The sequence below is a fragment of the Heloderma suspectum genome, chromosome 14, assembly GCF_057233095.1.
Source record: "Heloderma suspectum isolate Gila_16-S chromosome 14, 16-S_ref, whole genome shotgun sequence".
NCBI classification, from domain to species: Eukaryota; Metazoa; Chordata; class Lepidosauria; order Squamata; family Helodermatidae; genus Heloderma; species Heloderma suspectum.
This window is the reverse complement of record NC_139471.1, coordinates 17740427-17812515: the sequence shown is the minus strand read 5'-3', so window position 1 is coordinate 17812515 and position 72089 is coordinate 17740427. Positions and strand designations below refer to the sequence as shown.

Below are 72089 nucleotides of genomic sequence, written 5' to 3'. Positions count from 1 at the left end.
TCTTGATTTGTAACAAGGGGAAGAAAGAGGAAATCCAAGTCTGAGAGATGCAGTCTGTCTCTGGCTTATGTTAGAAATGTCTGGAACTCTAGCACAGACAGCTCCCTTACTTTGATACCCTAGCCACACTCACTCCCACCTGAGCCATGGCTTCACTTCAGCGCCCAGACGATACCAGCCAGGCCTCCCGAAGACTGCATTTGCATTCGCCATCATTCGCTGTCAGTGAAAGCCACCAACCCAGCCATCAGAATAGCCAACACTCATGGCTCATTTCAAACAGTGGGGAGGGATGAAATCCAGAAGCATGAAGGATGCTCAGCCAAGTTTATTTTTGAGCTGTACCACCTGCCAGGTTGGTGTGTTTAAGGTTCAGTGAGGTGAGCTGGCTCATTTAACTGATTCTCTCTATTTTGGTAGGGATGTACGAAACACCTACCTGGCTCTGCGCTGGGCAATCCACAGTGGGGGGGAGGTGCTCCGTCCCTCCCCCCGGAATCCTCGACAGGGGGGGAGGCGCTCCATCCCTCCCCCCGGAATCCTGCCCGGCCTCCCGCAGCTGGACATCCGGCCGCTGGGCAGCCCTGCAGGGACGCAAATGGTGGTTGTCTTAGCCATCACCATTTGTGTCCCTGTATTGAGCTGTGATAGGCTATGTAAATATGTACGTAGCCTATCACGGCAGGGGGAAAAACCCCAGTGTATGCAAATGGTGGTAGCCGCCGCCATTTGCGTATGCTGGGTTTTTTTTCCCCCTGCCATGATAGGCTACATAAATACTTATGTAGCCTATCATGGCAGGGGGGGAAAAAAACCCAGTGTACGCAAATGGCGGTAGCCACCGCCATTTGCATACGCTGGGTTTCCCCCCCCCCCGCCGTCATAGGCTATGTAAATACTTATGTAGCCTATCACGGCCTCCGCAGTGACGCAAATGGCATCCCTGCATTAGCTGTGATAGGCTACATAAGTATTTACGTATCCTATCACGGCTATGAAGAGGAGGAAGCGAATGGCAGCCACAGGACGGCCGCCATTTGCAAAGCAGCGCAGACTGGAGCAGATAAGTGCTCTGTTTCACACACCTTTCATGGGGCGGGGGCGGCGGGGACTTTGTCCCACATGCCTTTCGTGGGTTGGGGGGCAGGGGCTTTGTTCCGCGATGGATTTCGGGGGCCCGAATGCACTGGCATTCGGCCTCACCGAGATCCATCACAGAATTCTCTGACATCCCTATATTTTGGATGTGTTTACACAGACTTGGAAAGGGCAAAAGGAAAACAGTTCTTTGGAATACTAATGCTTAACACAAAAAACACTTTTTGAGTTTTCATGATGACACTCCCGGGTACATTAGCTTGACAAGCAGACAACCACCCTGTAAGGTAGGGGAATTTTTATTATCCCATTATCCCAAGACTAGGGACTAGGGATGCTGGAGAAATTTGAGATGGTACAAAAATGAGCTTCGATTTCTCAGTATCCAGCCTGCAAAATCCTCTGTGGACTGACCTCCTCAGGCCACGTGGAGCTTGTGGACCTTCAGATCTTTTTTTCCCCACTTTCCTGAAATTTACGCATATTTATTCATAGGAAAGTACATGAGTTTCTGCTGAGACTGATAAATTTACGCAGGGGAAATGGAACACATACACCAGCATCGTGCAAGGAGAGCAGTGATCACAAATGCTAATGGGAAAAGTATAATAATACTTCTAACGTTTTGATATTTGATACAATTTTACTATTATTGATTATTTAATTATATTTTTTTAACTTTTGTATACTTCTATTTATACTTCTATTTATAGGTTTTAATTGTACAACTTTTAATGTTGTAAAGCCACCTTGAGTCCCAGTATTGGGGGAAAGGTGGTTAATAATAATAATAATAATAATAATAATAATATAGTAATCAGTCAGAAGATGAGTGGTGGGATGATGTTTGAGAATCCTAGCAACCTTGAATATAATTCATTCAACCATCCCTAAATGAGGCTCCCTCTCTTCTCTGCTCTATTTCACAACTCTCAACCCTACTTTGGAGCAGAGAAATTGGAAGGGGACCATTCCACCACATTTCCCCTGCGGGAGGGTAACGTATTGGGAAATTGTGAGTGCCTGAAATGGGGGTGGTGTCCAACAGACTCCCCGCCCCCCTTTCTTGGCCCCCTGAACTCCCATTTGTGGAACACACAGCACTCACCGGACCTGTTCACTGAATGCCATGCAATCCGTGAACCGGGGGTGGGCTGCCCGCTCCTTCCCCAAGCCATCATTGTTACACAAAACAAAATGCCATCTCAGGTCTTTACAGAAAACTAATGTTGTATAGACTGCAGCTGCAAAGGGGCCATCTAAACAACATTACAGGTGTAAATGGCCCATTTATCCTATGCTGCAGTCCTATACCCGCTTACCTCAAATTAAGGGAGCAACCCTATGCCCGCTAGACAGTGTCTAGACGGCCATAGGATTTTTAGGTTTCTGGGGACTGAGCTCAAAGCCAGGGCTCCAAGCTCAGTTCCCAGAAACCTCACTCCCCACCCCATTCCCACCCCCTCATAGCCAGCACTGTTCCCCTTCTCCACATTCACAAGTGCTGTGTGGAGCGGGTGAAAATAGGGTGTTCCTGGGGGTGTGGAGGGGAGGAGACCACAGAAGCATCATCATGACTCTTCCTATGCACTACTGTCTGGCCTCCCCCACTTCTTCTCCAATGTCCCAAGCTAGACAGCCAAAATCAGCTGTCTAACTGCAAATGCAGGAACCCCTCTCCGCTCCACCCACCCTGCACTGGATATCGGCAGCCTCTGAGTGCAGAGGCGGCCGATTATCCCCATAGGATTGCACCCTAAGTCTCATTGAAATCAAGGGGGCTTACTCTGAGTAGACAGGCATAGGATAGCACTGTAGTTGTGGGTCTTTTAAAATTATTTTGATGCTCCTGATTTGATATATTTGTAGACATTTTGTAAGCCGGTTGAATACACAATGGATTCGAAATTCTTCAAGCAAGCAAACAAACAGAAAATCAACCCATTGTTCTTCCTATTTTTGGATAGCCTCTTGGAGTTCTTTGCCCAGGATCATGTTGGCAGGGACAAGGTAACCCCTGCCCCTGATCCATTCAGTCATGGATGCATAGCTCAGAAGCTCCCAGGAAATAATGAAGCATCTCCCAAGTAATTGAATCATGCAAGAGCATCACACTTCCTGCCTTTCCTCCTCGATTCATTTTCAGAGCAAGGTTCAATCTGCCTTCATTAGTTGCACTGCCCTTGAAACAAGGTGGCAGTGGAAACCGGGTGCCGAACGAGGGCTCTTAGCAATCTGATTAAATCTCCCCAGTGCAAATAGCCTTACTGTGCTGTAATTTCTGTGTCCAGGAACGTGATATTTTAAAAATTCTCTCCCTGATGCTGGTGTATGTGTTAAACACGTGCTCTTCGCCTTAAGCGCTTTCAAAGAAGAGTTCTGGGGATGGAAGGAGCGGGGAGTGAAGTCATCACATTGCAAGCAGCATCGATGAGATGGCATAGAGCCCCTTGAAATTCTCCACCCCCTTTGGGGGCAGAGAAATTGTGGGGAAGGTTTCAACTAATTTCCCCAAGGGGAAGAGGAATTCTCCACTCATTTCTCAGGAAGGAGGGCTCACCATTGGCATGCGTGCTAATGGTGAGCACAAATTTCCCCTAAGTTGTGTTTGATTGATTGATTGTTTGATAGTTTTGTTGTCCTTGTAAGTGGCAGCAACAGAAACTACGTTGGGAGGCTGGCCACCATTTTGCATTCTCAGCAACACCCTGGATGTACCTAGGGATGACAGAGTTTGTGAAATCTCTTCTGTCTGTGATTCGCAGATTGTCAGATGCCATTCTTTCCATCATCTGTTCATTGGTGGAATTTGATTTTTCCCCCCAAGTTCCCCAATCTGCACTTGCAGAAATGCACACGCACCCCAAATGCCTGACCCCCGGTGTATTTTCATGCTTTAGCCTGTCTGGGAAATGTGCATTTTTGGCCGATGTTTCTTTTTAATATGTTATGTATTTTTCTATGAATAAATTTGCATACAAATCTGGAAAGTTTTTGTTTGTTTTTTTAGTCCGCAAGTCACAGAATCTGTGTGACCTGGGAAAAGCTAGCCTGCTGTGGAATCTGAGGGTCAGATTAATAGAAATCCTAATTGATTTGATGTTATTGAGGATTGATCTGACATTCCAAGACATAATAGCTTTGTGGGGAGGGATATTCTGCTGCAGGGAGCCACCCCCCTAAAATGGTGGAGAATATTCAGAGAGAACTCTTGAAAGTGGACCTTTGGTAGTGGCGTGGGGAGAGAGAGAAAGAAGCATAACAGAAATGTTCTCAGAAAAGTATCTTCTGGGACATTTTGGCTCAGCTCTAACCAGTGTCATGGAGCAAAGAGCTGGATGCGCCATGACCTTGTCTGATCTCAGAGGCTAAGTAGGGTCAACCCTGGTTAGTACTTGGATGGGAGACTGGCTGCCTGGGAATCAGGCTTCCTTCAATGAGCAGGGAGTTGGACTTGATGGTCTTGTAGCCCCCTTCCAACCCTATGATTCTATGTCTATGTCTTTGTCATCTTGATGGGGTTGTATGAAGAATTGCATCAAGATAATTTTCATGTTGTGTTCAACCAATGCGTGTGAGGCTTCACATTTATTAATAATTTAAAAAAGACATTGGGAAAGAGCCATTTTGCTGGTCATATCAAGATTGTTGTGGATGTGAGTGTTTGTGTGATTTTTATCAGCACAGAGAAGCATGTGTCTATCACTAAAACACTGCACAAAAAGAATCTTAGTGGAAGCTGAGGTGATCTGTGCGTGCTTTAGTACTGGAATTAATTTTAAACTACCTGAATTAAATTGAAATTGAGGAAGAGCAGAGTACAAGATTGGGTCGATGAGGAACAAAGGGCAAGAGGCAAGTTCGTGGCAGGGAGGAAGTCGAGTTCCTTCCAAAGAAGCATTCCATGGGTTCAGAGAGCCAGAAGCAGATGCAGGATCAAAGACAGGCAGAAGTCATGATCCAGTGCAGCAGCCAGATGCAAGGCAGTAGGTAGGATCCTCACACTCGAGGCAGAGCTGTGAGGGCTTTATTGGTCCCAGTGTGTCCTGACTGGCCTGGAGAGTAAGCAGACAATATTCAAGCTGAAAGGTCAGCTGACTTTCTTCAGGCTGGAACTGCGGAGGCCACCCATTTTCCTAAGGCCTGGTCTGCTTGGCTTCCTGAGGACTCAAGAGTGCCAATGGAGGAATGCCGGTAGCAGCACAAGAGGTAAGGTGCGAGACAGGAGATAAGGTGTGAGACAGGAGACAAGGTGTGAGACAGTGGAGGCTGGCGGCTCCGATTTTAGTGGGGCTTTGGTTCCATTCTGGGTTTCAGTCAGAACAAGCCGGAACTCTAAAGGGGCCATCTGAGGCGCTGAACCCTATCCCTAAAATAGGTTCAGAACATCGGACAGCTCCCTGAGAGTTCTGGCTGGTTCTGACTGAAACCCGGACTGGAATCACAGCCCCAACAACAGCAGAGGCACCAGCCTCCACTGGTGCTTGAAACTGGCTGCTGGAGGTCTTGATTCAACACACCCACACACACACACGCACACACACAGCACCTTGTAAGCTGGTCAGCTGTGAGATGCCATGGTAAAGCTGCTTTGTGCAGCTCGCCAGCCTACTGTTACCTCTGCTTCATTCCTTTTTTACCCACACTGAACCTGCTGTTAGTTACTGAATGTCTGTGCCAAATCAGCCAAATTCTACCATACCTCTGACTAGGGATGCACGGACTGTATAAAAATCTGCTCCGTCTGTGTTTTGCGGATTGCCAAGTGCCTTTTGTTCCGTCGTCTGCCCACAGACGGATTTGGAAGATTTTTTTTCCCCCATCATGCCGAAAAATCCTCCAATAATTACGTATTTACTTAAGCATGGACATAATTTACCTCAGTACGTAACATTTAGCATATTGCCCCCCATTCCATTCAACGTTTCCTCAGCAGAAACTTACGTATTTTCCTACGAATGTATATGCGTAAATTCAGTGTGGTGTAGTGGCGAGAGTGTTGGACTGGGAGCTGGGAGATCCGGGTTCTAGTCCCCGCTTGGCCATGGAAGCTCACTGGGTGACTTTAGGCCAGTCACAGACGCTCAGCCCAACCTACCTCACAGGGTTGTTGTCGTGAGGATCAAATCGAGTGGAGGAGGATTATGTACGCCACCTTGGGTTCCTTGCAAGAGGAAAAAAGATGGGATATAAATGCAATAAATAAAAATAAATAAAATAAATTTCAGGAAAGTACAAAAAAAAATCTGAAAGTCTCCATGCGGCCTGAGGGGGTCACTGTGCAGTGGATTCCACAGGTTGGATTCTTAGAAATCTGAGATCATTTTAGTCCATCTCAAATTTCTCCAGCATCCCTACCCTTGACCCTCCCCACTATGTATGTATGTATGTATGTGTGTGTACTGTGTGTGTGTGTGTGTATCTATATCTATCTATCTATCTATCTATCTATCTATCTATCTATATCTGAGGAGAAGGAGAGAAAAACAGCACACTCATTCACATTGCAACAAAAATGTAAGCTCAGAAACACTGCCAGAACAAATTCTAAGTGACCTGAAGATGAGGCAGAAAACTAGAATGTAAGGATGGGGGCAGAGTCTGGCTGGAGGCTTGGTGGATTACTTCCACCAACCCCCCAGACTGGCGTCTGTGTATGGACTGCTGCGCTTGGCCAACTCAGTGCCGAGTCCGGCAAGTGCGGCAGGACCCGCTGCTCCGCTGAGGCCCCGTTCTGCCCAAAATGGCGGCTTGGCCTTTTCCGTGAAGGCCGATTTTACATAAATGGCAGATATAAAGTGGCCCATTTACGCAACATTACAGGTGTAAAGGGTGTGTTTATGTAAAATTTTTACACCATTTATGTAAAATCGGCCTTTACGGAAAAGGCCAAGCCGCCATTTTGGGCAGAATGGTGGCTCAGCAGAGAGGTGGGACACCGCAAGCCACTTGCTGGGCATCCACGGACCGCCCGGGGGCTTGCTGCATGTGGTGGACAGGGTCAAGCAGCCAGTGGGGTCTGTCCGGCACGCAGCATGTACTGCAGACAGGAGTGAGTTTGCCGATCCATAAATAGAAACTCCTTTTCCAGGGTAAGAAAACTTTTGGAAACTGGAGAACAGATCTCAGCAAAACACTATGGGGGAAAAAGGAATTCCCAATGGCTAGAATTACACCCACAGTCCTACTTAGCCCCAAGAGATGACTGTCTAATTCTAGGCTGCAAATTATGCTTATGGGGTGGGGGAGTAATTCTATATTTCAATACTTATGGGGTGGGGGGAGTAATTCTATGTTGCAATACTTGTGGGGTGGGGGGAGTAATTCTATGTTGCAATACTTATGGGGTGGGGGAGTAATCCTATGTTGCAATACTTATGGGGTGGGGGAGTAATTCTATGTTGCAATACTTATGGGGTGGGGGAGTAATTCTATGTTGCAATACTTATGGGGTGGGGGAGTAATTCTATGTTGCAATACTTATGGGGTGGGGGAGTAATCCTATGTTGCAATACTTATGGGATGGGGGAGTAATTCTATGTTGCCATACTTATGGGGTGGGGGGAGTAATTCTTTCTGTAATGCTTACGGGTTGGGGGGGAGTAATGCTACGCTGTAATGCCTAAGTAGTGGGGCGAGTAATCCCATGCTGTAATGCTTATCGGGGGTGAGTAATTCTATGCTGTGATACTTATGGGATGGGGGAGTAATTCTATGTTGCCATACTTATGGGGTGGGGGGAGTAATTCTTTCTGTAATGCTTACAGGTTGGGGGGGAGTAATGCTACGCTGTAATGCCTAAGTAGTGGGGCGAGTAATCCCATGCTGTAATGCTTATGGGCGGTGAGTAATTCTATGCTGTAATAGTTATGGGGTGGGGGAAGTAATTCCATGCTGTAATGCCTATGGGGTGGGGGGAGTAATGCTATGCTGTAATGCCTAAGTAGTGGGGCGAGTAATCCCATGCTGTAATGCTTATGGGCGGTGAGTAATTCTATGCTGTAATAGTTATGGGGTGGGGGAGTAATTCTATGCTGTGATACTTATGGGGTGGGGGGAGTAATTCTATGTTACCATACTTATGGGATGGGGGAGTAATTCTATGTTGCAATTCTTATGGAGTGGGGGGAGTAATTCCATTCTGTAATGCTTATGGGTTGGGGGGAGTAATGCTATGCTGTAATGTCTATATGGTGGGGGGAGTAATCCCATGCTGTAATGCTTATGGGGGTGAGTAATTCTACGCTGTGGTAGTTATGGGGTGGGGGAGTAATTCTATGCTGTAATACTTATGGGGTGGGGGAGTAATCCTATGCTGTAATGCTTATGGGTTGGGGGGAGTAATCCCAAATCCCATGCTGTAACGCTTAGGGGGGATGAGTAATTCTATGCTGTAATAGTTATGGGGTGGGGGAAGTAATTCCATGCTGTAATGCTTATGGGTTGGGGGGAGTAATGCTATGCTGTGATACTTATGGGGTGGGGGAGTAATTCTACGCTGTGATACATATGGGGTGGGGGAGTAATCCCATGCTGTAATACTTATGGGGAGGAGTAATTCTATTCTGTAATACTTATGGGCTGGGGGGAGTAATGCTACGCTGTAATGCCTATGTGGTGGTGGGAGTAATCCCATGCTGTAATGCTTATGGAGGGTGAGTAATTCTATGCTGTGATAGTTATGGGGTGGGGGGAGTAATTCTATGTTGCCATACTTATGGGGTGGGGGGAGTAATTCCATTCTGTAAGGCTTACGGGTTGGGGGGAGTAATGCTACGCTGTAATGCCTATGTGGTGGTGGGAGTAATCCCATGCTGTAATGCTTATGGAGGGTGAGTAATTCTATGCTGTGATAGTTATGGGGTGGGGGGAGTAATTCTATGTTGCCATACTAATGGGGTGGGGGGAGTAATCCCATGCTGTAATGCTTATGGGTTGGGGGGAGTAATGCTACACTGTAATGCCTATGTGGTGGTGGGAGTAATCCCATGCTGTAATGCTTATGGAGGGTGAGTAATTCTATGCTGTGATAGTTATGGGGTGGGGGGAGTAATTCTATGTTGCCATACTAATGGGGTGGGGGGAGTAATCCCATGCTGTAATGCTTATGGGTTGGGGGGAGTAATGCTACACTGTAATGCCTATGTGGTGGGGGGAGTAATCCCATGCTGTAATGCTTATGCAGTGGGGGGGGGGAGTGCTGCAGCTGTGGAGGAAACACCAAGATGTGAAACAGGTTCTGCCTTTTGGGACAGGCTGTGGTCTCCTCTTTGATGGCCCCACTGACTTGGCTGTGTGCTTTGGCACTGTGCATTTTGTGCACACTTCCCCTGAATATGCACATTTTGTGTGTGCATTTTAAAAATGGACAAATTTGCTTGCAACACTTAGACAACTGCAGATCTTCCAGTGCAACCATATTTGGGTTAATGTAGAAGTCTGGGAGTCTGAATCTGGCAAGTTCACATCAAAGTGAGAACCAAATGGAACCAATCTACTTCTTGGCTACGTCTTGCCCTATCGGCCTGGTTTCCCTCAAGCCTGATACCTACTAGGGATCCAACGTCCACCAGATCCTGACCCTTAGCATGTTATTTAGGGGTATATATCTAGTTATGATACCAGGAAACCCTTCTGTGAACTCCTACTCCTTCTGGGAAATGGGGTGGGGTGGGAAAAAGTTGCACCCCGAACCAGAAGGTACAGGCTAGATGAGCTGTTAATATCTTGGTTCCACAGCAAACATGAGAGCAGGTACAGCTCCAAAACCATTGGCAAATATGAACCAATAGTATGAGAACCCCCCCCCCCTCCGGCTGCCCTCTCGGGACACTGCAGGGCTCAAAAAGTAATGAGAGATCACATTGCATAAGACTAACTCTTTCTCCTTGTGGCTGGGAAAACCACATCTGAACCCAATGAGCTGAGCTCTTTTCCCAGCACCAACAGAGAGCTCTGAGCTGCTCATGGTCATTTTTGCCACATTTGCGAAAGCACGAAGAAGCTGCTCTCTCTTAACTCTCAAGGAACTGAAACGACCCTGTCTCTTGAAAACAACCTGTAGCATTTGGGCAAATGCTGAGATTTCAATGAATAGCTCATTTGCTCACATCTCTTGATCCCTCTCTTTCATGTTTGCTTGAGGAGTGGTCTCTTTTGCAGGAGAGTGTGGGGAAATACCAAGCATCCTTCTCTGTACCCTGCTAGGCTTGCGTATTGACTGAACCGATTAGATTTACGAACTCTGCAACTGCTTGATACTAGAAGCATTAAGTGGGAAGGATTCTCAGCTGGTGTAAATTGGTGATGCTTGGTTAATTCTGCAGGACCTTCACTCACTGGAGTCACGCTGAGTAGAGATCTCACTGAGACTTTTCAAAGGGCCAAGGAATATCACCAAACTGAATACTAAGAACCCCGCCCCCACCACCACCACCAGAACACAGAGAAGCGAGGAAAAAAGTCAACTCACAAACTACTTAGTGCTATGGAGGACAGTAGATTACTGAAATTGTGCTTGCCGGCAGAGTCGGTTAAAAGATATGGCTCATTTAAAGGCTCCTGTTTGTAATGAACTGTGTTCTTCATTATGGGTTTGCAGGGTTAAGCAAACTAAGAGACCTTGTTGAGATTCTGTGCATTTTATTTTTATCACGCGTTTTAATACTGTGATGTGGCCTCCACCACCCTCCACCGAAAACGAAAAGTGATATGCGTGATCAAATAAATAAGCTGTTATGTCCATCAGAACTCAATTGTGGCCTGGAAGTCATTTGGAACTGTGTTCTTTTATCCTTATGAGATGATATATTCAGTCAGTCATGCTGCTTTGCTCAAAACCATAGGTCCTCTCTGTCTGTCTGTCTCTCTCTCACATACACACACATACACACACACACACACAGAGAGAGAGAGAGAGAGAGAGAGAGAGAGAGAGAGTTTTTTACTAAGACAGCCACTGAACTCCAAAACAAAAAGTTGAAATCAAAATGTTCCTGCTGTGTGAGCTAGCTTCAACATTCTCGGTTCATTTAAAAATTGTTCTGATCCTCTCCTGTCATTCTGTCATCCATAGCTTCATAGCCTTGAGACTTGACTATTCTAATGCTCTCCAAGTAGAGTCCCCTTTGGAAATTGTTCAGAGACCAAATCTAGTGCGGAATGTATGGGCAGCCTCCTACTGGGCTAAATGTCTGGGAGAACGGCGAATCACCACTGCAGGGTTCTAGATGGCCCTCTGTAGCTTCTGGCAGGGCGTGATCCAGAGTTCTGGTATGTGTGCATATGATATGAGTGCGTGTTTGTTAAGGGTGTGCACCAGTCCCTACTTTGACTCAGCCCCTGATTTTGTGCTTCTGAAAATGGCTCATTTCTTCTCAGAACCATTCAGACTCAGTCCACTTCAACTCAGTACCGAAACAGAGTTGAGGTTCAGAAACCTGAATCTTTGCAGTTCCTATTGAATGTCATGCATTTTTTTTAAAGGTCATATATTTTTCTCTTGGTCAGAACTGAATTATATAATCACAGGGTTTGTAGCTGTTTCGGAGGAGATTACACCTGCCCAATGTTAGTAAAATAGGTTCAGTGTTGTTGTTGTTTGTTGTTGTTGTGCTATCCATCTTAATATTTTGACCCCCCATCAAGGAACTGTCATATTATTATTATTATTATTATTATCATCATCATCATCATCATCATCATCATCATCATCATCATTATCACTACTACTACTACTACTACTATTTCACAGAATTCGATGAAAATAGTACCAACTGTTGCCACTCTTGAGGGATCCTACAACCATAGAATTGTAGGATCATAGAATAGTAGGGTTGGAAGGGGCCCATGAGACCACTGAGTCCAACCCTCTGCTCAGTGCAGGAATCCAAGTCAGAGCATCCCTGACAGGTGGCTGTCCAGCCTCATCTTGAACGCCTCCAGGGTGGGAGAGCCCAGCACCTCCCTAGGGAATGGGTGCTATTGTCATATTGCTCTAACAGTCAGGAATTTTTTTCCCCCTGATATTCAGCTGGAAACTGGCTTCCTGTTCCTTGAGCCCATTATTCCATGTCCTGCACTCTGGGACGATGGAGAAGAGATCCTGGCCTTCCTCCCTGTGACAACCTTTCAAGTACTTGAACAGCGCTATCATATCTCCCCACGGTCTGCATTCTTCTTCAAGTGTGGTGCCCAGAACTGGACACAGTACTCAAGGTGAAGCCTAACCAGTGCTGTGCAGAGGGGAACTAGTTCACATGATTTGGAAACTATGCTTCTATTAATGCAGCCCAAAATGACATTTGCCTTTTTTGCAGCTACATCACTTTGTTGGCTCACATTCAGCTTTTGATCTACAAAAATTCCAAGATCCTTCTCGCTTGTTGAGCCAAGTATCTGCCAACTTGTAACTGTGCATCTGGTTTCATTTTCCTAGGTGCAGAAGTTGGCATTTATCCCTATCAAATGTCATTCTGTTGTTTTCTGCCCAGCGCTCCAGTCTATCAAGATAACTTTGAATTTTGTTTCTGTCTTCCAGGGTATTGGCTATCCCACCCAGTTTTGGTTGTCCAAAAATTTGATAAGCATTCCCTGCACCTCCTCACCCAAGTCATTAATAAAAATGAGGAGAAGGACTGGGCCCAGGACTGAGCCCTGTGGTACCCTGCTTGTAACCTTTCCCCAGTTTGAGGAGATCCCATTGATAAGCAATCTTTGAGTCCGATTCTGTAGCCAACTGTGGATTCACCTGATCATTGTTTCAACTAGCCCAGTTTGAGCGATTTTTGCTCTTCATGGGACACATTCTTGAAAGCTTTGCTGAAGTCGAGTTATATTATGTCCACAGCATTCCCACAGTCCACAAGGGAGGTTACCAGATAAAAAAAAAGAGGTCAGATTCGTCTGGCAGGATTTGTTCTTGACAAATCCATGTTGGCTTCAAGTGATCACTGTATTGTTTTCAAGGTGCTTACAGATGGATTGCTTTATAATCTGCTCCAGAACCTTCCCAGGATTGATGTCAGACTGATCTGTAGTTCCGAGGTTCCTCCTTTTTGCCCTTTTGGAAGATAGGGGCAACATTAGCCCTCCCCCAGACATCTGGCACTATACCCATCCCCCATGATTGCTCCAAGAGAATAGACAGTGGTTCCTAGAGTTCTTCTGCCAGTTCCTTTATTATGCTAGGGTGCAGTTCATCTGGCCCTGGAGATTTGAACTCATTCAAAGTAATTAGGTGTTCCTTGACCATATGCCTGTCGATCTCAAGCTGCAGTCCTGCCCCTTCAGCCTGTACTTCGTCTTTGCCAGGGGGTCACAGACCCTCTTTTAGGAGAAGACTGAGCTGAAGTAGGAACTGAGCACCTCTGCCCTTTCTTTGTCATCTGTTATCTTTTTGCTAGGGATGTACGAAATTGGCCTTACCTGGCTCCGCCGGGTTCCGCTGGGGGGGGAGGTGCTCCGTCCCTCCCCCTAGAATCCTCGCTGGCCGGCTCCGCTCCACGGGGATTCTGTGGAGCCGCCAGCCGGCTCCGCCAGCAGCCGAACATACAGCCGCTGGCTAGCAGGGACGCAAATGGTGGTGGCCGTAGCCGCCGTCATTTGCGTCCCTGTAGTCAGCCGTGATAGGCTACGTAAATCTTTACATAGCCTATCACATCTGACTTAAAAAAAAACAAAAACGCATGTACACAAATGGCGGTGGCTACGGCCGCCGCCATTTGCGTTCCTTATTTTGGCCCGTCTTAGTCTACGTAAATATTTATGTAGACTAAGATGGCGAAAATAAGGGGAACGCAAATATAGTAGCAGACTCTATTTGCGTTCCCCCTTATTTTCGCCGTCTTAGTCTACATAAATATTTACGTAGACTAAGACGGGCCAAAATAAGGAACACAAATGGCAGCGGCCATAGCCGCCGCCATTTGCGTACGCGTGTTGTTGTTTTTTTTAAGTCAGACGTGATAGGCTACGTAAAGATTTACGTAGCCTATCACATTGTTTTGGGTTTTTTTTTTTAACCTAGCCATGATTGGCCACGTAAATCTTTATGTAGCCTATCACGTCTTTTTTTTTTTAACACTGGAAATGGTGGCGGCAGCAGCCGGTCGGAAGACCGGCCACCGCTGCCAGAGCCGCCACCGCCTGGAAGATCCACCCTAGGTAAGTCTCATCCCAGGGGGGATCTGCGGGGGGGCAGGCTGTTCCGATACGGAGTTCGGGGGGCAGAATGCACTGGCATTCAGCCTCACCAAGATCCATGGCGGAATTGCCATCCCTACATTTTGCCATCCTTATTTAATAGCTGAACCACCATTTCTTTCATCTGTCTTTCCTCTGTCTTCCTGTGGTTCAGGTGTCCTACATTTCAGAATGATAGATACATAGGGTTTTGGGTGGGTGGGGGTGTATTAGTAGCCTTGTCATTTTTAGGGTCTGCCAAAGAGGATGTGCTTTCATCCTATATGTTCCTTGTTGACCACTGTTATGAAAATTACTAGAACCCTAGATGTGTCTCCATATAACAAACCTAAAATGTTTCACAAAGATAGGCACAGTGATTCATGTGGAAAGGAGTTTTCCAGGTTTTTTGGGGGGTGGGGTGGATTCACTTCCTCTTCCCTCCCTCCCTCCCTCCCTTCCTTCCTTCCTTCCTTCCTTCCTTCCTTCCTTCCTTCCTTCCCAAGGTGTTTTTTTTAATGGCTGGGGGGATTGTAATTTTATTTTGGAAACTTTGGAGTAACAGGTGCAGGAATTGTTAACAAGACAATGGATTCAATCCAGAATTAGTCATACTTGGAGTGGACCCATTGAAAACAATGGCACTTAAGTTACTCATGAAATTTCATTGATTTCAATGAGTCTAAATATGACTAGGTCTGGATCCAACCCAATATTATTTGAATAATTGCAGTATAAATACCTGTTCTAGTAACATTGCAATACAGAATTCCTGGGTTTATTGTGTTCCCTTCATACTAGTGCTGTCACCACTAGGCAAGTAATCTACAATATTTCAGAAAGATGGGTGCAGGAGCTAGGGTGTTACATTTTGTGAAAACCAGTTTAAGGCATTTTCATAGTGGTGTGTGGTGGCATTGGAGGAATGGCCATCTGACAGTCCCATTCTTGCCCTCCCCCAAAGCACATTCATTGAAGTTCTTGATAAAACATGCCCTCGGATTTGAAGGTGGACCTATCACTCAATCTACCACACTTCATCCCTCCCCCTGCCGCTTTTAGGGAAACAAAACCAAAAGACACTATTTGGAGGCATAAATTCCCTAATGAAATTTAATCCTGGAAGCTTCACTCATGCATTCTCCATTCTGGTTTTGTTGGTTTTGTTGGTTCATTCTGGAGGACACCAGGTTGGGGAAGGCTGATCAATGTTCAGCTGAGAACAGACCATTGATAAGTCTTTCTGAACATTGAGTCTGAAGAACATCATGGTAGTTGCTCTCTGTTTCTATGTTTCTTTCCCCCTCTCCTAGCTTGATCTCCCATGTGAAAAAACAATTTTTAAAAACTAAATGAAGCTGGCAGAAATATCACTGAAATAATAATAAAAAATGCTTCAGAAGGGTACAGAGAGTACCAGAAGAATAACAAGAAGAGCTTCAAAATATCAATTTACAACCAAAAGGGGGAAAATAATTGCATTATTTATTGTACATTGGTTGAATTCTCTGTGAGAAAGGCACTGGTTTTTTTTTTTAAAGAATCTTAGTAAATAACAATAATAACAACAATAAAGTTTAGAACATGCAACAGTACTCACATGGTTGTTTTTTTTTATTGGCTGCCTACAAGCACTGAGCAACTTTCCTCTTGATATTGTTGACGTGGTTTCAGTAGTGATATTGCCAAGGTTTGAGAATAAAACATCAACATGTGAATTGTCCCAGTTTTCAGTATTCTTATTCTGAACTCACTTGCTCTAAAATACATACTCTGTGTGTTATTAAAACCAAGACATATCCATACATATTGGGAGACCATCTTGTCTTTCTGAGTTCTCTCCCCAGTCCAACATATGTCCCTGCATTACCATTGCTCCCATCTTGGATTTTAGTTGGCCACCATTTTTAGAGAATAGTGGTCTAAATGGACCAATGTCCTGACTTAGTACAGGTAGTTTCATATGTCGCACACATTCACAGGTTGCATAATATAGTACCTTTCTTTCAATGAGAGGAGCCTTAGTCCTATTTGGGAGTGTGCACCATGCCTGTATAAGATTCCAGGTCAAGTTCTCGGCATCCCCAATTAAAAGCCTCTTGGATATCAAGGCTGGGAAAGACCCAAGCACCCTGTAGAGCAGATACAAAGCCCTAAACAACTTGGGACCAGGCTACCTGAGACAGCGCCTCCTTCCTTACCAACCTGCCCAGTCACTGAGGTCATCAGAGGGCATGTACCTGGTGGTTCCACATGGACCCATGGCCTGGTTGGAGTCCACCGGGAAAAGAGCCTTCAGTGTGGTGGCCCCCTTCCTGTGGAATTCCCTGCCTTTAGAGGTCAGGCAGGCGCCAACATTGTGTTGCTTCTGGTGCTTCCTGAAGATGTTATTTCAAGAGGCCTTCCTTGCATGACCAGCTGTGGTTTGTTAAATTCCACTTTGTTGGGGTTTGTCTTCTAAAAAAATGTTTTAACTCTTTTAACCTGTTGCTTTATTCTTTTACCATGTTGTTCACTGCTCCGAAATCTTCTGATGTGGAGTGGTATATAAATATTGTAAATAAATATATACATACATACATACATACATACATACCAGTCAGAGTAGAGAATACTGGCTTGGATGGACTACTAGGGATATGCAAGCTTAATATATTCCCATGAAAACAACTCCCAGCAGACAACTGCACTCAGTGGTAGCACATATGGAATGATAAGGAGAAGATACCCCATGGTAGAAAGGTCTACCTTTTGAAAAGCAGATGGTGCGATGGATAACATGTCTGACTACAGTTCAGAATAGTAAAGGTGCCATAGCTCAGTGGTTAGGCACCTGCTTTGCCTGCAGAAGATCTCTGGTTCAATCCCCATCATCTCCAGGTAGGGCTAGGAAAGAAACCCATCTGAAAGCCAGGAGGGCTGTTGCCAGTCAATGCTGACAATATTGAGATGGACCAATAGTCAGAGTCAGCATAAGGCAGCTTCCTTTGTTCCTATGACACCTTCAAGTCAGCCATATGTGTAGAGGAGAGGACTGAAAAAAGTGGGTGTTGTGGTTGTTCTTGCTGGCAAATATCAGCATGGAATTATTATCCAGGCTAGATAGTAGAGGGAAGACCCAAAACACCTGAGACAGATGGTCTATTCCCTCTGTTTGTGATCCTTCAGGTGAGGCGCCAGGCAGAACTGAAACAGACTTCCTTTTCTTGTTCTTTTAAATGAGCAAACAAATGACACGCTATTTCAAAGGACTGACTTTTACACTTCAAACAGCACACCCCAAATGCTTTCCAAAGAAAGCATTTATTTTGGGGGGAATTCTAGAAGGAGAGAAACCTTATCAAAGCAGCTATTAAGCAGGCAGATCTGAGAGCGGATGAATATGGCAATGGCTCAAAAGGATCCATTGCAGTGCAAACATTAGGAAGCAAAATCCCCACCAGACCAATGACCATTATCCACCTGTGCTCATAATACATTGCATGATGCAGATATAAATATTAGGATGTTAATGCGTACAAAAACTACAACGATGCCACTTTCAACTTCTCTGGGGATTCCACTGGAACTCTAATACCTTAGAAAGGGGGGGATCCTGTTACCATAACTAGATACCCCTAAATAACATGCTAGGATCAGGATCCGTTGTAGGCTGGACCCCCAAGTAGGTTTCAGGCTTGAGGGAAACCAGCTGTCAGTCTGATAGGGCAAGAACCATCCAAGATAGGGGCGACAGAATTCCATTTGGTTCTGAGTTGGATGTGAACTTGCCAAATGCACACTCCCGAACTTCTACATGAACCCAAATCCAGTTGCACTCCAAAATCTGCAGTCGCCCAAGTGTTGCAAGCAAATTCATCCATTTAAAAAATGTACACACAAAATGTGCATATTCAGGGAAAGTGCACAAAATGCACATATTAGGAGGATATTAGGTGGGAGGATGCTCACAAAATTACTATATGCTGTGGGGGAAATGGTATACATTTGAAATATTGAACAAAACGGTATTTTGTGCTCCTTCATTTCCGCAGCATCAGTTTGACAGCTCCCCAGCCCAAGACTCCCGCGATGGTTTGCACTCACAAGCATGAGCGCTACGTGCCTAGAAATCACTCCAAAATGGTGGCTGGAGCGATGTTGTCCCCCCCCGCAAGGCACCCCCCTGGCCCTTGGGTACTGAGTCCACAACCGATGTGAAGATATGAAGCTGCAAAAATGTGTGGAAGTGTGATTAAATACATGATAACGTCCCTCTGTGCCTCTGTAACTGTGCAGCTGCGAACGGATGGTGGAGCAAAGGGGCATCACAGAGTGACGCAGGCACTACGCACGCCTACAATATGCCCACTGTAAGAAGTGAAGTCAGTTCAAGGAAGCCCACAACTACAGACAGCCCACAACTACAGGGGAACATGCAGCAAACTAAGGATGGCAGAGAATTCCGCCACAGATCTCAGTGAGGCCGAATGCCAGTGCATTCGGCCCCCCAAAATCTGTGGCAGAACGGCCTGCCACCCCCCATTCCTCCGCTGATCCCCCCTGAGACAAGACTTACCTGGGCCAGATCTTCTGGACTGTGGCGGCTCCGGCGGCGGCGGCAGTGGCAGGGCTTCCGACCGGCTGCCGCCACCGCCGCCATTTGCAGTCTTGTCGCTTTGTTTTTTGGGTTTTTTTAACGAGACGTGATAGGCTAAGTGATAGGCTGTAGCCGCCGCCGTTTGCGTCCCTGCAGTCAGCCGTGATAGGCTACGTAAATGTTTACATAGCCTATCATGGCTGACTTTGGGGGGGGGAAGCGAGTACGCAAATGGCGGCGCCCATGGGCGCCACCATTTGAGTTCCTTATTTGGGCACGTGTAGTCTACGTAAACATTTACGTAGACTACGGCGAAAATAAGGGCAATGCTATATCACGGTGTTTTTTGAAAATCTAGCCACGATAGGCTACATAAATCTTTACGTAGCCTATCATGTTTGTTGTTGTTGTTTTTTTACTTGGAAATGGCAGCGGCGGCAGCCGGTCGGAAGACCGTCTGCCGCCACTGCCGCCACCAAACCGCCGCTGAACTGCCGCCAGGAGCCGCTGCCGCCAGGGACATTCAACAAAGGTAAGTCCCATTCTGGGCGGGGCGGGGGGGCGGACCGTTTCTCCATCAATTTCAGGGGCCCAATGCATTGGCATTTGGCTTCCCGGAGATTCATGGAGAAATTCTCCGACATCCCTAATAGAGTGCTAGATTTATGATGCCTGCTATAACCTCCTCTTTGGAAATATGTTACCGGAGATCCATGGAGCCACATTTGATCCCATGGTATGGTCCAAGGGCACATGATGTAAGCAGCTCTGGGTTCAGTCAATGTCTGGATGGGAGACCTCCTGAAAAATCCATATACACTTCTAGGGATGGGGGAGAATTTCTCCCCGAAACTTCGGGGGGCCGAACACATTGGCACTCGGCCCCCTGAAGTTTCAGGGAGAAATTAACTGCACCCCCCCTGCACCCCGCACCCCCCCGGGATGGGACTTACCTTTCCCGAATGTCCCTCCCGGCAGCCGGTCCCGGCGGCGGTTCGGCGGGTCTTCGACAGGGGCAGAGGCGGCAGCCAGTCTTTCGACCGGCTGCCGCAGCCGCCATTCCAATAAAAGTAAAAAAAAAAGCCCCCGTGATAGGCTACGTGACAAATAACGTAGCCTATCACGGCTAGATTTGCAAAGTCAGCCATGATAGGCTACGTAAATCGTCACGTAGCCTATCACACGTGACTTAAAAAAAAAAAAAAGCGCGTACGGCTAATGGCGGCCCCCATAGGGAGCCGCCATTCACGTTCCTTATTTGGTCGCTGTAGTCTATGTAAAGATTACGTAGACTACGGCGAGTATAAGGGCAACGCTATTTGCGTTGCCCTTATTTTCGCCGTAGTCTACGTAAAGATTTACGTAGACTACAGCGACCAAATAAGGAACGCGAATGGCGGCTCCCTATGGGGGCCGCCATTTGCGTATGCGTTTTTTTTTTAAGTCATCCGTGATAGGCTACGTGACGATTAACGTAGCCTATCACGGCTGACTTTGCAAATCTAGCCGTGATAGGCTACGTTAATCGTCACGTAGCCTATCACGGGGGCGTTTTTGTTTTGTTTTTTACTTTTTATTTCGCAGCCGGGCTAGGCGAGCCACCTCCTCCCCGGCCTGAATTTCGGCCGGGCGAGGCGGGAAGTCTCACCCCTGGCCTGAATTTCGGCCGGGCGAGGCGGGAAGTCTCACCCCTGGCCTGAATTTCGGCCGGGCGAGGCGGGAAGTCTCACCCCTGGCCTGAATTTTGGCCGGGCGAGGTGGGAAGCCTCCCCCCCCCAAGCCTGAACTTCGGGGAGAGCAGCGAAGCGCCTCCCCCCCACCGCGAAGCAAGCTGCGAGACCAGGTAAGTGGCTTTTGTGCACCCCGTCGCTTCCTTGAGTTCCATAATAGAAGATGGGATATAAAGGTAATAAAGATGTAATGTAAATATATGTGCTTCAATCATTGCAGCCTGAGGATGTAGACAGGCTGCAACCTACCTTCTGTCCACTTCTTTCTTGCCCTTCATGGCTCATACCATCTAACCGGATTTGAAGGGGAGATGATTGCTTGAGTTCATGAGGCAATGAATGCCTCGTTACAAACTGTCCTATACCTGGAAATCTAGCAGATTAGGGAGAAGCTTAAGATAGAACACGTCCCCCTGACATGCTGGTTTGCTATGAACAAAATATTTGATGGAGGGTATGGAGGAACGATCGGTATTGTGAGCCTCATGTGAGCTCTGAAGTGGTACAGTCCTGACACTGATTTACCACCTCAGAGAGAGCTAGGGCCCAGGTTTTCCATTTGCATTGTACAATCCTTGCCGTTCTACAAAGGGCTTGAAATTTCCTCTAATAATTCATCCCCAGCGTGTGCTCACTTGTCATATTTTCAGATCGCAACCAGTAGCCATGGCCTTTTGAAAAATGGAAAGCAATAAAACTGTCAGCTCTGAAGACATCTGCCCACAAAGAGGAGTTGTTGAAAAATGGAACCTCTCTTTGGAAAAGATTGCTGTCAAAACCCTTGGTGAACCCAGACACTGTTCTGCTGTTGCTCAATTAACACTGTTCTGGAAGGTTCTATATATCTATAGCTATATATAAATATACAAAGGAAAGATTACTCTGGGCTGCGGTCATGCTCCCCTGGGGAGCAAAAGAGTGAAATCTTCACACATGCTGCTGATGGATGGATTTGATAATCAAAATCCCAATGACACCTACAATCCAAGGCATGGATATCATGTGAGTTTATTATGGGAAAGACCTGAAAACAATATTCATTTTGCTTTGAGAAAGAGGGGTCATCCATCCACTTATGGCTTGTAAACCCAATGGAATTCCAGTGCCTGAAGCTGCTCAACTATCCTGGAATGTAAGACACTCCAAAATGCAGTTGTTTTTGTGGCTCTCCAGAGGAAATAAGGAATTCTCATTTGGCTCTGGTTTTCCTCTTCTTTTCTTCTCTACCAGTTCCAAGCTAGAGATGAGTTAACAAGCAATGTTCAAGCTAGCCAAGTTTCTCCCAAATTCACCTCACTACTTGGGGGGAAGGGGGTAGAATCATAGAATCATAGAATAGTAGGGTTGAAAGGGGCCTATAAGACCATCGAGTTCAACCCCCTGTTCAATCCAGGAATCTAAGTCAAAGCATCCCTGACAGGTGGCTGTCCAGCTTCATCTTGAATGCTTGTCTCGCCTCGATTGGCACTTGCATTTGTGATCACTATGTGTTTTGCACAAATGAGAAAATGGCACAAAATGAACATCCAACATGGAAGTTGCACAAGAGATTCCCAAATGTGTGCAAATCTTTTGAAATTATGCACATTTATGCCATGGACTAGTGATTGAAAAGGCGTGCATTTTGAGAAATTTACTCATTGTTCAAGTACGAATTTTGCAAATGTGAGGGCAAGTTTGGGAATTTGCCAATGTTTTCAGGGAAAATGCACTCCCACTCGGAGTTTGTGTGCGGGATTGTGAACGGGGCATATCTGAGTGACTTGCCAACTGAAACAAAATTCTCAGACTTTATTTTTATTATTTATTTATTTATTTATTTCTATGCTGCCCAATAGCTGAAGCTCTCTGGGCGGTTCACATCCCTATTCCAAACAAAGATGGGCAATCTATTAATTTGATTTTCTCATACATTTGCTTTGAAAACAACAATAAAAGCAACCTACCCCCCCCCCATGTTCTTCCTGGCAAGTCACTTTGTGAATTTTGTTCAGTTCTTATAAAAAAAGAAGAACTGAACAAAATTCTCAAAATGGCAGTGCCCAAATATAATACATACAGCTATTCCTAGTATGGAAAGGATCATGTTACTTACTCCTGCTTGCCACGTAGCTGTTAAAGATAAGGAGACAATATATGCTACTATGCTATAGTTTTATGGTTTAGTCTGTGTAAGCTGCCCAGAGAGCATTGGCTACCAGGCAGTGTGGAAACATAATGAATGAAACTGAAATGTTAGAAAAAGAGCTGGCAGCCTTATATCAGCATGGTACCGATTATTGAATACATACGGGACCAAAGCCAGACTTTTAAGAGCTAGGCACTCAAAACCCTCAGTGAACTTGTCTATTCCACTTTCTCCCACATTTAATTTTTGGTTAGATATCATTCTTGCTTTATTGCATTTATGAAGAAAGTTGCAAATGTTGTTAAATGACTATTAAAAATATGAACCTAACAAAATTCTCACCCATCCCTATTCCCAAATTATCCTCCGTGAAGTAAATAGCCAGGTTTTCCCCTTGTTTACTTTTCAGGAACTAGCTGAGAGTGCATAGCAGAATATCAAGGTGATATTGTGTCAAGGTGACGCAAGGGGATGTGGTGAATAAGGCCACAGTTTCATTAATAAGAACAACTGCATGCTCTGCAGTGTGCTAGTTTTAACTTAACTTTGGTGCCGTGAGGCAACTCAACATGGTTATTGATAGGGCACGGTTAACCACTCTTATCCAGGTGTTAAGGGAGGGCTTTCTGACTCACTCCCCCTCCCCCAGTCCCCACAGCTTCAGGTAGATGAAGCAGGTGGCCTCAAGGGAAATCTATACCCCCTGTTCTGAATCCAACAGCCCTGAAACCCTGGAGAGCTGCTGTCAAGTGCTGTTGACAAAATTGGGATGGATGTGCCAGTTGTTTGATTCAGTATACAGCAGCTTCATATGTTCCTGTGAGTGGCAGGTCAGGGTGTAAAGAATCCTCTAGCATTATCAACATGCCTGGGTGCTTAGCTAGGGATGTCAGAGAAAGCACATGCAATCAGCAGGATGTGCCCATAGACTTATACGCAAAATAGAGCAGTTAATCTTGCGTATAAGCCTATGGACACACAGCCTTATATGCAAGACTCATGACTCTATTTGTGTATACGTCTAGGGGCACATCCTCCTGATCGCCACTTTTTTTTAAAAAAAGACATTTTTTAAAAAAGCAATTGGCAGGGACAGGGAGGAGGCGAACAGCTCTGGCTGGCAGGAAGGAAGGTTGCAAAAGCCCCCAAGCCAGTTCCCCCCCCCCCCGGAATCCGAGCGGAACGGAACTGCTCTGGAGGATTCGGGTGGGGGAGGAACAGATCACCTCCCCCCCCCATGGATTCCCCACCAGAACAGATGGTGGGGAATCCGTACACCCTTATGCTCAAATCCCTACTTATTCAGATCTTTCCACACAAATTCCTGCCCAAATTGGGACCAGCCTAATTCATATATAAAACACACCTCTCTGGCACCAGTTGACTTAATATACTTTCACTTCAGCAAAGCTTTCAACAAACTCCCCTGATCTCCTGGTTAGCAAGCAAACTAGCTAAAAGTGCGGTAGATGAAACAACTATCAGGTGGATCCACAGTTGGCTACAGAATCGGACTCAAGTAGTACCAGTGGGATCTTCACAAACTGGGGAGAGGTCGCAAGCAGGGTATTGCAGGGCTCAGTGCTGGGCCCAGTGCTCTTCAATATTTTTTAATGACTTGGAGGAGGAGGTGCAGGGAATGCTGATCAAATCTGCGGATGACACAACATTGGGTGGGATAGCCAATACCCTGGAAGGCAGAAACAAAATTCAAAGTGATCTTGATAGGCTGGAACACTGGGCTGAAACCAACAGAATGACATTTAATAGGGATAAATACCAGGTTCTGCACCTAGGAAAAAGAAACCAAATGCACAGTTGCAAGATGGGGGATACCCTACTATTCTATGATTCTATGATTCTATGACTTCGAACAACCAGAGGTAATAGTGTGAATTAGTCACACACACCCCTAAAACAATGACCCAATCAAGTAAACAACAATCTGCTTGCAGAAAAAAAGGGGAGGAGTTCTTACTTGGCCCATCTATCTATCTATCTATCTATCTATCTATCTATCTATCTATCTATCTATCATCTACAACATCTATATGCCACTCTACATCTAGAATGATTCCAGAGATACAAGGTAAGCTAAAAGAATAAAACTCCATGTTAAAAAAAAATGTTATTTTTAAGAGACAGAATTCTGATAAAAAACATGGTGGGTCAGTCAAGGAAGAGTTCCTAAAATGAAGATGTTTTCAGGAGGCACCAGAAACACACAGTGTTCGGGCAGGGAGTTCCATAAAAAGGAGGCCCACATAGGGATGTACAGACTGTGTAAAATCCACTCCGTCTGTGTTTCGTGGATTGTCAGGTGCCTTTTGTTGCATTGTCCGTCCACTGACGGATGCATTTTTTTTCATCATGCAGAAAAAATACGCAAATAATTCCAAAAGTATTTACATAATTTACCTTAGTACATAACATTTAGCATATTGTCCCCCATTCCATTTAATGTTTCCTCAGTGGAAACTTATGTATTTCCCTACAAATTTATATGTGTACATTTCGGAAAAGTAAAAAAAAAAAAAAGTCATCCGAAAATCCACAGACTCCACACAGCCTGAGGGGGTCACTCTGCAGCGGATTCCACAGGTCGGATCCTTAGAAATCCAAGCTCATTTTAGTCCATCTTGAATTTCTCCAGCATTCCTAGGCCTCACATGAAACCAGCTGGACTGACACCGGACCCTGAAGGTAGAGTGTGCAGTTGCCACCAGGCAAACAGAGTCCTAGATAGGAGCCAGGCAGGATTATGTAGCCTTCTCGGTCTGACAACATGCCTCACCTCACCTCTCAGGGACTCTCAAAGCTACTCCCACCCACAAGGTACATGACAGGCAGGGAGGTGAGCAGGTCTCTCCTTGTTCTGTGGATTTACTGTGGCTGTTCATTCCACACCTCCAGAACTCCATCTCAAGTAGGATTTCTCTAGTTCATTCTGGAACTGGAGCAAGGACTTCTTCTTTTCTTCTGCTGCTTTCAGTGCCTTTGGTTCATTGATTTCTTCCCTATCTTTCTTTCTACCCATTTGTATCTTCTCCCTTTTATCTCTGTGTTTATTCATATATTTCTTTCCCCCAATCTACATGAATGATGCAGACTTGCGCATTTATTTGGGATGGGGAAGAAATCTGATTCAGTTTATTTCTGACCAGATTTTATCCAATTCACAGCTCCAATAGCATAAGAAGGGCCCTACTGGACCAGACCAAGGGTCCATCTAGTCCAGGATTCTGTTCACACAGTGGCCAACCAGCTGCCCATGGAAATCTCACAAGAAGGACATAAGTGCAATAGCACTGACCCGTTCATGTTCCCCAATAACTGATAGATATTATTTGTTAAAATGATACATTCTTGAACTGTACTCATTTCTGTCACACCATCTTGCATTCCTGAAGTTAGCTAACTGCGTATTTTCAGTCAAGACTCAGTGTTTGCGGCACTGCTGTGTCTATGTTCTATCTATCCTTGCTGCATAAAATTTCTTTCATTTAACTGTACTGGATGTTGCCACACCGGGTTGTATTTTTAAGACATGAATGGGCCTATGTCATCTTGAGATCTTGTGCTTTCACTTCCCACAGCAAATTTAGTTTGGTGTACACTGTACCTACATTTTAGGTATATAAAATGTATTCTCTGCCTGAGGTTAAAAAAAAAAAAAAAGACTCATAGAATAGAATCATAGTGTCATAGAATAGTAGGGTTGGAAGGGGCCTACAAGGCCATCGAGTCCAACCCCCTGCTCAAGGCAGGAATCCAAGTCAGAGCATCCCTGACAGGTGGCTGTCCAGCCTCATCTTGAATGCCTCCAGTTTGGGAGAGCCCACCGCCTCCCTAGGTCATTGGTTCCATTGTCGTATTGCGTATTGTCGTATTCCGTGATCTCTGCTCCTCCAGCTCCACCACCCTCCAGCACCTGAAGCCCTCTCATTCCCTCAAAAGAGTGCATATCCCCCACAGGCTAGAGCATGAAAATACCCGGGGGGGGGGGGTTTACACAGGTGTGCATGTGCAAATTGGTGCAAATTCAGAAACAACACAAAAAAACAGATTCCATCAATGCGTGGACGATGGAACGAAAGGTGCCCGACAATCCGCAAAAACAGAGATGCAATGGATCTAACACAATCCATACATGCCTACATAGGCATCACACTGCCTCTAATACTAGAGGTAGCATACAGCTATCAAGGCTAGTAGCCACTCATAGCATTATCTTTTGTACAACTTACAGCCAGATATCCATACATTTCTGAGCTAGCAACAGGATTCTCGCAATTAAAAAAAAATGCATTCAGAAAATCCATACATTTGGAAATGGACAGAAAAAATGCACATGTTTTCTAAATGCATACATGCCTCAGTCAATGGGAGAAAAATGCACACTGAAATACATACAAACTTCTAGGCAAAAAAGAACGAAAGGGGGGGGGAAGTCACAACCTGATATGGACTCGACTCAGAATGAGGTTTGCAGTGGAAACAGGTCTTGAAAGCCAACTGGGTTGCATCCAGACTTGAGTGTGTCTTCTCCAGTGGTGGCTGATGACTCCAGTTCCAAAGGGGCTGTGATGCTATTCAGGGTTTTAGTTTATTTATTTATTTAAAACATTTCTGTCCCACCCTATATAATTAAGATCTCAGGACGGCATACAGATAAAATCAATTTAAACAGTATAAAACAATAAATAATTTAAACACCTAAAACACATTAAACTATTAAACAAACTAATACCAGTTAAACTCTAAAACAATAAAACAGTTAAAACAATGTGCTTGGGAATGCATTTAGCCCTCAAAGGCTTTGGTAAAAAGCCATGTTTTCACTCGGCGCTGAAACGAGACCAATGTCTGCGCCAATCCGGTCTCCAATGGGAGGGTATTCCACAACCGGGGTGCCACAGTGGAGAAGGCCCTCTCCCACGCCCCACCATAGTGTATGTCTCAGTGCTATCCAAGGTGCTGAAAGGTGCTATCCAGTGTGCTGAACCCTGTCCCTAAAATGGGTTGAACTTATTAAAATGGCTGATAGCAGGGCTAGCAAAATTGAGTCCTCCAGATGTGTTAGACTATATGCAAATTTTAGGCAAATGCATGTCCTCTTTTGGGGTGATGCATTTCGTTTTTGGTTTTTTTTTGGTTTTTTTTGGCAAGGCATAAGTGGTCTCCCTGCCTCTTGAGCCTTTAAAGCTTTAGCTCATGGAATGCTGAGCAGACATGGTGGGGTGGAGCAGACAGAGCACCCTTGGCTCACCCTAAAGGTGAGCAGGCAATGAAAGGCATTAATTAGCAACTTGGCTGAACTGGCACATTGAGCCAGGGCAGTATTGCCCAAATAGAAAGACCCTTTGGGCCTCCCCACAGCTGCCTCTTCAAGCTGTAACGTTCTTTGGAAAGATGCGATGCGTTTCAATAGATCCTGTTTTTGTTTTATGGTTTGGCTAATTGCACAAAGTTGTTTTTAGATATATGTTCTCTCTGTGTATACTTTGTATATTTAATAATAATAATAATAATAATAATAATAATAATAATAATTTGGTTGCTCATTTCAGATCTGCGTTTATCAAACGGTGGCCCTTTCATCCAATTACCATGTTGTGTCTTCATCCTGGTGGGGATCAAACAAACAAATGAGCAAAATGCACACACATGGAATGATAAAGGATCATAGCAAGAGAAGAAGAAAAAAATCACTCTTTGGTATGCATTATATACATGGAATATCATTGAGATACCAGTGGTATCATTGAGATCCCATGCTAAGATAGATGGATTACTGCAATGAGTTCTACATAGGGCTGCCTTTGAAACCAGTCCGGAAACTTCAGCTAGTCCAAAATAGGGCAGCAAGATTGGTAACAGGGACTGGCCAACAAGCTCATGTTGCACCAGTACTTTTCCATCTGCACTGGCTGCCAGTCCATTTCTGGGCCCTATTCAAAGTGCTGGTAATAACATTAGAGCCCTTAATGGCTTAGGGCCAGGTTATCTGAAGGATCGCCTCCTCCCATATGTGCCTACCCAGACCTTAAGATCTAGGGGTGTACAAAACCCCACTTACCTGGCTCCGCCGGGTTCCGCAGGTGGGGGGAGGCAATCCGTTCCTCCCCCTCAGAATCCTTGATGCGGGGGGAGGCGATCTGTTCCTCCCCCCCGAAATCCTGCCCGGCTGGCTCCGCTCTGCGGCCAGGCTGTGGAGCCACTGGCCGGGTCAACCCACAGCAGGGCCTCCAGCCGCTGCCTGGCTGCTGCGGATGCAAATGGCGTCCTGTGTAGGGGACGCCATTTGTGTCCCTACACAAGCCCATGATAGGCTATGTAAATATTTACGTTGCCTATCACAGCTAAAGCAGGGATGCAAATGAGTCCCCTACACCATTTGCGTTCCTGCTTTAGCCATGATAGGCTACGTAAATATATACGTAGGCTATCATGGGCCTATGTATATATCATTTGCAGCCACAGCAGCCCAGCGGCGGCTGGAGGCCCTGCTGTGGGTTGGCCCAGAGCCAGAGCCGGAGCCACAGCCAGGTAGGCTCCATTTTGCATGTGTTTCGTGGGGTGGGGGGGTGGGCTTCGCTCCACCATGGATTCTGGGAGGGTGAATGCACTGGCATTCAGCCTCACTGGGATCCGTGGCAGAATTCTCCGCCATCCCTATTAAGATCATCCTCAGCAGCCCTTCTCAGTGAGCCCCTACCAAAGGAAGTGAGGTGGGCAGCTACTAGCCTTTTCTTCTGTGGTACCCCGGCTGTGGAATGAGCTTCCTAGTGAGGTTCGCCTGGCACCTACATTGTATTCCTTCTGGCGCCTGGTGAAGACCTTTTTATTTTCCCAGGCATTTTAGCATTTTGGCTTTCTAGTCTTTTAGCTTTGCTGTTTTAAATCTGTATTTTAAATCTCTGCATTGCTGCTAGGTTTTATTCTGGTTGTATTGTTATATTGTGGGTTTAATGCGTTTATAATTTATATTGTTTTACTGTGTGCTTTTTGGTTTTAATTTTTGTGAACCACCCAGAGAGCTTTGGCTATTGGGTGGTATAGAAATGAATATATATATATATATATATATATATATATATATAATGATAGAGATAGAGATGATAGACAGATGATAGATGATTTAGGTATAGATACTTCTCTTTTGCCTATTATTATTATTATTAAGTTGTGTTAGCTAATCTGGATCTGAATGGGAGGAGAAAATAAGTGGCAAACCTATCTACTGAGTACCTTTGACAGTGTACAATAGAGTGAATGATGTAACAGTAAGAGGGTTAAGAGAGTGCCATTGCGGCATGATTCCCACTGGTTTCTCCTGCTCTGAAATACTCTTAATTTAATAGACAAACATTCTAGGATGAAGGCTCACTAGAGACACAGCTGATGGGATAAATATCATGAGATTGAAGGCCTACTGGGACAGCCTGTAATTCCCTTACTGAAATCCCAAAGTGCTACCTTAAAATTAGATGTTGTTAAGGAAAGTAGCACTGAAGAGCTATGTTTAAAAAGGGAGGAGTGAGGTTCAATGCAATATTTCAGCATCGGGGCATCATTAGGTAGGTCAGCCTATTAAGTGTTGCTTTGCAGCTATTTCTAAAGGCAGCTTAGAAATACTTTGGCGAATCAGTACAGCGTTCATGTGATGATGAGCTGACATTACAGGCACACTGATGGGAGAATAATGATAATATCATCATCATCATGGCGATCACTACTGACTGAGTAAGATTGTCTTCCAGAGACAGAGTCTTAGCAGTGGGTCTGCAGGTGGCTGTGAAGGGCAATTCTGGATCCACACAGCCTCCCACAGTGAGGACATTGGTTTCCAGATGGAAGGCGGTCACGATGAGGTCACAATGAGGGTTTGCTTGACGTGCCTTCTGCTGAGCTTGTTTCTCCCTTTCACTCTGTACTCATGTTTCTTCAAAGTCCATAGTGCCTTTAATATAGGCTGACCTCCAGTTGGAACGCTCAGAGGTTAGAGCTTCCCAGTTCTCAATGCTTACTTTACATTTTTTTAGATTAGCTTTAAGAACATCTTTAAATCTCTTTTGCTGTCCACCAATATTCCGTTTTCCATTCAAAAGTTGGGAATAGAGTAGCTGCTTTTGAAGATGATAATCAGGCATTCGAACAACATGGCCGGTCCAGCGAAGTTGATGTTGGGGAATCATTGTTTCAATGTTGGTGGACTTTGCTCACTTCTTAATATTAATAATATTATTAATATTATTATTATTGATGATGATGATGTTAGTTTTGAACTTTAAAGCCCTAAGCAGCTTGGGGACAGAATATCTAAAGAAACATCTCCTCCCATATAAGTTACATTCTTTGCCCTGAATTCATCATCCAGTGAGCCATCGTCTGTTACTCCAGGACCCTCCAGGCCAGGGGACATAGCTTGATCAGACTCTTCAGACTCAGAAGGTGTTTCCTTATGCAGTCCACACTGCCCTTACACCATAGGAGATTCAGAATTGGGCAGTAGCCCTTTAGGAAACAAAGACAGCTCTTCAGAGGGGAGGGGATTAATAGCAGCTCCAAACCAGCCAGCCTCCCTGCAGCCTTGGATGGCTTCTGCATGTTGCTAAGACAACAGCTGTCCTTGAGTGAGTTCCAGCCAGCACCTGCTGCAGTCATATACCCAATGTCTTGTGTGGTTATTTATTTATTTCAGAAAATTTCTATACTATCTTTCATTTAAAAAAAAAATCCCAAAGGGGTACACAAATGAAAACATAATAAAATACAGCAAAAACAATCCATACAACCCTAAAATAATAACAACAGAATAAAATATCTCATTAAAATAACCAAGGGTAGCCGGCAATTCTTGTGGTCAGGAAAACACCTGGGCAAATGAATACATCTTCAATTGTAACAGAAACACCTCATAGGAGCCTGCCTGATCTTGATGGGGAGATCATTCCATACAGTGGGTGTCAGGCTGGGTGGCCTATACAGGAGAAATAACCTGGTCCTGAGCTGTTTAAGGGCTTAAAAACCAACAATAACACCTTGAACATGTCCTGGTAGCTAACTGGCAGCCACTGCAGAGCTTTCAGCATAGGACAGAGTCATGCATGTATGCTAGGAGCACTGAGCAATCTAGAAATCTGAGCACTGTGCATTAGTAGCAGCTTCCGACCCAGTCTCTGGGACATCCCCACATGAAGTGGATCATAATAGCAAATCTTGAGGTTACCAATTCATGGATGGCTGTGGTCAGGTGATGTATAGGGAGGGGGGTGTCTCCACCAGTGATTTTCTCTGAGCTGGCTGCGTTTGGAGGTCGTTAGGGATACACAACGTGATGACCATCCAGCAGCCACCCCAAAGCTTATCATGGGGAAAAAACATAGATTTCCTGAGACTGCTTAAAGTCCAATTCTTTTCCTTAGGTTGTCCATGGTATAGTTATTGTGTGCCCCAACCCCCTCATTTACCTCAGGTATGCTACCTTGGGTGTGCTTTTCACTGTGACCATGGTCAAGGGGTGTTTCCTGTCCCTTTGTTTCCCAGCACAAACCAATTAGTGTCTACTCAGAAGTAACTCCTCTTGTGATCAATGAGGCTTGTCCCCTGAATGAGCACATCAGAATTTAAAGAGACCCCCCCCCCTTGAAATAGCACATTTTAAAGCACTAATCCCCTAAAGGCTGTAAACTGTTTTCTCGAAGCTGTGACTCTCCATTGTTTAGTTTATTGCCATGCGGAAGTAACTACTTCCACCTTTGATCATCCGATCCTGAGCAACTTTGGGTTTAGAAAGGGGGCTGGTTTCCCATCCCTTTCTTTCCCTTCCATTCCCAGCACAAACACCTTTGTGTCTACTCAGAAATGTGCTCCAGGCAACCTCTGACTTCTTTAAAAAAACTTAAAAGTGTTAAACTGAAATAGCACTTTCGTTGGCAGCACTTACACTTTCCCCCTATCTCGCTATCTCAGTATGTCACTATCTCTCATTTGTCCAGCAATACCTATATCCCCTATCTCACTGCCTCACAATGCCACCGTGGGGGGGGGGGGTAGCTATAGCTGGACAAATGCATGACCTAGTGTCATTGAAAACCCTTTCGTAGGTGTGATTTTTTAACTTTTTCCTTTCTGGATGGGTAATTAGGGATGTATGAAGGTCACTTACCTTTCCGCAGATTATGTGGATGGTGGGGGGGAGGTGTTCTGTCCCTCCCCCAGAATCCTCGAGGGGGGGGGAGGCGATCCGTTCCTCCCCTCCGGAATCCTCCACAGCCGGCTGTGCTCCGCAGCAGCTCTGCGGAGCAGCCAGCCAGGCCCAGTCAGGCCAGAGCTGTCCGCAGCTGGATTTCCGGCCGCGGAGGGCTCTGGGGAAAAAAAAAACAAAACCAAAAAATGGCTACGGCCACCGCCATTTGCGTTCCTTATTTTTGGCTGTCTTAATCTACGTAAATATTTATGTAGACTATGACGGCAAAAATAAAGGGGAATGCAAATAGCGTAGCGGGCGCTATTTGCGTCCCTTTTTGATTCCCCGTTTTAGCCTACGTAAATATTTACGTATTTAAACCTTTACGTAGGCTAAAATGGCAAATCAAAAAGGGACGCAAATAGCGCCCGCTACACTATTTGCGTTCCCCTTTATTTTTGCTGTCATAGTCTACGTAAATATTTACGTATATTCAGACGGCGAAAAATAAGGAACGCAAATGGCAGCGGCCGTAGCCGCTGCCATTTGCATACACAGTTGTTGTTGTTCTTAAACCCACCCAGCCATGATAGGCTATGTAAAGATTTATGTAGCCTATCATGTCGTCTGTGTGTGTGTGTGTTTTTTAACCTAGCCATGATAGGCTACATACATCTTTACATAGCCTATTACATCTTTTTTTTTACAAGACTGGAAATGGTGGTGGCGGCAGCCGGTCGGAAGATCAGCTGCCGCCGCCGCCGGAGCTGCTGCCGGAGCCGCAACTGCCTGGAAGATCCGCCCCAGGTAAGTCTTGTCCCGGGGGGATCCGGGGGGGCGGGGGGGCAGGCCATTCCGCCACGGAGTTTGGGGGGCCGAATGCACTGGCATTCAGCCTCACCGAGATCCGTGCCGGAATTCTCTGCCATCCCTACCATGGATCACTGTAGGAGGCCCACCACCAACCCCAGTTATACATTGCTGAAGGATATATTCTTTCTACCTCCATTGTTTCATTTTCATTTACTGTGAAGGAAACTATCCTGCACTGGCTAATCCCTGACCATGTTGGCTGGGGACTGTAGTCCAAAACATCTGGGGTGCATCAGGTTGCCAACCCTGATCTTAAGTCTGGAGAATCATACAATAGCAGAGTTGGAAGTGGCCTACAAGACATTGAGTCCAACCTTGTTGCCCCCTTGCTAATAACTCTTTTCTGTTTTTATATATTGTAAATCTATTGTAAGCCTCCTTGATAACTTCGATTAGCAAGTGTGGTATAAATACCACAAACAAACAAACAGCTTTCCTACCAACCCCCCGCCCCATATCTGACTGTGATGTTTTCATGATCTTTTTTTCTGATATAAACATGAATGTGTGCCAGGGAAGGGGGAAAAGTCCAGAGAAATGTGAAGCTGCCTTAACATATCACTAGCATATCAGGAAGACATCTTATCATCATAGGGTACTATGTCTTGACAGGCCTCCAAGCAGAAATCCTTTTTCAGAACTGAGGTGAATCCCTTCAGAATTGTAAACATGCAAGCTGGGAGTTCAGGAGGTGAAGAGAGGCCTTCCAGCTTGTGCTAAAAAGTGGGGGGAGGAAGAAAGTAAACAACCTTATTTCATTTTAACGAACATCAAAATCAAATTAACCAACAACCAAATGCTGATTATTATTTCCAATTTGTTTGCTGAGATTTAATGACAGTTGATGTGCTATGTATCTTGGGCAGAGGCATTTGAAAAGTCCCACAAATATGTTTTTAATGACCAAATTCCATTTAATACACACTTCCGAATCTCACATTAGACAGAAATTACATACACAGCTTAGTGGATCATTGCTAGGCACAAACTGAAAGGGTTTCTTTTTCTCTCGCTTGTAAATTATGCTCTTGACAGTGCGGTCCTTTGGAAGAAGAAGAAAAAAAGAAGACAAAGATGAAGAAGAAGAAGAAGAAGAAGAAGAAGAAGAAGAAGAAGAAGAAGAAGAAGAAGAAGAAGAAGCAGCAGCAGCAGCAGCAGCAGCAGCTGGAGGCCCTGAACTACAGTTCCATTTGATCATTGCGGTGGTAGTTCTGGTCAATGTTGGGTAAGGATTTAGGGCCTAATGAAGGCCCAAGGAGCATTCCTTTTCTCTTTCCTCATGTGTTTAGGGAAGGGACATGTCTGGTGAGGGTCTGTAGCTCAGTGATAGAGCACAGAACGTTGTACCTTCAGTCTTCAGCATCTCCAGGTAGGGCTGGGAAAGAATCCTGCCTGGAACCCTGGACATCTGCCATCAGTTAGTGCTAACAATACTGGGCTAGATGGACCAACGTCTCTGACTCCATATAAGACAGCTTCCTATGCGCTAGGGATGTACGAAAGTCACTTACCATTTCGCGGATTCATTCGCGGCTGGGGGGGAGGTGCTCTGTCCCTCCCCCCAGAATCCTCGATGGGGGAGAGGCGCTCCGGTCGCACCCCCCCATGGAATACTACCTGGCCGGCTCCACTCCACGGTGATTCCGCGGAGCCGCTGGCCGGCTCCGCCCACGGCTGGACATTCAGCCACTGGGCAGCAGGGATGCAAATGGCGGCGGCCGTAGCCGCCGCCACTTGAGTCCCTGTAGTGAGCCATGATAGGCTATGCAAGTATTTACATAGCCTCTCATGGCAGGCCTAAAAAAAAAACGCATATGCAAATGGCGGCGGCTACGATGGCCGCCATTTGCATTCTGTATTTTTCGCCGTTTTAGCCTACGTAAATATTTATGTAGGCTATTACGGCAAAATAAAGGGGAACGCAAATGACGTAGTGGGCACCATTTGCGTTCCCCTTTTTTTGGCTGTAATAGCCTACGTAAATATTTACGTAGGCTAAAATGGCAAAAAATACAGAACGCAAATGGCGGCTGCCATAGCCGCCGCCATTTGCGTACGCGTTTTTTTTTTTAAGCCTGCCATGATAGGCTATGGAAATACTTAAGTAGCCTATCACGGCCTCCGCAGGGACGCAAAAGGCGTCCCTGCGTTAGCCGTGATAGGCTACATATGTATTTACGTAGCCTATCACGGCCGTGGAGAAGAAGCGAATGGTGGCCGCAGGGCGGTGGCCATTCGCAAGTCGGCGTCGATGGGAGCAGGTAAGTTCTCCATTTCGTGCGACTTTCATGGGTTGGGGGGGTGGGGGCTTTGTCCCGCCCAACTTTCGTAGGTTGGGGGAGGCGGGGGCTTCATTCTGCGATGGATTTCGGGGGGCCGAATGCACTGGCATTTGGCCTCACTGAGTTCCGTGGCGGAATTCTCTGACATCCCTACTATGCACCCGTGTTAGTTGTGATGCTCAGACAATGGCAAGGAAACAGCCAAGTAGTGCTGTAAAGGAGACTCACACTCCTTTTCCTGGCTCTTTAGCTGTGTCCCCACTATTGAAGGCTCTGGGCAGAGGGGCATGGCTGAGGAGAGGGATGTGTCCTGGTGGGGAGAGCTGGTGGGCTTCATTGGGAGGTCTGGAGGGCTGCATTCAGCTGATGGGCCAGAATTTCCCACCAACGCCTTAGACTACAGGTAGGCAACATGGTGTCCATGGGCCCCAATGCACTCTCCCGACATATTTCTTAGCACCCACCAAGGAGCCTTCTCCCTCCCTCCTTTTTTAAAATTGATAAATTTTCTTACCAGCAGCAGGGACTGCTGTGAAATGGGTTTCTCGGTAGGGGTGTACGAACTCCACTCACCAGTCTGGTTCAGGGTGTCCACGGGGGGGGGGGAGGTGATCCGTCCCTCCCTCTGGAATCCTCCCCATCTGGCTCCGCTTTACGGTGAGTCCGCAGAGCTGCCAGTCAGGCCTGTCTGCAGCCAGACTTCCATCCACTGCTGGGCTGCACAAGCAAATGGCATTTGCGTCCACAGCCCAGCAGCGGATGGCTGCGGATTGAAGAGGATGGACCCGGACCCGGCCGGCAGCAGGTAGGGTCCGTCCTGACAGAACTTTGCAGGGTGGCGAGGGGGAAGTAGTCCATTCCGCCACGGACTCCGGGGGGGGGGGAGGATTCTAAAGAACCCAGCCTCATTGGAGTCTGTGGTGGATTTCTCCGCCATCCATATTTCTCAGTTTCTCAGTTTGAAGTTTCTCAGAAACTTCAGCTGGTTCAAAGATCTGCTGCCAGACTGCTGACTGGGGCTGGCTACAGGGAGCATACCACTCCCCTGCGGAAACAGCTTCACTGGCTCCCAGTCTGTTTCCAGGCACATTTCAAAGTGCTGGTCATGTCCTATAAAGCCCAAAACAGCTCAGGTCCAGGTCATCTGAAAGACCGCATTCTCCCCTATGAGCCTACTTGTGCCCTGAGATCTTCAGGGGAAGCCCTCCTCACAGTTACGGATGTCAGAGAATTCCGCGATGGATCTCAGTGAGGCTGAATGCCAGTGCATTCAGCCCCCATAAATCCATCGCGGAATGGCCTGCCACCCCACCTGCCCCCCACGAATCCCCCCTGGGACGAGACTTACCTGAGGCGGATGTTTTGGACGGCAGCGGCTCCAGCGGCGGCTTCAGTGGTGGCGGCGGCTGGTCTTCCGACCGGCTGCCGCCACCGCCATTTGCAGTCTGTGTTTTTTTCTCTTTCCCCCCCCCCATAGATGTGATAGGCTACATAAAGACTTACGTAGCCTATCACGTCTGGGTTTTTTAAAAAACAAAAAATGCGTAGTATGGCCGCCGCCATTTGCGTTCCTTATTTTTCGCCATCTTAGTCTACGTCAATATTTACGTAGACTAAGACGAAGACAAGAAAGGGGAACGTAAATAGCGCCCAGTACGGTATTTGCATTCCCCTTTCTTTTCTGGTGTACATATGCTCACTTCCTCTGGTACTGGAGGTAGCGCGTAGCCATCAAGACTAGTAGCCATTGATAGCCTTTTCCTTAGGGATGTCAGAGAATTGCAAGTGCATTCGGCCCCGCAAAATCCATCGTGGAACGAAGCCCCCGCCTCCCCCAACCCACGAAAGTCAAGCAGGACGAAGCCCCCGCCCCACTCCACCCCACGAAAATCGCACGAAATGGAGCACTTACCTGCTCCCGTCAGCACCAATTTTTGAATTGCGGCCACCCTGCGGCTGCCATTCACTTCTTGTTTCATGCTGTGATAGGCTACGTAAATACATATGTAGCCTATCACGGCTAACGCAGGGATGTCTTTAGCGTCCCTGCGGAGTCCATGATAGGCTACGTAAGTATTTACGTAGCCTATCATGGCAGGTAAAAAAAAAAAAGTGTGTACGCAAATGGTGGCGGCTATGGCCGCCGCCATTTGCATTCCTTATTTTTGGCTGTCTTAGTCTACATAAATATTTACGTAGACTATTACGGTGTAAATAAAGGGGAACGCAAATAGCGTAGCGGGCGCTATTTGCGTTCCCCTTTATTTTCGCCATTATAGTCTATGTAAATAATTACGTAGACTAAGACGGCCAAAAATAAGGAACTCAAATGATGGCGGCCGTAGCCACCGCCATTTGCGTATGCGGTTTGTTTGTTTATTTTACCCAGAGCCCTCCGCGGCCAGAAAACCGGCTGCGGGCGGCTCTGGCCTGGGCCTGGCGAGCTGCTCCGCAGAGCCACCGTGGAGCACAGCCGGCCAGTCGAGGATTCCGGGGGTGAGGAATGGAGTGCCTCCCCCCCGTCGAGGATTCCGGGGGGAGGGATGGAATGCCTCCCCCACACACCAGAAACTAGGGATGGACGAAAAGGACTTACCTGGTCCCGCAGCTTGCTTCGCGGTGGGGGGGAGGCGCTTCGCTTCTCCCCCCGAATTTCAGGCGAGGGGGGGAGGCGCCCCGCCTTGCCTGGCCGAAATTCAGGCCGGGGGGGAGGCTCCCCAACCCTCACCGCCGAAATTCAGGCCGGAGAGGGGTGCCCCGTCTCCCCGGCCATGAAAAAAGAAGTAAAGTAAAAAAAACCACACACACACCCATGATAGGCTACGTAACGATTTACGTAGCCTATCACGGCTAGATTTCCAAATTCAGCCGTGATAGGCTATGTAAATCGTCACGTAGCCTATCACGGGTGACTTTGAAAAAAAAAAGCGCGTACGCAAATGGCAGCTCCCATGGGGCGCCGCCATTTGTGTTCCTTAGTTTGGCATGTCTAGTCTACGTAAAGATTTACGTAGACTACGGAGAAAATAAGGGAACGCTATTTACGTTGTCCTTATTTTCGCCGTAGTCTACGTAAATTTTTATGTAGACTAGACGTGCCAAACTAAGGAACGCAAATGGTGGCGCCCCATGGGCACCGCCATTTGCGTACGTGCTTTTTCCCCCCCCCAAAGTCACCCGTGATAGGCTACGTGATGATTTATGTAGCCTATCATGGCTGACTTTGGAAATCTAGCCATGATAGGCTACGTAAATCGTTACGTAGCCTATCACGGGTATGTGTTGTTTTTTTTTACTTTTTTTTTTTTTTTTGTAATGGCGGCAGCGGCAGCCGGTCAGAAGACTGGCTGCCGCCACCGCCCCCGCCGAAACGCCACTGAAACGCCGCCGGGACCCGCCGCCGAGAGGGACATTCGCACGAGGTAAGTCCCATCCCGGGGGGGGGGGCGGGGGGCCGGCGGAGAATTTCACCACCAATTTCGGGGGGCCAAATGCGTTGGCATTCGGCCTCCTGGAGATTCATGGAGAAATTCTCCGCCATCCCTACCAGAAACATAATCCGTGGAAAGGGAAGTGACTTTCGTACATCCTTACTTTTCCTCCAGGAATTTGTCTAACCCCTTTCAAAGCCATCCAAATTGGTGGCCATTACTACATCCTGTGGAAGTGAGTTCCATAGTTTAACTGTACTATAAAGCAGTGATGGGGCAACTGGTGCCATCCAGGTGTTGTTAGATTACAATTCCCTGTTCGTTGGCCATGCTAGCTGGGGCTGATGGGTGTGGAAGTCGAGCGACCTCTAGAGGGCCACCTCTGTAGATTTTCCCCACCCCTGCTTTACAGGGTCCACCTCCCTAGGAATTTTAACAAATGTGGATGTCCAGATCTCTGATTTGCTTCTCAAATGACAAGGAGAAATGGAAGAAAATAAACTCAGTCACTTACATCTGAATGATCCTTCACTTAGATCCCTTCCTACAGACTCAATGTTCATCCAATGAAGATCATAAATACACCCTGTCATTTTTACGATTATTGGTGGTTTGGATTTGATGAATATTGATACAAAGCATCTGTAGAGACAGTATTAACTACATTAGACAATTTTATATCCACCCCTTTCCCTCGTTCCTCTTTAGAGCTTCATCCAATATGAATCAATATTGGTTTAATAATTAACATGTTTAAACATTTTTTATGTATATTTCATGGTAGAAAATCTATGTTTATTTTATGAAGATGAAAGATTTACTTTCAAGGGAATTCTAGATTGCTGTCATCCCAGCTCCTCATCAGTCCTTTCTATGGTGCCTAAAGTGTGTGTGTGTGGGGGGGTGGGACAGACTTTAGTCTTAAGAGGCACTTTGGGATTCCCCATTTCCATTACCAGAGACCCTCCAACATAGGCCTGGAATGTTCAGAACTGGAATAATTTACAAGATTTGACTCACTGATATAGACATCCAACTTCCCATGGCTTGTACTCCAGGGGGGAATCAGACAGAACTGTAAAAGAAGTTCATGCTTAGCCCACAGCAAACCTGAGATTTCGGCAGGGGGAAAACACATAAGATAATGACAAGTGAGAGAAACTGTCAAGAATTAAATAGATGAGTTGAGGCAATCAGACAGCTGTCTGTTAGGTACCATTCAAGGATCCCTTGGCATTTTGCTTTCTTTTGTTTGCCTTTGTTTGCCTATCGATGGCGCCCTCACTGCTTGAGGGCCTCCAAACTCAGAAGCTTCCAAGATTCCGATGCCCTGCTGGGCTGAAGCCAGCAGGGCAGGAGGAATGGTGGAGGCGATCTTTGCCTCCCCACCCTCCATTACTTGTGGGTTTGTTTGTTTGTTTTTCCACTACACAGGCTTTTCAGCCCATCTAGCAAGGGTGCTTTGGAGGGGGAAGGAAGGAAGGATGCTGGAGGAAGCTCAGTAGAAATCATACCCTGGTCTTTCAGAATGCCCCCTTTCCCCCCCTCTCCAAAGTCAAGTTCCCAGTCTCAGAGAGAGAGACAGCTGGCTGGGAGGAGGTGGGGGAGGAGGGTGGATCTCCAACTCCCCCTTCCAATGGAATCCAAGCTATCCTATAGTCCTTGGTTCGTTCACCCATGGACCATAGGACTGGTATCTTAAAATATATTGGGTGTGACATGGAATGAATCTATGCTAGGACTAAGCCAAGCCCCCACATGTGAAGAGCAAGGGTTTTAAGCCTTTGCCCTCACTACAGTCCTGATATGGCACATCGCCCTATTTGTAGCAGGACAAAGGCTTCCACTGGAAGTTTCCCTCCACTGAAAATAGCTATTGCAGAAAGGGGAGTTGTTCAGATCACAACCAAGGAGTGGTGGGTGGGGCAAGGACACGGTGCTGACCCAGCATGCCAGACACAGAAGTTATTTGTTAGTTTGTTTATTACATTTCTATACTGCCCAATAGCTGAGGCTCCCTTGGCAGTTCACAACAATTAAAAGCATAAAATATAACATGATAAAACATAACATAAAAGCTTGAAGTTTAGAAGTAGCATGTACAACCAAAGTAGAACTAGGGGCATATGAACCCCACTTACCAGTCCACTGAGAGGTCCGCAGGGGTGGGAAGGTGATCCGTCCCTCCCCCCAGAATCCTCCCTGGCCGGCTCCACTCTACAGCAAGTCCGCAGAGCCGCTGGCCGGGCCTGTCCACAGCCAGACTTCCGTCCGCTGCTGGGCTGCGGATGCAAATGGCGTCTGGCATAGCGGGCGCCATTTGCGTCCCTGCCCTTTGCCATGATAGACTACGTAAATATTTACGTAGCTAAAAATGCTAATCATTGCAAAGGGCAAGGATGCAAATGGCGTCCGCTATGCTGGACACCATTTGTGTCCACAGCCCGGCAGCGGACGGCTGCGGACCGAAGAGGATGGACCCGGACCAGCCAGTGGCAGGTAGGGTCCATCCTGACTGGACTTCACTGGATGGGGGGGCAGTCTGTTTTGCCACGGACTCTGGGGGGCTGGATTCTAAAGAATCCGGCCTCACTGGAGTCCGTGGTGGATTTCTCCGCCATCCCTAAGTAGAACCCAGCATCAGTTACAGCCCAGAGAAAGCCTGGGTGAAAAGTTGTGATTGTCGGAGGCGCTTGAAAAATCCCACATTTTCTGCCTCCTGAACTGTACAGGAGAGGGTTTTCCAGAGGGAAGGTGCCACTACAGAGAAGGCCCACCATTGTGGTTCTTCATGGAAACATTCCTTTTGTTTAGGAATGACCAACAAGGCCTCCTCTGATGAACTTAAATGTCGCCCGGGTATTTAAAACTCACACATATATCAGATACACAAGGGCTAAAAAGACATTAATTACATCATGGGAAGTTCATCCCTAGCTATGAGCATTCAAAGAACCCCACTGGCTAACAAGGTTTGCAGCTGAAAGCCTCAGTATTTGTTGAATTTTTTAAACCCATTTGAAATTATTGCTGTCAAAACTTACATGTTGGTGCTTTAAGGTTTTGGGAGCGTGTTTTCTTAGCATACTTTCATTTATTGTCTTAGGAATTCAGGGATATTGGAGGGGGAGGGGAGGGGGAGGGAGAACATATGACTGATGACATGTAAATTATTATTGTTGTTGTTGTATTTATATCCCACCTTTTCCCCAATACTGGGACTCAAGGCGGCTTTACAACGTTAAAAGTTATACAATTAAAACCTGTAAATAGAAATATAAATACAAGTGCACAAAAGTTAAAAAAAGAGATCACAGTTTCCAAAACTTGCATCCAGTGCCATCCACATTCGAAAAATGTGCACTTTAAATAGCGTGCACTTTCCAAAAATGTGCATGTGCATGCTTTACTCTAGGGGGGAGGGGGAGAGCACATTTGGGCATGCTCTTTTACATTTCCCCCCTTTGAAATGCCCACTTCCCCCATTGCAATGGAAGGAAAGTGGAGTACAATCAAGCACGGGAAATGAGCCCAGCTGGGTTTCAAGGTGGCACTGGCATTTGAAGGATGTCGACCATCATGAAAATCGCTTGTTCGCCCATCTGTATAGCAAACTCATTTGCAGAATGCTGATCCTTTTAAAACAGCACCATCCGCACACACAGGAGGAAAGCTTAGAAAAATCGTTAGGAAAAAATTAAAAATGAGGGGGACCCTCCTCCCCTTGAAAAGCCCTCATCCCAATGAGGATTGAGCATGCTATGAAGTGTTGACTGCCTATTGGAAGGTGGGGATGGAAACTGGGGATGGGGATGTAATGGGGTACCCTGAAAGGAGGCATGACTGCCTGTCTGTCTAGCTGGAGTTCTTAACAGAAACATTCTACACTGCCACCTTCTCATGCAAGGCTGTGCTGAACTAATGGAAGTAGCAGCAGCAGAAGAGAAATTAGGGAGGTGGGTTCGAGAGTGGCTGCCAATGGTATTTCCACTTTTCCACGTGAATGGCTGCCACTGTCATTCGATTGCCTGACTGAGATTTCTCCATGTACGCAAGTCTATTTTGTCTCTGGGGAAGTTAATCTAGCATGTCCGGGCAAAACCAAACTTAGTGTGGATAGTAGAGACCACCGTGAGGAAATTAAAGCCTTCATTCATTGGAGGGGGAGGCTGCATTTTGTTGATTCCACCTTCATTAAAGGGCTCTTATTATTGCTGCTGTGTGCGTGAGCTGCTGGCACACAACTTTGCCATGCCGCTGGCTGCCTGATGCCATCTGGAAACGAAAGGCAGACCTGGAGAATTGAGGGCCAAATGAGACATTACATGGCCGACGTGTCCATCAGTCTCCGGAAGGTCTTTTTTTAAAAAATGAAAAGACTTCTCGGAGACACTGCATTTAGAAAGGGGAGGAAAGCAGGGATGTCAGAGAATTTCGCCACGAATCTCAGGGAGGCCGAATGCCAGCGCGTTCAGCACCCCAAAATCAATGGTGGAACGGTCCGCCCCCCCCCCCAGGACGGGACTTACCTTGGGCGATTCTTCCTGGCGGCGGCGGCTCCGGCGGCGGTGCGGCAGCAGCGGCGGCGGCAGCCGGTCTTCCGACCAGCTGCCGCCGCCGCCATTTCCAGTAAAAAAAACCAAAAACAACAAAAAAAGTGATAGGCTACGTAAAGATTTATGTAGCCTATCACAGCTGATTTAAAAGAAAAAAAGCCCCACTCGTATGCAAATGGCGGTGCCCATGGGCGCCGCCATTTGCATTCCTTATTTTGGCACATCTTAGTCTACGTAAACATTTACGTAGACTAAGACGACGAAAATAAGGGGAATGCAAATAGCATAGCATCTACGCTATTTGCGTTCCCCTTATTTTCACTGTCTTAGTCTACATAAATGTTTACGTAGGCTAAGACATGTCAAAATAAGGAACACAAATGGCGGCGCCCATGGGCGCCACCATTTGCGTACGTGCATGTTTTTTTTCTTCTTTTAAATCAGCCATGATAGGCTATGTAAACATTTACGTAGCCTATGATGGCTGACTGCAGGGACGCAAACGGCGGCGGCTATGGCCGCCGCCATTTGCGGAACCGGCTGGCCAGGATTAGGGGAGGTAGGGATGGAGCGGCTCCCCCCCCCGGCCAGAATTTCGGGGGGGAGGGATGGAGCACCTCCCCCTCGGCCAGAATTTCGGGGGGGAGGGAAGGAGCGCCTCCCCCCCACCGCGAATGAGCTGGCCAGGGAGGATTCCGAGGGGAGGGACAGATCGCCCCCCCTCCCCGTGGATGCCCTGGACCGGAACGGTAAGTGGATTTTGTACACCCCTAATCACTACTGATTCCAGATCACTTTAGGATGATTTTCATTAACTTGGTAGGGGAGTTCTCCAAGGGGGCTGATAAGTGGCCTGCATACCATGAAGTCTCGGTGGTTATAAAGAGAACAATACTGAAGGATATAAAAGCTCCGGAAGTTCATACGCGGTTGCTGCAGGTGATAAATGAATTGATAGCTTAGAAGAGGAGAAATAGGGTATGGAATTACGATGAAATATTGCCTGCATTTATGGATTGTATCACAAACATAATAGCAACCATATTTAATATTAAACATGAGAGTGAGGAGTTATTATGAGCTCTGATGCCATTACAGTGCTTCAGGTCAGCTGGTATGGAATTCATTTCATTGATAATTCTGTATTGTATGAGATTTATAAAATAAGCTATAAGGGGGCAGGGAAAGAGGCTGAAGGAATATACTGAAGTCACTTGTCTTTTACTGGGCTTGTTGCAGAAACTACCATGTGGCTGGCCTACCCAAAAGAGGGGGAGGGAGAATGATTTTCTTACTTTAATATGTTTGTATTGTTCAGCTGGATAAATATATGGAGGAGACATCCACCAGCAGTGGGAAAAGAGTTGAGTTCAGTTTGCTTTTTTTGTGAACTTGCCTAATTTCAGACATTCAAACCAATATGCAAACCAAAACTCAGTTATCCTTTGAAATTCACATGTCTCTGAATTTTGCAATGGAGGTCTCCTATCATCCATCTATCTATCTATCTATCTATCTATCTATCTATCTATCTATCATCTATCTATCATCATATAGATAGATTCCAAAATGTGTACAGTGGGGGAAAGTGCACACCAAAATGCATATATTTGTGAAAATAGCACTTAAAGAGATATCATATTAGGAAACCTGCTTGCATGGATTCTCAAAGCTTAGGACGAACTGAATGTACAGATGGGAAAAAAATGAGAAACTGAAATCAAGTGATTTATCCTAATGCTGCGCCCAAAATTTATCCCACATTTTTTTTCCAACCATTCTCATTCAATTGGATATAAAAGGAGTTGCTTTCAAAAAGAAATTCAAAGGAGGAGATATTTTGGAGAAATTCTCGTGGGTTGGATTTGGAGTTCTTGAGCTTACCTGACTTATGAGGAGTGAGCACGAGTGTCCTGTCTGTCATTGTACAATCATCTCTGTGGCAGCCTGCAGCCTCCTCGGCTTCCCACACTTCAACTAAAGCCATCATGAGGAAGATGTCATGAAGCCATTCCTCCCATGGGGCTTTTTCAGTGCCTCAGAAAAGTGGAAGCCTCAGCACAGTTGATGCTGTTGCCACTTGCAGAAGGAGTGCAGTAAAAAGAAAGAAAAAAAGAACCTGTGCGCTACAACCCCTGCCAACAGTGAACTCAATCTGTGAGCAACTGCTGGAAAATTTCTCCTCCCCTGACCCCACAATTTCTCTGCCCACAGAAGGTCTAGAGAATTTTGAGAGGCCATTTGTGCACCACTCTAATTTGCCCATCCCTACTGCCATAGAGGGCCCCAGAAAATGCCACCATCCATGTTCTCACCAGCAGTAGGCCCTGAAACAAGGTGTTCTGGGGGAATAATGGATCCAAGACCCCTCTGTCCCCAAGAGAAACCACAAGAGTGTGCTCTTCACCTAGGCTAGCCTCAGGCTACCATAGGAAATCAATGGGAGGGAAAATGCAGGGGGGGGGAGGAATCACCAACAGCACAGAAGTAAAAAGAACCTTCCAATGGCCTGTACCTGGGATGGAAGCTGGGGCAAAGAGCTGCTGACCCAGAAGAGGTCCAGAGAAGACTTTATATACACCATGACATCATATCCTCTTCCTGGTCATCTGATAGTCCATTGTCCACAACTGGGACTGTTTCCTCCTCCCATGTAAGCCCCATGTCCTGAGTAGCTCTCTTCTCCTGTGTAGTCTCCTGGCAAAATAGCTCTCTGGTGGCCAGGAAGGTGTTCCTTTGATGTTTCTACCAAGTCTACTGCTGCCTTTGCTCTGGGAGGTCCAAGGTATGAGTGAGGTGAAGTAGGGGTTAAGGCAGGGATCGGTATAGGGTCAAAGGAGTTATGGGGGGGTGCAGTGAGGTGCTGTCAGGATGCCTTTGGTCTGCTGATGGTTCATCTGGGTCTTCTGGGGTGTGGTGGGCAGGGTTTTCAGTGGATTCCAAACCGTCTTCTTCTGATGAGGTCTTTCCAGGTTCCAGGCTGGATGTGATCCTGATTTCACCATTCCGCCGTATTTACACTCATGTGTACCACCACCTTCCCAGACGTAGGGGTGGATGACTCTATCAATTCTGGTTTCTCTGTTTCTCATTTTACCAATCTCAACTTTGGCTCATTCTGAACTGTGGAAATTGTTTGCATGTTTGTTTGTTTTAAGTTAAAGTGAAAATCCATATACACTTCTTGTGCACATTTCTCCCAATACTTGCATTTTTGTATGCAACGTTGCCTCATATACACCTCTTTTGCAAGCAATGTTGCCTAATATATACCTTCATTGCAAACATGTTTTCCCGAATATATACATTTTTGTGTGCACTTTCCCCTAAGTTTTGGTTCAACAGTTGGGTCAAAAGTGCAAAATCAGGCCTGTCCATATTAAAATACGAATCAAATGACATCACCCCACCCCATCACAGTCTGCAAACACGGTGTGGTGTGTTTGTGTGTGATGGGAGAGGGGAAAATCTCTGCTCAACCCTAGTAGTATTTTGGAAGCCCCTTCAGACCCCCAAATCCTTTACTAAGCTTGCCCTGCTTGCAGTGCTTTTGGAGATGCAACCAAAAGCTTTTGGCTATCTCTCCTACCCCCATTTTAAAGCATCATGGCATTTGGTGATGTCCTGCCCACCCTAATCAAGCTGCCATTTGTCACTGAAACTGCGGACTTTCTCTCTTGACCATGTTCTGTCCACATCCTGTCTGCCCCAGTACTATCAATATCCGTCTTGTGCTCACATCCTTGACCTGACACATTGGAGGTCGCCCACAAAGGCATGGCAATTTCTATCATGCAGAAACAAAGAGCCATATGCTCTGCTCTTACATCTTTCTGAGGAGGGTTTCGCCTTTGGCCTCCAGCTAATCAGAAGAGCTCACTCGGTCATTTGGGTAGGCTGGTCAGGAGCAAAGACTGTTTTGTCCTTGTCTGGCTGCCTCAGACACTCCCTCTGCGGTATTTAATGGGAAACATTTCATTATTAATTCTTCAACTCAGTTTGCCTTTAGGCTTGGATAGAGTTTTCAACTTAATTTTAACTCTCTCCCCCCGCCCTCCCTCAATGGGATGTATGCCTCTCACAAGCAATGTATTTTCCCAGGTCAAACGAGTGCGTAATTGGGAGAGATGGAGGAGGAGGAAGACAAAAAGGAGTCAGAACAGACACAACTCCCAAGTATGGTTCAGTGATTATAACAGGAGTTTGGATCCCGACACGCACAACACTTGAAAAACGGCTCATTATTACTGCTGGGATCAAATCCAGTCTAGTCACCAGTTTATAAAATGCATTTCAAATATGGAACATGAGCTCTGATTGGAAATCTGACACTATTTTCATTTATCCCCAGGCCAGGATATTTAATTTAAAATACACACACATACAGAGTTAACCAACCCAATGGACCTGCTAAGACTGCCCCTCTCAATCTCCCCCCCCCCCATGTGTGTGCATGTGTTTAAAACCCACAGCTCTTTAGATATTCTGGCCAACACCGATTTCTTTAAAAATCTAATAAGGTAATTTTCATGGCAGCGGGGACAAGGTGCAGTCCTGGTATCTGAATTTCCCAGATGGAGAAGAAGGAGAGAGGGTCAGGCCTTTTATCAGCATCTGAGAGTACAAAAATTGCCACGTTTTACAATCCATGACCCCCCAAACAGTGGCCCAGTACAGCATTTTTTGCTGTAACAGCAAACTGAAGGAAGCTTGCTTGACCGAGCCAATTCTGTAGGGCTTCCACTTCCTCTGGTAGCCAGACCTGTAATAATAACCCATCCAGCTTAGTGTCTCCAGATAGAACCACCAATAGTAATTAACTTGCCTCAACTCCTGACTTGACCTGAACAAAGAGAAACATTGGCATGGAACAGAAGCCATCTAGCATAGCACAGGAATGCTAGCATAGTCTTTAATGTGAGCCTACAAGCACCGGGACACCAAGCCCGTTGCCCTGCCCCCCTGTTGCTCCCCCAAACCTGGTTTGCAGTAGCACACTGCCACCGAACCCATGATGGCTCCAATTCAAAAGCACTATGCTACTCAATATCAGGTGCTGGGGGTGGGGAGGGGATATGGGAGAGGATGACTCACACCTTCCTTGTTGGCTTCCCAGATGCATCTGGTGGCTACTGGGGGAAACAGGATGCTGAACTAGATGGACCTTGGTCTGCTCCATCAAGGCTCTGGTTAAATGTTCTTAAGAAGAAGTTAAATCCAGAAGGTGGGGCCACTTTCTTGTGCCCAGCCCCTGGAGAACAGCTATAGAAGCATTGGAGGGGCAGCACCTGGATTAGGTGGGGGCAGGAGCTCAGATACCACTGCTAGGAACAAGGACCACAGTAGCTGTAGCCAATGAACATATTCTACTGGCATATCAGAACCACAAACCTTGATTTGAAGTGGATTTTGGATCCCATGGAGGGTCCCATCTGTACATGTGTATGCATCCCTTCTCAGACATCCCAGCAAACACATGGGCATCGGGGGAGGGTCCATCGAGGCATGATGATTTGGGGGGTGGACCTGCAAGTACAAGCTTATCCCTCTTCCACATGTAGAGCATGTGTGTGTGTGTGTGTGTGTGTGTGAGAGAGAGAGAGAGAGAGAGAGAGAGAGAGAGAGAGAATCACAACAGGGTATTGAGATATATATTTTAAGCAAAATGTTTCAGCTTCCGCCCTCCTCAGTAGCTGTGCTGTTAAGTGGGTATCATATGTTCCTGATACCCATTTAATAGCACAGATACTGATGAGGACAGAAGCCAAAGCGTTTACCTTAAATATATATTTTTGGAATACTCTGTTGTTAGTCTTTCTCTCTTTCTCATACATTTTACCTTAAGACTGATGGCATCCACAGTGGATCCAGGGTCTCCTTGTCGCTTTGCTGTTGTGCCACTTTAGACCAACAACCCCCCCCCCCCGTCCTGAAAGGAGCTTAGGCACTGTTCTCTTTTAGGCATCACAACCCTGCTGAAGAAAGCATGTATATCAGTTGGAGCCCACTAGGAGATTGCCAGAGGGGAAGGACCAGGAGCATGGTCAGACAAGCCAAAGGTCTAGGGCAGGCAGAACAAGAAATTATTAGCACCAAAGAGAGCTCCAAATAGGGCTGAAGACCAGACAAGCTTATCTTATATGTTGCTCCAACAACTAGCAGACTCTGAATGAGCTTTAAGTAGGGTTTTAGCTTCCTTTAGGTTGTTAGCACCACCCTCCACACTTAATGAGGCCTTTCCTTGTAAATGGACCTTGAACGCTTTAGAATCCTTTGGCTGTGATGACATGGATGTGATTGCAATGTGGTAGTGGCTTTGGAACTGGAGTCTAAGGATGGTGATGCAACTTCCTCCACATTTAGGAGGGGTATCCGCATGATTTTTTTATTATTATTTTTTTTCTAGCTAAGTGGGGGCTGAGGTGATAGGGACCTCAAAATGTGGTTCTGGACTGAGAGATTGTCTATCTGGGAGCCTGTTCCTCTGAGGAGGGAGGATCAGAACTCTGGATCCTGAAAGGTGCTTCATGAATCTGTCAGGGGAGGGCATTTTAAAAATGGAGTGCCACCACTGAGAAGGCCATTTCTCATGCTGCCACCTCTCTTGCCTCTGCTGCTGGTGGTAATGATCTGGCTGGCAAATACAGGAGAAGGCAGTCAGCCTTAGTACTCCATGACGCCCCAGCAAACGGTTGGGTTCACAAAGAAAGTGCTCTTGAAGAGCAGGCTTTATCCATCCCTTTTCTGATTAACTTGGGACTGCAGACCATCTGCATACAAAGGGCCAGAGCACTCTCAGATCCTGCTGCTAACCAGATCATTAAAACAAACACAGCAATTATGCGAACCTTTTGCATCCAAGAGACTGAGGTGGGGTTTTAATTAAGGTAATTATGCTCAGCAGGAAAGGCAATTCACAGAGACATTTAATGGCTCAATGCTGACATGCTACCTTTTTACAAAAGGTGGTGGTGACAATTCTGCCTTCCAGAGACTGTGAGCAGCCCCAACAGGCCAGGACCTTCTTTGATTGTCTTTGTTTCTATGTCACCATCCTAAGGGTCAGCCAAGCCCAGCTGTGCCTCTGAGGTGTCAGAATTGATTCACAATTGAATATGCCTGAGCAAAAATTCTTATAATGGCATTTGGGGTTGTTATTATTGTTGTTTTGTTTTGGTGTAGGGTTGAATCACAGAATCCTAGGGTTGGAGGAGACCCAGCGGGCCATCTAATCCATGCTTCCCCACCCTGGTACCCTCCAGATGTTTTGGACATCAACGTGCGTCAGCCCCAGCCAGCATGGGAAATGGTCAGGGAAGCTGGGAGTTGTAGTCGAAACTATCTGGAGGGCACCAAGTTGGAGAAGTCTGAAATAGTACATGCACGGACGCACACGCGCGTGCACACACATGATGGAAACAATCCTGAACTAGAGGATGCTCAGCAAATGACTATGCAGCTTTTTCTTGAACATCACCCCCTCTGTGCCACTGCTTCCAGTGCTGAATTGCTCTTACTGTTGAGACATTTCTCCATCTGAAATCCCCCCTCCTGTGACTTAAGCCCATTTGATCTAATCCTACCATCTGGGGCAGCAGAGAACAAGTCTTTGCCCCACTTCTGTGTGAGGGTCCTTTAAGGTATTGAAGAGGGCTATCATGCCCCCCTCCAGTTTTCTCTTCGCAAGGCTAAACAACCCCAGTTCCTTCAACCTTTCCTCAAATGACTTGTTTTTCATGCTGCTGACCATCCTAGTAATCCTCCTCTGAATCCATTCCAAATCACCATCGCTCTTTCTTCTTCTTCTTCTTCTTCTTCTTCTTCTTCTTCTTCTTCTTCTTCCTGGATGATGCTAACCTGTGTTCCACTCCTCCTAAATTCAGTTTATTTGCTTTATGCTCTGTGCTTTTGTGCTGTTTTTTTTTTTTTAGAATGAAAAAATGCATCACTGCACCATGATTGCACAATGTTGAAAATAGACACAAATATAAAATACCTATATTTATATTGATATTGATATCCCTTCTTTTTCAGAACTTCAGCAGTTTTCTCCCAGGAAGAATTCAGAGACACTCTTCCAGCATTCAAAGATTCCTCCCTGCCAAGCTCCTCTATGGAAACCATTCCCAATATATGGAACTGCATGATCTAGAGCAGAATCTGGTTGAGCTGGTTTTAGGAATATTGTAGAAATCCACAACAGAAGTACATGAGTTCAGATTTTCATGCATTTGATGCACAGATTCTGCACCGGACTAACTTTCCTCCCATTAGGCAGATTCTGTAGAGTTGCAAACCCTTTTTCTAACTTTCCTGAATATTGCACAAATTTCATCGTAGAAAATTTTGTCATAGAAAAATATGCAATTAAAAAAAAAAACAGGCCCCAAACATGCATTTCCCCATAGACTAAAGCGTGAAAATGTGCATTTGGGGGGAAATGCTCAAAGATGAATTTGTGCAAATTTGGAAAAAAAAAAAAAATTCAATTGATGGGCGGACGATGGAATGAAAGGTTCCTGACAATCCATGAAAGACAGACGGAATGGATTTTACATCCCTACCCTTGATCCAGCAGAGTCCTTATTATGATCTTATCTATAAGATGCAGAGAATAATGTTGATCTACCTTGCAAGGTTGTTAGAAAGATTTCATAGAAGCATAGAAGCACTGAGTTGGAAGGGACCTCAAAGGTCATTGAGTCCAACCTCCTGCAATTGCAGGAAATCCATTGCTACCACATCACTAACTGGGGGCCATCCAGCCTATGTTTAAACACCTCAAACAAAGGAGAGTCCACCACTTTCTAAGGCAGCCTGTCCCAGTGTCGAACAGCTCATACTATCAGGAAGTTCTTCATGACATTTTGTCCACCCCATGGAGCAACAGAAAACAAAATTCCCTCATTGTCTATGAGACAGCCCTTCAAATATTTGAAGATGGCTATTATATCACCTCATGAGCCTCGTGTGGCACAGAGTGGTAGGTGGCAGTATTGCAACCGAAACTCTCCCCATGACCTGAGTTTGATCCCAGCGGAAGCCGGGTCTTGGGTAGCCGGCTCAGGTCAACTCAGCCCTCCATCCTTGCGAGGTCAGTAAAATGAGTACCCAGCTTGCTGGGGGAAAGGTAGTCAAGACTGGGGAAGACAATGGTAAACCACCCCGCTATAGTCTGCCATGAAAACACCAGCGTAAGCGGCATCCCTCTAGGGGTCAGTAATGACCCAGTGCTTGCACATCATATCACCTCTTGATTAGAATCATAGAATCATAGAATAGTAGGGTTGGAAGCTCACTGCAGGAATCCAAGTCAAAGCATCCCTGAAAGATGTCTGTCCAGCTTCATCCTGAATGCCTCCAGTATGGGAGAGCCCACCACCTCCCTAGGTAGCTGGTTCCATTGTCGTATTGCTCTGAGAGTCAGGATGTTTTTCCCTTTGGGAGATCCCTGAGCTGCTGCCACTGCCCACCCATTCAAGTTGCACCATGGGAGCTAAAGGATGGCTTGGCAACTGCCCAAGAAGTTCTGTGAGGCTGTCTGTCCCATTACCAAGCTGCAGTTGCATGCACAATCATGGCCTGGTTACTTCCGCATGTCTAAAGTAGTGTCTATGGCGGCCTTAAAGGATCAATGAGTCAAGATTACAGGTGTAAAGGGCACTTCCCACTCATCACCAAGTAGGCAAATGCCTCCCCACCTTGCAGACCTGTAAGTGGGGTCCAGGTGGCTGGACAGGGGTTGGGGAGTCTGTTGGACTCCTGACCACCACCACTTTGACTCCTGCACCATCCCTACACATTCTTGAATACATTTTTGTATTGGAGGACTACACTGCAAAATGTGAAGAAGTGTGATTTTCTAAGGATAGCTGAATCTTGGTTCATGTATGGGATCATAGAATCATAGAATAGTAGGGTTGGAAGGGGCCTACAAGGCCATCGAGTCCAACCCCCTGCTCAGTGCAGGAATCCAAGTCAAAGCATCCCTGACCGGTGGCTGCCCAGCCTTGTCTTGAATGCCTCCAGTGTGGGAGAGCCCACCACCTCCCTAGGTAATTGGTTACATTGTCGTATTGCTCGAACAGTCAGGACGTTTTTCCTGATGTTCAGCCGGAATCTGGCTTCCTGTAACCTGAGCCCATTATTCCGTGGGATGATGGAGAAGAGATCCTGGCCTTCCTCTCTGTGGCAACCTTTCAAGTTCTTAAGAGCGCTATTCTATCTTGCCTCAGTCTTCTCTTCTCAAGGCTAAACATGCCCAGTTCTTTCAGTCTCTCTTCATTGGGCCTTGTTTCTAATCCCCTGATCATCTTCATTGCCCTCCTCTGAACCCTCTCCAGTTTGTCTGCATCCTTCTTAAAGTGTGGTGCCCAGAACTGGACATAGTATTCAAGATGAGGCCTAACCAGTGCTGAGTAGAGGGGAACTAGTCCTTCATGTCATTTGGAAGCTATACTTCTATGAATGCAGCCCAGAATAGCATTTGCCTTTTTTTGCAGCCACATCACATGGTTCGTTCATATTTAGCTTGTGATCTACAACAATTCCAAGATCCTTCTAGCTTGTAGTATTGTTGAGCCAAGTATCCCCCATCGTGTAACAGTGCATTTTGGTTTCTTTTTCCTAGGTGCAGAACTTGGCATTTATCCCTATTAAATGTCATTCTGTTGTTTTCTGTCCAGCACTCCAACCTATCAAAATCACTTTGAATTCTGTTTCTGTCTTCCAGCGTATTAGCTACCCCACCCACTTTTGTGTCATCTGCAAATTTGATCAGCATTCCCTGCACCTCCTCCTCCAAGTCATTAATAAAAATGTTGAAGAGCACTGGGCCCAGGACTGAGCCCTGCGGTACCCTGCTCATTACCTCTCCCCAGTTTGAGAAGATCCCATTGATAAGCACTCCTTGACTCTGATTCTGTAGTCAACTGTGGTTCCACTGGATCATTGTTTCATCTAGCCCACTTTGAGCTAGTTTGCTCATCAGGATATCATGGGGCACTTTGTCAAAAGCTTTGCTGAAGTTGAGGTATATTATGTCCACAACATTCCCACAGTCCACAAGGGAGGTGACCTGATCCAAAAATGAGGTCAGATTCGTCTGGAAGGATTTGTTCTTGACAAATCCATGTTGGCTTCAAGCAATCACTGCATTGTTTTCAAGGTGTTTAGAGGTTGATTGCTTTATAATCTGATCCAGAATCTTCCCAGGGATTGGTTCACCTTAGTGGCTCAAATATGGAGCCAGATGGTTGCAGGGTTGGGACTTTGTCAACCTGGTGCCCTCCAGATGTTTTGGACTTAATCCCCCGTTGTCCCTGGCCATTGGTGGTGCTGGCTGGGGCTGAGGAGAGTTGTAGTCAAAAACAACTGGAGGGCACCAGCTTCAGGGAAGGTTATACTAGAGAAAGCTCTCCTCAATCCAAGCAGAACATAGCCTCCCCAACTTTGTTCTAGACCCTCACCATGAGATTTTACTCAGCCACAGAATATCTTATAGATCTGGGAGTGATCTGGGAGTTTAGTGGTGCCTGGAAACTCAGGGAATGGAGCTTGGGTGTGCCTGGTGCCTTATGGGAGGACTCTAATAAATATTTATTTATTTATTCATTCATTCATTTCTATACCACCCAATAGCCGAAGCTCTCTGGGTGGTTCACAATATCTGAGCAGTGGAGGCTGGTGGGGCTGTGGATCTATCCTGGGTTTCAGTCAAAACCAGCCAGAACTTTAAAGGAGATCCCCAAGGTGCCTGGACCCTATCCCCAAAATAGGTTCAGCACATTGGGTAACCCCTTTAGAGTTCTGGCTGGTTCTGACTGAAATGCAGAATGGATCCACAACCCCACCAAAGTCAAAGTCACCAGTCTCTAATGTATCTGAGAAAAGTAAATAGCAAGATCAGCCAATCCCCCTTAATTTTGGGACCACACCCTAAAATTTAAATCTTTCCTCCGCAGACTTAAAAGGAGGCTAAAATCTTGAAAGTCTGGATCATAGCCTGAAATCTGCCACCCTTAGTTGGTGTGGGGTGGGGACATTTCTGTATTTTTTCTTTATTTATTTTTCTCTGTCTCTGTCTCGGTCTCTCTCTGTCTCTGTCTCTCTGTGTGTGTGTGTGTGTGTGTGTGTGTTAATCAAGCTTCTGTAAAACAACACCAACACTTCTTGTTACATCTGATCTAACTCTAATCTCAACGGTGAGTAACAAATGAATCACTCAATCCTCGATATGTTGTGTTGTACATATCACAAATGGGAGCTGCATCAGGATCTCAAAATAATAATAATAAAAAAAGCTTTTGAGAGGGATGTGCTCCTATTTCCAGCAAATGCAATTTCACTGCCTTAATGAAACACTAATTGGTAGGAAAATTCAGAAACCTCTTCAGTACCAATCTAATTAAATTTCCCACTTTCTCCCCTGCCACACATACACACCACCCTCCCAAAATGAACACTTTTGGAAAGAACATGCTCTGGTTATGCCCTCTTTCAGGGCATGCGGGGGAGAGGAGAGGATAGTTGGTCACAGGGTGCCTTTGTTTCTCCAGGGGGTCTTACAAATAGTATTATGATTGGATGCATCATCCCCCAAGTAGACAATAATATGTGCAAAAAAAGAAGAAAAAGCCCACCACTGATGGGCCCAGAGCCATCTACTAGCAATTAAAGCATAGTGATGCTAGCAGTCATAAATAGACAACTATCATTAGAATATCATAATAATCATAAAGAGCAATATTAAAAGAGGAAACAAAGGATCAGGCATTAGAGGTCCTGATAAAACCTTGGCTGAGTGCACTGCCTACAGGCGCAGAGGGTATGATGGAGAGTGATGTACAAGTAACATTTGTTTGTCTGTTTGTTTTGTTTTAGCATTCACAGTTATTGGCAACTACCACCTGGTGCTCTGTGAACCTGGCAAAAAGTCTCATGGTGCAATTCTATACATGTCTACTAAGAAGTAGGGATGCTGGAGAAATTTGAGAAAGGCCTAAAATGAGGTTGGATTTCTAAGAATCCAGCCTGAGGAATCTGCTGCAGAGTGACCCAGTCAGGCTGTGCAAAGTCCATGGACTTTCATATGTTGTTATTGTTGTTGTTTTTACTTCCCCAGAATTTGCGCATAATTATTTGTAGGAAAATATGCAAGGTTCTGCTGTAGAAAAGTTGCATGGAATAGGGGACGATATGCTAAATGTTATAAAGTGAGGTAAATTATGTAAGTTGCATGTTATTCTGCGTGCCGAAAAAACAAAAAAAAACACCCCTCCATCTGTGAGTGGACGAAGGAACAAAAGGTGTCTGGCAATCTGCGAAATACAGATGGAGTGGATATCACATAGTCCGAACATCCCTACTAACGAGTAATGCCCATTGAGATCAGTGAGATTCATTCCCAGATAAATGTGTATAGGACTGCTGCCTTTGCATTTTATATAGTGCTTTTAGACTGTTCAAAGCACTTAAAATTAGGGATGCATGGAGTGTGTTAAATCTGTTCTGTCTGTGTTTTGCAGATTGTCAGGTGTATTTCATTCTGTCATCCACTCATTGATGGAATTTGATTTTTTTTTTTAAGGATGTACAAGAATTTTGTTTTTGTTTTTTGTTCGTGCTAATGGGCATCAGTGCAAATGCAGATTTGTGCTTATCTCCCCAAAAAGTTTACAAAATGGTCCACAAGTCTGCAGAATTGGCGCAACTCAGAAAAAAATGGTTTGTGTTAAATGGTTTGGGACCAAGTTACTTGAAGGACCGCCTACACACATATCAGCCTGCCTACACGTTAAGATCAGAAAGAGAGGCCCTTCTCATTTGCCCACTTGTGAGAGCAGTCAGGTGGGTGACGACATGGGAGAGAGCCTTCTCCGCAGTGGCCTCACACCTCTGGAACAAGCTGCCATCAGAGGTCCACCATGCTCCGTCATTGCAGATTTAATTTTTAAGAAGGCCTTGAAGACATATGAATTTACTTTGGCCTGCTTTTGATAGAACTGCTGTTGTTGCCGTTGCTGCTGTTAACATCATTGTTGGTTTTATTGTTGGGTTTTATTGCTGTTTTTTTATTGTTTTTATATTTTTATCACTTTTAATATTTTGTACACCCCTAGTGAGGATAGGAGTTGATAGCACCTAGAATCATAGAATCATACACTAGTAGAGTTGGAAGGGACCTATAAGACCATCGAGTCCAACCCCCTGCTCAATGCAGGAATCCAAGTCGGAGTATCCCTGACTAGGGATGTACGAAACACCTACTTGGCTCCACGCAGGGCAATCTGTAGTGGGGGGGAGGCACTCCATCCCTCCCCCCAGAATCCTGCCTAGCCGGCTCTGCTCCGTGGCCAAGCTGCGGAGCCACCGGCCGGCTCCAGCCACCCACAGCCAGACATCCAGCCGCTGGGCAGCCCTGCAGGGAAGCAAATGGCGGTTGTCATAGCCGCCGCCATTTGCATCCCTGTATTGAGCCATGATAGGCTACGTAAATATTTACGTAGCCTATCACTGTAGGGGGAAAACCCCAGCGTATGCAAATGATGGTAGCCGCCGCCATTTGCATACTTTGGGTCCCCCCCCATAATAGGCTACGTAAATACTTACATAGCCTATCATGGCCTCCGCAGGGACGCAAATGGCATCCCTGCGTTAGCCGTGATAGGCTACGTAAGTATTTACGTAGCCTATCATGGCTATTGAGAGAAGGAAGTGAATGGTGGCCGCAGGATGGCTGCCATTCGCAAAGCAGCATGGACAGGAGCAGGTAAGTGCTCCGTTTCACGCGCCTTTCATGGCGTGGGAGCGGTGGGGACTTTGTCCCCCGCACCTTTTGTGGGTTGGGGGGGCGAGGGCTTCGTTCAGTGATGGATTTCGGGGGGCCGAATGCACTGGCATTTGGCCTCACCGAGATCCGTCATGGAATTCTCTGACATCCCTATACCTGACAGGTGGCTGTCCAGTCCAGCCTCATCTTTAATGTCTCCAGTATGGGAGAGCCCACCACTGGCATTCAGCCTCACCAAGATCCATCGCGGAATTCTCTGACATCCCTAATCCTCCTCACTAGGCTCCGTTCCCTGACCTATAAGGCAGAGGCACCAGCCCCCAGAAGAGTAAGATATCTGTCAGAGCAAGGGGCTATTTTCTGCTTGGCTTGGTGCTTCTGCTGTTCTCTCAACCCCTCTGTCTCCATGAGACTCCACCTCAAAGGCATCCGTCATTGCCAGACTTGTCTCTTGATCACCCAGATGTTATTGTCTGGTGGTGCCAGGATAGGACTTCAGGGCAAATGTCCATGGCCCTACTCAGCAGAATGAGCAGAAGGGTCCCCAAAGATAGCAGGGCTTGCTTATCACATTTTGAACTAAGTGAAGTAATGCACTTTACAATCTAAAGCGTGGGGCGATGAATTCACTCCGGGTTGAAGTCAGAACCACTCAGGACTCTAAGGGGTCTATCCAAGGTACTGAACTTAATTTGGGGGTAGAGTCTGGCATCTTGGACAGCGCTTTTAAGTTCTGGCTAGTTCTGACTGAAACCCAGAATGGGGTCACAGCCCCACTGAAATTGGAGAAATCTGGAGGCTTCATCTGGAGGGGAACTGGAATTTTTCCAAGGAAAACTCAGCTTGATGTGTGTGTGGGGGGGGGGGCAGAGACCTCAATGATTTTGCTTGGAGGGGGAGGGGAAGCGAGATTCTTACCTCCCCCCCAAAAACCCCTGCCCAATAAGAACAGAGTTTTCTCAGTTGGAACAGAAGGGTGTGGGGAGGTGAAATGAAGTATACTGGAAGAAAACATGGCTGTCTGGGACCCTGAGTGGGAATGCTTCACAACAGTGGAGTCTGGTGGCAATGGGGCGATGAATCCAGTTGAGTTTCAGGCAGAACTAGTCAGAACTCTACAGGAGCTACCCAAGGGGCAAAGGCCTTTGGATTGCTCCTGTAGAGTTTTGATGGAATCCCAGAGCGGATTCACCACCCCACTGACATTGGACCCACCAGCCTCCACTGGCGAGGAACTTATGTCCAGAGGCTAAAATTTCCCAAATTTTAGGCCATGCCTTGGCTGCCAAGCTCAGCCTCCTGCATCCCAAAGTCTGAGTCTGGAAAACGCAACGTGACACAAGAATAAACACAAATTATCACACTGTAACGTGTTGAAAAGTGGTGCTGCAAACGCAGAAACTGATAAAATATCCTTTCTTTCTTTTGCTATAAAAAATGAATGCATTGAAGACAACTTGTTCTTCCAGTGAGCATGGCATTAAGGGAGTGAAATTGCATTCACCGGAGATCAGCAAGCATATTTCCCACAAGGGGTGTGTTCATGTTCTTTAAATAGTAAAATCCTGTTTCTTTTTCCACTTCATAAGCTGAAAATAAAAGCAGGAGGCAAATGATACATTGAAGCAGTGGTAGGCAGTAGGAACATCAGGACCAATTTGGTATCTCTGAATAATTTGCAAGCATTTCTGACTAAGAATTGATAAATCGAGCATTTTCAGTTTCTCATTTTTCCAACCGTCAGTTCATTTTGTCCCATTGCTACATCAGTTTGCTCTATCATCTATCTATCTATCTATCTATCTATCTATCTATCTATCTATCTATCTATCTATGTCTATCTATCTATCTATCTATCTATCTATCTATCTATCTCTATATCTGTCTCTGTCAAAGAGTTTATACACATTTCTGTGCATATTTTAGGGATGGCAGAGAATTCCACCATGGATCACGGTGAGGCCAAATGCCAGTGCATTTGGCCCCCCGAACTCTGTGGCGGAATGGCCTGCCACCCCCGCGCCACCTCCGCAGATTCCCTCTGGGAGGACACTCACCTGGGGCAGATCTTCCAGGCAGCAGCGGCTCTGGCGGTGGCGGCAGCAGCGGCGGCTCCAGCGGCCGGTCTTCCGACCGGCTTCCACCGCCACCATTTCCACTCTTGTAAAAGAAAGAAAAAAAAGAAGAAAAAAAAGATGTGATAGGCTACATAAAGATTTACGTAGCCTATCATGACTAGGTTAAAAAAAACAACAACGATGTGATAGGCTACGTAAATCTTTACGTAGCCTATCATGGCTGGGTGGGTTTAAAAAACCAAACAAACCGCGTACGCAAATGGCGGTGGCTACGGCCGCCGCCATTTGCGTTCCTTATTTTTGCCCTCTTAATCTACGTAAATATTTACGTAGACGATGACGGCGAAAATCAAGGGGAACGCAAGTAGCGTAGCGGGCACTATTTGCGTCCTTTTTTGATTTCCTGTTTTAGCCTACGTAAAGATTTACATAGGCTAAAACGGGGAATCAAAAAGGGATGCAAATAGCGCCCGCTACACTATTTGCGTTCCCTTTGATTTTCGCCGTCATAGTCTACGTAGATATTTACGTAGATTAAGAGGGCAAAAATAAGGAACGCAAATGGCGGTGGCTGTAGCCACCGCCATTTGCATACGCTTTTTTTTTTTTTTTTTACCCAGAGCCCTCCGCAGCCAGAAATCCGGCTGTGGACGTCTCTGGCCTGGCCAGGCCTGGCTGGCTGCTCCGCAGAGCTGCCGTGGAGCACAGCCGGCCTCGGAGGATTCCGGGGGGGAGGAACGGAGCGCCTCCCCCCCAGTGAGGATTCCAGGGGGATGGACGGAATGCCCCCCCCCGTCAACATGATCCGCGAACAGGTAGGTGACTTTCGTACATCCCTAGTCCATATTTCTTGTAGTATACACATTAGTATACACAATTTTGCTAAACACATGCACGTTTGCAAAAAAAAATTCCATAATGCAATGGGAGTTGGTACATTATTTGTCCCCTAATATATTTTACTTACTTACTTACTTACTTACTTACCTATCTATCTATCTATCTATCTATCATCTATCTATCTATCACATTTCTATACCTTCCAATAGCAGGTCTCTGGGCAGTTCACAAAAATTAATATATGCATTTTTGTGTGCAACTCGACACTGAGTTGACACTGGGATTCTAGTAAAATCAAAGTGACTTCACCAGCAATTGTCCACCTAATTTCAAACTTCCCAGCCTCAAGGACTAGCAAACTGGGTTTCTTTGTTTGTTTTAGAAAATGAGTTACTCACAATTAAGGATGGATAATTCTTTAGCATTTGGTTTTTCTCAATTTAGTTGGTCCTGTCCTGCCTTTTTTTTTTTTAAAGATTGCATAAGGATCCATACCCATTTTGTGCATTTCTCCTAATACATACACACATATGGATTTTGGTCTCATCTGGCCTCATCTGCAGATTGTTATGGCAATCATTTCCCTAATATAATACATTTTCAGTACAATATGCATTTTTGTGTGCATTTTTACCTTAATATATGCATTTCTGTATGCTTCCCCCCTCCCCAGTTGGGGAACTCGACTGCCAAATTCAGAAGTATGCACACTTCAAAGTATAACTGAGTTTCAGTTTGTTTACTGGTTAAAAAGTGCGAAATTAAGTCCATTCACATTAAGATGTGAATTGAACCAATTTCTCTCCCTCACCCATCTCTAGTCACAATGTAGCCCAAACTACACACGATGCTCAGTTAATGTGACCACGGAGGCTGAAAGCACAAGTGGAAGAACCACATGTGTGGGGTATCCTTAACTCTTCTTCATTCACCTTTTTCTGCTAAAACTGCCCCTCCTGCCAGCTGCTTCCCCACCCCTCTCGTCCAAAGAGAAAAGATACTGGTACCTATATATTTTCCTTGGCAGGGATGCTAAATTGCTTTCAGTTCTGCATTTTGCCGCCCAATGCTGGTTTTTCCTCCTAAAAATTGTCCCTACCTGCAGCTGCTTTTTCCCCCCTCCTCCAATGAGAAAAGAATATATTGGTGCCTTTATCTTTTCCTTGGGAGGGATGCTAATCTTCTTTCAGTGCTGTATTTTGCTACTGAATGCCCCTCTTTCAGACATGCACAGTGGTCACAAAATCGCAGGGTGTGCATACACAAAACTGCTCTTAGTCATGCTTCCTAGACACCCTTGACCACTTCGGTTTGGCAAGGAAAGTACCGGAGGACTGAGTCTTCTCTTCCCCTGCCTCAAGTAGCATTGCTCCCTTGTTTCCAAGGTCATCGCTGATGAGTTTCCAAGAACTTTATGGCAGTGGCCTTGGAAGGGCAGAAACGGAAATCGATTGAAGGCAATTCAGCAGCAGGCTGAACTGCATCAACTTGTTCCCGATTCACACAGACCAGTTTCGCTACCATTTAATAACTGTGGCTATCCGATTTTCAGCAGAGAAAATAGGGGGAGGACAATGGAGATGCTGCAAGAAATCTAGGGTTCATGGATGTCTGGAAGCTGTGTGCGCTGAGAGGTGATGCCTTGTGTGTCCGTGCGGTGGAGTGGGAGGTAGGACAGCAAAATACAGTGTATGTATGTATGTATGTATGTATGTATTAAATACATGCTATCTTGCCCTTGTAGTGCCTATCCTCTACTCAGGGCAGTTTATTCAGGCAGCTTGGGGCAGATGTGATTTTATTTCTGTATTTCTGTATTTATTTATTAAATTTATTAATCGCCCATCTAGCTGGCCACCCAGCCACTCTGGGCGATGTGCAAAGCATACAACAAAACAGTCTGAAACAATAAAATTCTACAATAAAAACATTTTCTAAAATACCCTAACCCACCCCAAATGCCTGCCTGAACAACCACATTTTTAATGCACGGCGGAAGCTCATTAAAGAGGGGGCATGGCGGAGTTCCCTAGGGAGGGAGTTCCACAGAGTGGGGGCCACCACAGAGAAGGCCCTCTCCCTCGTCCCCACCAGCCTAGCTGTCCTGGCTGATGGGACAGAGAGAAGGCCATCATATCATAAAATACAGTAAAAATACATTATAAAATACAATATTAAAAGCACAACAATAAAATACATTAAGGAAGCTGTCAGAGAATTTCTCCATGAATCTCGGGGAGGCTGAATGCCAGAGCATTCAGCCCCCCGAAATTGGTGGAGAAACAGTCTGCCCCCCGCCCCCCCCCCCGGGACGGGACTTACCTTGTGTGAATGTCCCTGGCGGCAGAAAAAACAACAAACGTGATAGGCTACGTAAAGATTTACATAGCCTATCACGGCTAGATTTTTAAAAAACACCGTGATAGGCTACGTAAATGTTTACGTAGCCTATCACGGCTGAGTGAAAAAACACACACACGTGCATATGCAATTGGCTGCCCCCATGGGCGCCGCCATTTGCGTTCCTTATTTTGGCACGTGTGGTCTACGTAAACATTTACGTAGACTATGGCGAAAATAAGGGGAACGCAAATAGCGTTTCCCTTATTTTCGCCGTAGTCTACGTAAATGTTTACGTAGACTACCCGTGCCCAAATAAGGAATGCAAATGGCGGCGCCCATGGGGGCAGCCAATTGCATATGCACGTGTGTGTTTTTTTTCACTCAGCCGTGATAGGCTACGTAAACATTTACGTAGCCTATCACAGCTGACTGCAGGGACGCAAACGGCAGTGGCTATGGCCGCTGCCATTTGTGTCCTGGCAGGACAGGAGGATTCGCGGCCGGAGGGACGGGGCGCCTCCCCCCCGGCCAGAATTTCGGGGGGAGGGACGGAGCGCCTCCCCCCCACCGTGAATCAAGCTTCGGGATCAGGTAGGGGATTTTCATACATCCCTACCTATGGGTGCTAGACAGCAGGGGGTGGGGGGGATAGGATAGTTCATATTCCTGGATCTGACGTCAAGGACACTGCTTTGACCTTGGACCCAGGAGTCCGAGCTTCCCTTCCCCCTCCGCCTTGTCACTGGTGTGGAAAGAACCATGCTGGCTGCGTTTCTGAGCTTGCAAAGGCACCCTCAGGGAGGAGGGAAAGGAGGTGGTTCTGTGGGTGGGGAGGGGATTGGGAGCAGGGATATGAGCTCTCCCTAGCCCTCCCCAGCCTCCTTCTCTCCCCCTCTGCAGAGCCCTAGCAAGACAGGAGAAAACACCCATCTAACAGAAATGCAGAGTGGGGGAAGCTCTGCCTAGGATGCCTGTCAGCCTCCGGGTTCGTAGCCTGATTAGCATCTGGATAGGATTGTCCCCTAAAACACTCCAAAGACGGAGATCACAGACAGAACATCGCCTTTACATGAAACAGCCAATATTCAGCAGGTCAAAGCCTGCCATAATACAAATGTCTTCACCAACTGACAAAAGTCATCCAGAGAGGACCATCTCAACTTCAGGGGACAAGGGAGTCCTTGATATTAATGTAGCCGCCCAGAAAGCCTATCCTTTGTTGCCAAGAAACATGCCTCCATTCAGCAGGGGAAAGGAAAAAGGGCTTCTTCTTCTGAACTTATGGAACAGGCAGGAAGATATAGGCAGGACTACCTTCAGGTAATCCAGGACCCATGCCATTTAGGTTTTAAATTAGTGCTGTGCTGAAAATTTCTCCCACGTTTTGGGATGTGTACAGTTGGGGGAAGAGCACACCAAAATGCATGTATCTGTGAAAACAGCACATAAAACTGCATCCTATTAGGGAAGTTGCTTCAGAAAATTCTCAAACCTTGGGGTGAACTGAACGTGAAGATGCAGAAAATGATGAACCAAAACTGAGTGATTTGTCTTAATGCTGTGCTGAGAATTTCTCCCAATTTTTTTAGACCGTTCTCATTCAATTGGATGGAAAATATATTGTTTTTGAAAAGCAGTTCAAAGGAGGAGAAATTTCGGAGACATTCCCATGGGATGGGTTTGGGGTTCTTCTGCTTACTGTTACAAAGTACCTCCAAGTTCTGCTCATCTGGGAAAAGGTGGCCTGTATCTAGGGTTGGCGGAGAATTTCTCCCCGAAACTTTGGGGGGCCGAGCGCCAACGTGTTTGGCCCCCCGAACAAGTTTCGGGGAGAAATTCTCTGCACCCCCCCACCCCCCGCACCCCCCCCCGGGACGGGACTTACCTTTCCCGAATGTCCCTCCCGGCGGCGGGTCCCGGCGGCGGTTCGTCGGGTCTTCGTCAGGGGCGGGGGCGGCAGCCAATCTTTTGACTGGCTGCCGCCGCTGCCATTCCAATAAAACTAAAAAAACAAAATGCCCCCGTGATAGGCTACATGACGATTAACGTAGCCTATCATGGCTAGATTTGCAAAGTCAGCCGTGATAGGCTACGTGACGATTTACATAGCCTATCATGGCTGACTTTGCAGATCTAGCCATGATAGGCTACGTTAATCGTCATGTAGCCTATCACGGGGGCATTTTGTTTTGTTTTTTACTTTTTATTTCACAGCCGGGCGAGGCGAGGCGCCTCCTCCCCGGCCTGAATATCAGCCGGGCAAGGCGGGAAGCCTCCCCCCCGGCCTGAATTTCGGCCGGGCGAGGTGGGAAGCCTCCCCCCCGCAGCCTGAACTTCAGGGGGAGAGCAGCGAAGCGCCTCCCCCCCACCGCGAAAAGCTGCGAGAACAGGTAAGTGGGTTTTGTGCACCCCTACCTGTATCTGGACGGGGACTAAGGTTGTTTTGGTCTTGGAGAAGGGCAGAAAAACAGGTCCCATAGGATGTTAAGGCCTTGCACAACCCAAGAGGAGATGCAGACTTCTTGCATAAACTTTCTGGCTGGCCACTGTGCTCTTATTGCCTTAATTCCTCAGTTAACACTTGCAAATTTCAGATCTTGACTCAGGACAACAACTACAGAAGCCCCCACCATGACATTGTTTTATGCTGATTTCTAACCTTCCTGTTTATGCCAAATAGAAGGAAAAAAGCAAGCATGCCTACATGACTCTTTTGTCACCTTTGTTTAAGACCATCACCAAAATCCCCTGGCTATCTTACTCACCTGGACCTGTGGAAGCTAGACATTTGCACCCTTCAACTCCCATCCTTTCCTCACATCAGGGAAGAAAGAGAATCCCATTGTCTTCTTTCTTCCCTTAATGTCTGACACCTAAAAATTCATTTTCCAACATCCATGAGTAATCTTTGAAGAAGGACTTAGAATCATAGAATCATAGACTCATAGACTCATAGAATCATAGAATCATAGAATCATAGAATCATAGAATAGACTTGTTTTGTTTTATTCTGATTACTACATCCTGAGAGAAAAAGGATAAAAACAGAAACCCAAATTGGTTGCTGTTTTTCGGTTGCTGCCACAGCAGCAGGTGCAGCGGCGGGTGCGGCGTGGCAGTGGGTATGGCATGGCAGCGGCGGCTAGTGCGGCGGGTGAGGCGGCGGCGGTGGGGTGGTGGTGGTGGGTGCAGCGGGGTGTAGCGGCGGCGGCGGGTGCAGCGGCGGCGGGTGCGGAGGATGTGGCAGCGGCGGGTGCGGCGGCTGGTCTCCTGGCCGGCCACAGCCGGGTGCAGCGTATGCAAATGGCAGCAACTACGGTGGCCACCATTTGCGTTCGCTATTTTTCGCCGTTCTAGCCTACGTTCTAGCCATAGCCGCCACCATTTGCATCCCTGTACTTAACCGTGATAGGCTACGTAAATATTTACGTAGGCTAGAATGGCGAAAAATAGCGAACGCAAATGGCGGCCGCCGTAGCCGCCGCCATTTGCGTACGTGTTTTTTTTTTTACTTTGCCGTGATCGGCTATGTAAATATTTACGTAGCCTATCACAGTTAAGGACAGGGACGCAAACGGCGGCGGCTACAGCCGCTGCCATTTACATTCCTGCTGCCCAGCAGCCGGATGTCTGGCTGCAGGCGGAGCCAGCCGGCGGCTCCACGTAATCCCCACAGAGCGGAGCTGGCAGGGCAGGACTCCGAGGGGAGGGACGGAGTGCCTCCCCCCACCGCGAAGCAGATCCGCGAAACGGTAAGTGACTTTCGTACATCCCTACTGAATTCTCCTTCAGAGAAGCTCTTGGGTGCTGCTGGTGGATGGGGCCAAAGGCAAAAAGGGTTGTGGCCAACGCACCTCAAATACTAGCATATTTTTTGCTTAAAGCTCTTACTGCCAAGCCTTAGGAGAGGACCGTCAGTCTTTTAAAATGGAGAAAAAACTAAACAAAATCCAGGAAGCCACTAAATGTTTGGGGAGGGGCAGAGTGTGGCCATCTGGGGAACATGGCCATATCCAGGTTCTCCAAAACTCCACACATAATAACTCATCCCATTATCTCCTATCTCTCCATTTTGGTTCTGCTTAGTTTCTCTCTCTCTCTCTCTCTCTCTCTCTCCTTCTGAGTTTAGGTTTGTTTCAGATTCTGCATCAGTTTAGAACTTTTTTTAAAAAAAAATGTGCATGGAAAGTCATATGCATTTTCCTGCACGCATCTCCTGAAATGTGCATTTTTGTGTGCACTTGTCCCCAATCTGTGCATTTTTGTGCACATTTTCTGAGCAGGGAACTGTGTCACAACAACCATCAGGAAAGTGTGATTTCCAGGTTGCAGCAGTGTTCTGGTTCACTTCTTGGTTTGAGAGGTGCGAATCTGAGAAATTTCCTTAAAAAATTAGGATGGAATAAATTTGTCACCCATCCCTAGATTACATTCTGGTTCTACTATTTAAATGTTTGATTCTTACAGATTCCCAAGTGGTTCTATTTATTCTGCCTCTGCTCTTTTTAAGTTGAGACTCATATTTAAACTCATCAACAAGATGTAACATTCTAGGCCGTCATCCAGCTACAAAGATACTTATCTTTGAGTTCCATCAATTTCATCAGTGTTTTTTTTTTAGTTCCATCAATGTTGAGTTCCATAATCTCCAGTAGAATCAACTGAGCTCAAAAAAGTGTAACTTTGGCTAAACTCTTATGGATTTTACAGTGTAATCCTAGATAGATGAGACAGAGAGACAGAGAGAGAGATGTCTACTCAGACTAAGTCCCATTGTGTTCAATAGAGCTTACTCCTGTGCAAGTGGGTATAACATTACAGTCTTACTTTCTTAAAGTCAAGTTGAAATCAAAGTCTGGACTAGGTTTGATCTTCTAAAAAATCACATTCAAACTATGAATGTTTGTTCCATGTTGGATTTCATTTCTGTTTTGAAGAGGAGAAAAAGGGCACTTTGGTCTGCCCTGGCTATGAAATTAGAGGACTTTCCCCCTAATCCTTGACAGGAGGTGTTTCCTTTTGTGGCGTGTTGAATGTATTCTTAATGTATAATTTAGAGACTTTTCCATATAATGAGAAACTGGTCGATCTTATTTAGAAAATGGCAATTTGTTGACATGCTTTAACATTGGGCAGGAAAACCTGGTGCCCTCCAGAAGTTTTTGACTACAATTCCTAGTAGCCCCAACCAGCATAAGCAGTAGTCAGAGATTATGGGAGTTGTAGTCCAAAACATCTGGAGGTCACCAGATTGCCATAACTTACTCTAAGTTTATATGAGTCTGTTAAAGCAGAGGAAGGCTGAAGACCACTGTTCAATTTGTCAAGTCACCCACAGTTCTGTAGTCTCCAGATTAGGGATAAAACAACAAAACAACAACAACAACAACAACAACAACATATTGACTCAATTCATATGCAGTCTGCAGTTAGAAATGTACAGTCAGAAATCCATACATTTCTGAACTTGTGATGTATTCTGTGTGTGTGTGTGGGGGGGTTCATTATCATGCACACATTTGAAAACTGCACAAAGAAAACTGCATACATTTCTAAAATGTACACAAACATGCTTTAGTCAATGGGGGCATGCATACAAATGTTTACATTTGAAAAATGCACAAAAATAGCTGCACATTTATGTGCAGAAAAAAAAAAGTCCCATTCAGAACCAGGATGGAACAAGCTTGGTGGTAGAAAAATGAAAACCTTTATGAGATTGATAGATTCGATCTAGCCCTGCTTGGAATGTTACATGGACTGAGTCCTTGATTCTTGGGGGTGGGGGATCACTCTAACACCCCGACATGTTGCCAATACGGCATTCCTTCCAGTACAAATAATACCAGCTTCTGAGGGAGGGATTTTCCTCAGGATCACAAGGGAAGAAAGGGTTAAATCTCCCTCCATGCCTGCTCTGATCCTGTTAATTATTTCCCTGCAGCTGCTGAAATTTGCATTCAATTTCTGCATCAACTGAATGCAAATATGCATTTAACTAGGGGTGTATGAATCAGCAAAAACTCAGACTCACAGAGATTCCTCCAAATCCAGCTCATTCAGACTCATGCTTTTTGTCTTTTCCCATGAAAAATCATGTATATTTTCATGCACATTTTTCCAAGGTATGCATAGTTTTGAAATGTATGCAATTGTGTGCATTATTTCACCCATAGATTTTCAAACATACACATTTTTTGGTGCAGATTTTTCAATTGCATGCATTTTTCAAATGCAGGTGTGTGTGTGTGTGTGTGTGTGTGTGTGTGCGTATGTGTGTGTCCCAAATTGCACTGCAAGCTCAGAAATGTATGGACTTCGACTGCACGTTGCATTCAGCTCTGAATTCAGGTATGCAGGGTGCAAAAATGAGGAATTCTGGTCAAAAATGCACTGAACTGAAATGAATTTCTCCCCTACATTTAACATCATGTCTAATTTGGTTCTTAGCTTTATAAAGACACAATTCGATGCAAGTTTAGACAGAAAAAAAGGTGTAAAAAAAAGGCTGGCTGGGGTATGTTGGGAGTTGTGGGCCTCCCCCCCCCCATCGAAACGCGCATAGGTTTGCACCCTAAGGGTGAAATCCTATCCAGATGCCTTTCAGCCTCCAAACTCCAATGCTAATGGGCATTCTGTGCAGAGCGCGAGGACCGTAGAGGTGATATTTGCCTCTGTGCTCCTTCCTCCCTGCATTTTTGCTAGACAGGCATTTTTGCCCATCAAGGATTGCTCTGTGGAGGGGGGGGAGGTTGGGAAGGGCTGGGGATTGCATGTATCCCTACTTCCCCAGTCCCCTCCTCTCCCTGTCCACAAAACCACCCCCTTTCCCTCCTCTCCGAGGTCAAGTTTGTGACCTTGGAGAGGCAGCCATTGTGGTTCTCTCTGTGCTTGCTGGGAGGGGGAGGGGGCTTGGACTCCGGGGTCCGAGGTCGGAGCACTGTCTCCAACCTCAGATCTGGGGATCTAAACCATCCTGCTGCGAGTTGTAGGCCTTTTCTCTGTTTAAACATGCATAAGATTGTGCCCTAAGTAAATTAAACAAATTTATGAAGGTCTACGAGCGGCTATGTCCCATTCTTCCTAAACTGACCCTCCATGTTCTGCAGCAAGACGCCTCTAAATATTAGCTTCTGGTGTGACAAACAGCAGGGATTTTGCCTTCATATCCTTCTGTGGGGCTTCTGGGAGGTCCCTGGCTGTCTACTCTAGCAGTTAGGATCCAGTTAGGGATGTTGGAGAATTCCTCCACGGATTCCGGGGAGGCTGAATTCCAGTGCATTCAGCCCCCCAGAATCCATGGCGGAATGAAGCAACCCCCCCTGCCACCCCCCAAAATGGTCCCGGAACAGAGCCTACCTGTTTGTGGCCATCTGGTGCTCTGCAAATGGCTGCCGCGTCTGCAGCCGCCATTTGCCTTCCCACGAATGGCCGTGATAGGCTACGTAAGTATTTACATAGCCTATCACGGCTAAAACAGGGACGCCATTTGCATCCCTGCGGAGGCCGTGATAGGCTATGTAAATATATACGTAGCCTATCACGGCAAAAGACGGGGACACAAATGGCGGCTACGGCGGCCGCCATTTGCGTCCCTCCGCAGCCCAGCAGCGGCCGGATGTCCGGCTGCGGGTGGCCCTGGCTGGTGGCTCTGTGGAGTCACCATGGAGTGGAGCCGGTGGGGGAGGATTTTGGGGGGAGGGACCGAGTGCTTCCCCCCCACCGCAGATGTCCCTGGACAAAATCAGGTAAGTGTTTCGTACATCCCTAGATCCAGTAATAGAAGGATCTTTGGTGTGAACCAGCACAGCTGTTCTTATGATCTTATAGGTTTTTTTCTTCTTCTTGGGGAAGGGAGAAGAAGCCCATCCTGAACAATCTTGATACATCGGGGAAGGGAAAGCTCTTGCAGAGATCATCTCCACCCAATTTCTCACTATTAAAATGAATTCTTCCCATGTTACTAAGACAGCCCGAGGCTGCTGG

At 46.2% G+C, this 72089-nt stretch overlaps 1 protein-coding gene across 1 annotated transcript; it reads left to right on the top strand.

Annotated features, from left to right (window-relative positions):
* Positions 1-21239: 21239 nt before the first annotated feature.
* LOC146335728 (uncharacterized) lies at positions 21240-52439 on the top strand. The gene is made up of 4 exons (XM_084821503.1): positions 21240-21591; positions 28288-28435; positions 34818-35007; positions 52086-52439. Exons 1-4 carry the CDS (start codon positions 21523-21525, stop codon positions 52201-52203), a joined length of 525 nt encoding a protein of 174 aa, XP_084677629.1. The 5' UTR covers positions 21240-21522; the 3' UTR covers positions 52204-52439.
* The last annotated feature ends 19650 nt before the right edge of the window (positions 52440-72089 follow it).

Bases quoted from the DNA above. Each gene is read 5' to 3' on its own strand.
- LOC146335728 (XM_084821503.1), top strand. From the start codon at position 21,523: ATGCTGCTGATGGATGGATTTGATAATCAAAATCCCAATGACACCTAC. The intron at 28,436-34,817 runs GTATGCATTATA...TGCTCTTGACAG, and splicing joins AAGAAAAAAATCACTCTTTG to TGCGGTCCTTTGGAAGAAGA. The intron at 35,008-52,085 runs GTAAGGATTTAG...CTTCTTTTTCAG, and splicing joins GTAGTTCTGGTCAATGTTGG to AACTTCAGCAGTTTTCTCCC.